This window comes from Acomys minous, assembly GCF_964271855.1.
Source record: "Acomys minous genome assembly, chromosome: 3".
Lineage (NCBI taxonomy): Eukaryota > Metazoa > Chordata > Mammalia > Rodentia > Muridae > Acomys > Acomys minous.
Window position 1 is genome coordinate 21,310,887 of NC_140485.1, and position 59,219 is coordinate 21,370,105.

The window sequence follows — 59,219 nt, forward strand, 5'->3', positions numbered from 1 at the left end:
AACATGGGACCAGCCTCAATGTCCGTCAGCAGAGGGATGGATAATGAAAATGTGTCATATATACAAGATGGAATTTTACACGGACATCAAGAAAAGTGAAATTTGCAGAAAAATGGTCGGAACTAGAAATAATTTATATTGTCAAATGACCCTGGCTCAAGTGGACAAAAATTCTCTGTCTTCTGTCCTATGTGACTCCTATGTAATAAGGATGCAGGAGTAGATGTAGGCTATGAAAGTAGTCAGGAGACCATGACAGAGGAGCCGTGGGTGCTGAGAGGGGAAGGCAAAAGTCACACGTGACAGGAGCAGGGAAGGGAAGCTACTGAGGAAAGTATGGGCATGTGGGGAGGATGTGGAGGAAGCTGGGGGAGAAACAGCAAAACAAATTCTGTTTGAAAATGAAACTTAACACTTTGTGAGCTAATAAACAAGTTTTTAATTAAAAAAAATAAAAACAAAAACTAAACCAGGGCCGGGCGTGGTAGCACATGCCTTTAATCCCAGCACTCGGGAGGCAGAGGCAGGCTGATTGCTGTGAGTTCAAGGCCAGCCTGGTCTACGAAGTGAGTCCAGGATAGCCAAGGCTAACACAGAGAGACCCTGTCTCAAAAAGCAAAAAATTAAAAAATAAAAATAAAATAAATAAAACCAAACCACCATCCCCCTCACTCCTCTCCACTTGAGGCAGTCAGGAACACTGGCCCCTAGCCCTGGTGCAGGAGGTGCAGATGAGCTGGCCCTGAGGGCATGAAAGCCAGAGAACTGACCCTACCACCACCACAGCAGCATTGGGCAGGCGATAACCAGGATCGTGCTGGAGAGCTCGCCCTGGTTGTGCAGGTGGCCAATTCAGGAGAGCCAAGCAGCTTAGCTACCGTCCAGGCCCAGATCCAGAGCTTTGAGTTGGCCAACCCCAAAATCTACATCACCTGTGAACTGTTGGCACACAGAAAAGAGTCATTCCTGCTAATTCAAAGCTTGAGGATTGCCAGGATTAGGGCAACAACAGAGTAACTGGGAAGAGTCTTGGTGAGGTGTGACAGAAGCCAGAGGCCTCAAACCAGACTGACTCACTGCAATGAACCTTCGCAAGCAAAGATGTGTGGACAGAGGGGTGTACTGTGGGACATGCTGTGACACACTACAGCTTCCGTGATGAGATGTTCTCTATGCTTTGTTTTGTTTGTTTTTATTTTTGTTTGTTTTTTTATTCTCTCTTTTTGGGGGGGGAGGTTGCGAGGGCAGAGGGTGGAGACAAAGGGTCAGGCAGATGAGTGGGACTGGGGTGCGTGATGTGAAACTCGCGAATACAAAAGTTGAAAAAAAAATAAAGCCAAATGTTTCTCCTCAGTGTTTGAGACTTCAATAGGTCTAATTCTCGAGACGCCTCCTATAGGAATTTCTCTTTATAAGGAGCCGGGTTTCCCCATGTAAAAAAGAGGAATCGAAGGTAGGCATGGTTCTGAGTGAGTGATACATCTGTCCCTAGGCAAACAGGTCTAGAAATACCTTCTGAGGGTGGGGCTAATGTCTGCCTTACAGATACGTATGTAGCTATGGAGATAGAGCTAGGATCATAGTGAGACCCTGAGAGTGGGCACCCAGTTCTTTGCCCCCTTTCTTTTTCTTTGCAGTACTGAGGACTGAACCTAGGACCTCGTGAATGCTGGGCAAATGCTCTGCCACTAACTACACCCGTACACTCCTTTTTGAGACAGGGTCCTTGCTAAGGAAGCCCTTAAACCCATGATCCTTCTGCTTGGTATGCTGAGTACCTGGGGTTACAGGCATGTAATCCTTGACAGCCCCAGCTTGCTGGCACCTGGACCCTGCGTGGTACCCTATGTGGCCCTTACCAGGCACCTTGCTCTCTCTTCTGGAACTTAAAGTAACAAAGGGTTCTGCTCATGTCTGCCCAATGTCTTTGTTGGGTCCACCATCAAAAGACGCTTTAAGCTCTATAAGACAATTGACCGACGCTGTGAGCAAGATGTCACAGGATGGTGTGACCGTGACCGCTGACTTGCATGGTGCCATCGGGGACAGCTCTTGGCTCCTAACTGGGTCCAGACCACTGTGACAGGGCTGTTGAAAGACTACAGCCTCCACTACAGCTTGCTGGCCAGCTGCTGGTTTGGCCAATGATTTCTAAGTCTTTCATCAGTGTGGGCATGTCCAAAGTGAGCGGCACTGATTGGCTGAACTCCAAGACCAGTTTGGGGGGTTGGGCACCTCAGGGCCAGTTCACAAGGCACGTTCTGAGCCAGACCTTCTGGAATGCTTCAAAGTTAGCGCTTCTGTGACTAGCAGAACCCTGGCTGCTTCCAGGGATCCCACGAGAAGAAGGTATTGTTATCCTGGATGGCAGAGAAACCGTACCTGGCATTCTTGTCACTGTTGCTGTGCATGGGAGCTGACAGCCTACTGTGACTGGCAGCCATGGTGTCACTGGCCCTGCAGAGACCAGAAGGAGTGAGCGCTTCCACTAGTCAAAGGAGAAAGAACAGAAATGGCTTCAGGACTGGTGGAGCCTCCTAAAATGAGCAGGGAGCAGGTATTTGGGTGAGAGATTGTAATAAAGGCTTTGTCTTTATTTTATTACCCCCCACCCCCACCCCAAGACAAGATGCACAAACACTTGATGACAATATGAGCCCTGAGGTGCTGTGAGCCCTGTTAATGCCAACGTCATTTTCCACATCTTCTTTTTTCTTTTCTTATCTTTGTTTGTTTGTTTGTTTGTTTGTTTGTTTTTCGAGACAGGGTTTCTCTGTGTAGCCCTGGCTGTGCTGGACTCGCACTGTAGACCAGGCTGGCCTCGAACTCACAGCGATCCACCTGCCTCTGCCTCCCAAGTGCTGGGATTAAAGGCGTGCGCCACCACCGCCCGGCCTTCTTTGTTTTTTATATGTGTGTGTATGTATACACACAGTAGGTAGGCACGGTATACATGTGTGCATGCCTGTATACAAATGCGTGCCCGAGCATGCACGTACAGAGGCCCCAAAAGTTAACCCATCATGTCCTTTTCCTGTTGCTCTCCACTTCATTTTTTGAGACAGGGTCTCCCGTTGAACCTGGAGCTCACCATTTCGGCCGCACTGGCTGACAAGGTGATTCACTTGACTCTGCACTGTGCCCCAATACAAGGGTTACAGTGCGTGCTGCCAGTCTTACTGGTAGCCACTTTACTGCCACTTTTCCTGGGTGCTGGAGATACACACTTTCCTCAGCCAGCGCTTCACCCACTGAGCCATGTTCCCACATCTTGAAGTATACTTGTGCCAGGCACAAAGGGTGCTCAACACATTTTACCTTGTTACCCCACAAACAGCCTGTGGGAGGGGAGGATTACTACATCCATTGCGTAGAAAAAGAAACAGAAAAAAGAAAAAGAAAAAGAAACAACAACACCGAGACATCGGGTATTTGTCTAAGTAGAACAGTGAGTTACTAGCCTCCAGAGTCCTGAGCTCACTCTGTAACATGAAGGTGCTTGAGGTCTCTAAACAAATGAATATCTTTTTTGGACCGAACATAGAACAGACAAGGGCAGTGGCTGTGGGAAAATGGTGGCCCAGCCTGCTTGCTGCCTAACAGGTCAATTCTTCCTCGTGAGGTGAAAGCCTAAGGCAAGAAGGTTATAACCAAAGGAGTCCAAAAACCAAAGAGCAAGGTGTGCTTGCCAGCTGGGGCCTCTGGGACCACAGAGTGCCCGCCCCACCCCCACCCCATCTCAGACCACGCCTCCTGCACCACAGAGGCTGGGGATATGTGAGGATGGGAGAAAGAAGTATGTGTCTGTGACAGCAAGGTGTGCCACCCACATCCAGCCAGTCCTGCAGCGGGCAAAGGACACACCAAGCTCAGCAGGCTGCAAGCAGAGAGGTGGAGAGTGCCTTCCTCTGACCCTTATGACAGGGGAGAGAGAGGGAGGGAGGGAGGGAGAGAGAGAGAGAGAGAGAGAGAGAGAGAGAGAGAGAGAGAGAGAGAGAGAATGATGGGGAATGTACTGTTCAGAGGACCTGAGTTCAAGTCCCAGCATCCATGGTCTAGCTGCTCACAGTCACATGTAACCTGTAGCTCCAGGGCATGGGACACCTTCTTCTGGTCTCCTTGGTTGCCTGCACCCATGTTTCTTCCTTCCTTCCTTCCTTCCTTCCTTTCTTTCTTTCTTTCTTTTCTTTCTTATCAGAGTCAGACTAGGTTGACCTTGAACTTTTGATCCTCCTGTCTCAGTCTCCCAAATGCTGGGATTACACCAGGCTCAGCTAAATAAGTGGATTAAATGTTATGTTGAGGTATACAATTAAATTCCTCTTTTAACCCCCCAAAGATGTTCTCCTGCGGCCAGTGAGATTAATGTGCTTACAGCCAAGCCTAAGGACCTGAGTTCAATCCCCATGTCCCACATGGAAGAAGAGAACCAACTACACACACACACACAGAGAGAGAGAGAGAGAGAGAGAGAGAGAGAGAGAGAGAGAAAGAGAGAGAGATGGGCACGCACAAGCATGCTTACGCATGCATGAACACACAATAAATAACAATATAACAAAGCATTTTCTCTATCATGGAGTAGGAGGGATTTGTGACCTCCAACCCCTAACTAAAGAGCTATGGATGCTTGATGGCTTCTGGGGACGGACAGAAGGAGGGAGGGAGGGAGGGAAGGAGGGAGGGAGAGAAGGAAGGAGGGAGGGAGGGAGGAAAGCAAGGAGGGAGGGAGGAAGGGAGGAAAGCAAGGAGGGAGAGTTTTCTCTGAGGGTGTGGCTGGGTCCTGTTAGGTCAGCCACTCTCTGGTGGATAGCTCTATACCTCAGAGCATCTGAGCAGCACAAATTGGAGTTGATGGGTGACTTTAAAGGACACAAAGTTGAACAGGGTTGAGAGATGAAGATGGATCTGAGAAGAGTTAGGTAGAGGAGTTGTGGGTAAACATGATCAAAATATGTTGCTACATTTCTCAAAAAAAAATATTTTCAAAAACTTTAAAGATTTACTTTATTTCTTACAAAAAAAAAACCCAAAAAAACAAAAACACAGGTTTTCCTGTATCCTGTTGTACCATCTCATTGACGATGGATGGATGCTCATTGGGCTGCTTCTGCTTTTAACATGGTGTCCCCAGCCTGGACACAGACTTCCTTTATTTGGTAACTGTCCTATACGGAGTAGATTGGACTCAGGCTCCATATAGGGAGCAACTGATTGAGGAGGAACGGGATGAGGTGGGGGGCAAGAGAAAGGGGAGCTAATATGTCCCAGAGAACCTAGTAAGGCCAGGATTCTGGACCCTTTTTTTTTTTTTTTTTTAGTTTGGGAGAGGGGGTGGGCTCTGTCTGGGGGTTGAACAGATGGTGCGCATGTCTTCCCTCTTCTCCCAACCCTGATTCTTTCCTGCTCTGTCATAGAGCCTCATGCTGCTGCCAAGGATCAAAGACTTTTCCCCTCATGCTCCCCTGTCAGCATCAGTTTTCCAGAACTCGTGTTCTGTAATGCCCCAGATGCCCGTGGCTGGGTGTGTATATCCTGCCTGCTCCCCACCAATCGCACTCTGAGCTCTGAGCCCTGTAATGTAAGGTACTGTTCCATTCCCAAAAGGCAGCCAGGGGCCTGTAGCATTTGGCTCCCAGGTAGAGAAGGAATTCATTCCCCTACTTGGTGAGCTATTGTTTACCAACTTCCTCCCAGGAGTTGCCCAAACCTGGGCCTGAATAGGCTCTGCTAACAGATGCTCTTGGGGCACCCTGCGCTCTGCACCCCACACTAAACACGACTACATTATGTGTCTCACTGATAGCTATCTCCTGCACCCCATGACAAGCTTAAAAAGACTGAGGTCAGCTGGGCGTGGCGGCGCATGCCTTTAGTTCCAGCACTCGGGAGGCAGAGGCAGGGGGATCGCTGTGAGTTCGAGGCCAGCCTGGTCTACAAAGTGAGTCCAGGGCAGCCAAGGCTACACAGAGAAACCCTGTCTCGAAAAACCAAAAAAAAAAAAAAAAAAGGCAGAGGTCTACCTTGCTCCTAAGGTACCCTGTTGGGCAGCACCAATGCAGGGTAGGCCCAGAGATTCCATTATATGGGACTCAAAACAGGATCTCCACTGTGCAGGAAACCTTCAACTCAATCCGATTGTTGGACTGTTCAGCCACCTGTACCATTTGCTACGACCTGAGTGCTTGTCCCTTCCCCCACTTGCACGGTGAAGGTTGATCCCCTAGGGGACAGTAACAGGAGATAAAGTATGAACTAACTCAGACACCATCCTTAATGGTTTGCTCTACAGTGGCCAGGAAGTGCTCTATAAGTGCAAAGAAGGCAGTAGCCAGGTCCCTGTCACCTTGCACTTCCTATACCTTTTGGAGTGCTACTCCCTAAAGGAGCAGGGGCTTTACTCAAACACCCCCCTCCCTCCCTCTATGCTGAGTCTGACTCTGCCAGACAATGCCCTGCCTTAGGAGCCTGGCAATGGCCACCTTGGTGTTGGAGGACCATGTCTCTCTGGTCCTAGAAGACATGATACCAAAAGAGGCAATGCAAAGAAGAAAAGTGTACTGAAAGCCTTTGGCCTTGGAGGAAGCCGAGCACACAGCACCCACTGAGCCCGTCAAAGGATATAGCTTTCCAAGACCCAAACACCACTTTTACTCTTCAAATTGTGGGGTTTGTGCAACAGGCCCAGAAGCAATAGAGACAGAGCCTGTCATGTAGCTTGGGCACATTATCACACACTATCAGCCTGGGTGTGGTAGGCTAATAGCAGCAAAAAAAAAAAAAAAAAAAAAAAAAAAGGCTCTGGATATTATGAAACATGATCCTGGCCAAGTGTCTACTGCAGCGCTGGGTGATCACAGGGCCTTGTAATGCCAGTTTCCTGTTGTGAGCTGCCTTGTAATGCCAAAGCAGCTGTGACAGCCTTTAAGCCATCCACCCAGCAAGGGCCCTTAACCTTCACACCCTGCAACAAAAGCAGTAGCTGTGGGCAACTGTTGATAAGGGAAATCCTTTGGGGAAAGGGCTCACCCAAATGTCCCCGAAAGCCGCCCCCCCTGCTCTAATCTCAGACCTGCAAACAGCTTCTTTATCCATAGTGAGGATGGTGGTCTTCCAACTTCCTTGAGCTCCCAGATGGAAAATGAAAGGTCCAGAGCCCCCATTGATGGGCTCTGGGAACTAGTGCTCATGTCTGAGATGACCACTAAGGAGGGAGTGGTCTTCTGGGAGCATCATCAGGTCTTAACCAAGTGCCTGAAGCTTTACAGGACGGAGCCAATCTGGTTTAAAGCTGAAGTCCACCGCTCAGCGTGGACTCGGACAGCTGCCTACCCCTTCTGAGCCCGTGACACCATCGGTAAACCAGAAGTTACTTTCCTCGAGACCTCGAAACCAAATTGTACCTGCTATTGTTTGTTGGTTGTTCCGGCTCCACAGACGCTTCCCTGAACATGTCCCTCTCCCCAGACCTGTTCCCTCCCAACTTCTCACAAAAGGGAGGTGACCTCTTCCTGACTCATTCTAACGCCTCAATTTCTGCTTCAGAGAAAGATGCCTTAGGTCATCATATAGTTTGACAAGAACCCCAGATCCCCTCTGGACCGTCCTGGTTCTAGGAAGACTTGAGGGCACTGCAGTGGATTGTTGACTGACTAGAGCTGAGCTTTCATGTCCTTCTAGAACCTCCAACTATGGCCCCTGGAGTTTTATAAATATGAATCACCTGGATCACCAGCAAGGGGCCCAGTGCAGCCTGGGAAAGCTCTGCTGAATGTAAAGACACTGGCAGAGAGCTCGATATTCAAATGGGGACAGTCTAGCGCTTCCTTTGTTGTTAGGCTCAGACTAACCTGAGGCCCCCTGTTTTCTTACTTTGAATCATTGGGCTAAAGATTTGGGCAGTCTGTACTAAGGAGGAAAATGGTAGGTGGGTATGGGTAGAGTAGGTCAGGTGAGCATTAAGCAAAGGGCTCTAGGAAAGATGAGAGGGTCACCAAGTCCTCCCTCAGGACTCAGAGACTTCCCTCTCATCCTATGGGGACCGGAACTGCAGAACTTTCCCAAGTGTGGCAAGGACTTAGCAACCAAAGTTTGAAATAAACCAATCAAGACCCTCAAAGTCAGACAAACAGCTTGTGCGGTCAACAGCACGTTTGTAGGTCTTTCTGGTTAGTATGCACTTCTTTAGAAACTGCTAAACAGCTTCGACTGGATTTGCTAGCTGGTCATCTTATTATGTCCAGCAGGTGGTGGCTTTTCCATGGCCAGCTTGCTTGGCTTGTCTTCACTACAGATTCCTTAGGAGGAAGAGTCACACTCTTTCAGGATCCAGCAGGGCTAACAAGCTGTAAGTTGTTCAGGGTGCGGGAACTGGGGGAAGAGGCCAGTATGTTTAGAGATCTTTGGGGGACCTGGGGACTTAGAGGGGGGCACCCACTCACAGGCAACCAAAGCTGACAGTATGGAGAGGTTCACAATAGAACATGGTCTTCCTACTTCAAACCTCTTGTTCCTTCCCATGAGCAGTTGCTCCGACCAGCTCATGGGCATGGAGTTTTGCTTTTGAAAACTATGTCCAGAAATGTACTTCTTGTAGAAAACGGAAAAGAAAAAAAAAACTGTGCAGAGGGTGCAGAGTATTGGCAGCTGGGGTAGGGTGGAGTCAATCAAGTTCAGGATCTGAGCTGGAGGTTGAGAGAGGCCATTCCCCTCACAGCCAGGGCCAGAGTTTAGCCTTAGCATGTGTAAAGAAAAGGTAAGCACTGCCATGATATGAACGGCAGTTACCTGGGTGTGCTTCTTGCTTAAAATTAGAGGCAAAAATAAAACGTAAAATTGTGGTACAGGAAGAGGAAAACCCCACAAAACAACTTGGCAGCCAAAAGAGTCAAAGACACAGAACGGGCTGCTGTCTGCCCCATCCGCAGAATTGCGGGAATCTTCCCTGGTAATGTCTGTCTCATGGATGTTACTTGTCCCTTCACTATCACCAGCCAGTCTCCCAGGCTCGCTGCCCTAAGAGTCACCTCCTTCCTTCCTGCAGGCATGTAGCTCCCAGACAAATTTTGCAGTTGCCCCTATAACTCCCAGCCTGCAGCTGAGCTCAAAACCGGGAATGTATCCTCCGCGAGCCTGGATGAGAAAGTTGCACACATTAACTCACCCAGCGGAAAGATGGAGAGCTAATTAGAGTTAAAAGGAATGGAGTGCCAAAGTGGGGAGGTTTTGGATAGGTTATTGATGAATAGCGATCACCTGCGTGGCTTGCAACACAGGGAAGTGCCGTGCCAAAGCCGCTTCATCTACTCCCGGCAGGCAGGTGGCACCCAGAGGTGGAACAGGAGAGTTCAAACTCCCAACCCAGTCCTGCAGAACCCAGAGAGCACCCCGTTGGGTTTCAGGGCGGCGCCCGCGGCGACTCAGCGATGTCCCCTGGGCCAGTGGACACGGGCGGGGCGGGTGGCCGGAGCTCCGCCCTCCTCTGGCCCTGGCTTTTCAGCTTTTAACCAGCGCGCAAGGGCGCCCTGGCTACTGGGCTCTGCGGAGCGAGCGAGTGGTCATCGCAGAGCCAGAGGCGTGGGTGTCCAGTCCCAAGGCCGACGCCAGCTCGCAGGCATGGCCCCCGCAGCGGCTTCGGGTGGCAGCACCCTGCCCAGTGGCTTCTCCGTCTTCGTCACCTTCCCTGACTTGCTCTTCATCTTTGAGTTTGTGAGTAATAGCGCGCCCTGCGCTGGGAAAGGGACGGGGTAGGTTGAGTCGCTCGCTCCCTTGGGGGCGGGGGGGCGGGGGGGCGGGGGGAGCGCTCTGCACCGCTGTTCCCGGCCCCACCAGGAGCATGGAGGGGACCAAATAGAGAAAGTTCTCCCCATCTCTCAGTGGGCTGTTCCTTTCTAAAACAGCGGACCGACCTCCCACGCAGGTGCAAAGAAGTTTCTTCCCAGAGCTTTGCTCCATCCCAAGCTCAGCTTCCTTACCAGGTGCCGGGCTTTTCCCATTGAGTGTCCTGAATAAACAAACCCGACCAACGAACCCCCTCCATGCTGCCGACAGAGAGTGGGAGATCAAGAGAAACCAGACTCTTCAGGCCTGGAAAGGGAATTTCTCTGTGGTGAATTTGATCAAGAAATAAGAAAAATAGTGTTTGTTCGGCTGTGGTCTTGGTGCCCTGTGCGAGGGGAGGGAGGAGCCCAGGAAGACAGGTGAATTCTGTCTCCTGCCCGGGCTGACCTTGGGCTGACTCGGCTTCTGGGCTGAGTTCTCCCTCTCCAGCCACCCCAGTAGCTTCTAGAAAGTTTCCTATTGTGAGCTCCTGGTAAAGTGTTACAAGGCTTCAGATCGCCTTCGCCTTTGCTTTCAAGTCACCAGGGTCCTCTAGCACTTGCCTGGATGGGAGGGTGTTTGTTTATTCCGTGTGTGTGTGTGTGTGTGTGTGTGTGTGTGTGTGTGTGTGTGTAGTAAACATTTCCTGTGCTCCCACCACAAAGACGCCTTTGTGGGGAACACTGGCTTGGAAAAGAGAACGTAGAAGGTGATTTTAACAACTGGGTCCTGGTTTCTAACTGCACGGTTGGATAGGATGTGGACACCAAAGACAGTAGGCTTCCTTGTCCAGGATGTCACTGAAATTGAGAGGAGTGTTGAGTCTAACCCAAACACGGGTGTTTCTGAAGTGACTTCACACCTCAGGCCAAGGCTATGGAGGTAACATTTATAAGAAACGCTACACACCACCTAGGCCCATAGCTGGGGTGGACTTGTCCAAGGTCATCCAGGTCTTCAGCAAGCATCCCATGAGTCCCTTCTACATTCGGGTTGCCAGCCAAACCCCGGAGCAGTGTATTTTGACCCAGGCATCTGGACCGGATGAGAAAGCACCCACTGGGTGCTCACGGGGTTCTTTCCTTCTCGTGCCTTAGCTTATGTTTGCCCAAGATTGGGTTTCTAAAAACAAGCAGATGCTGTCCAGGACTGGGGAGTAAGTAATGGGTGACTCGTCCGAATTTTACAAAGAGGAACTTACAGAGGCCTGATCAAAAGAGAGCATGTCAGCCTGAGGTGTGATGGGGTGGGGAGGTTTTGGGAAAACAAAACAAAACAAAAAAACTCTTGGTCTCTAGCAACTGCTGTTGACCGTTGGACGCTTCTTTGCAAAGACTCCGGTTGTAGCTTTACCCCCACTAGTGTGCTCTCCAGCCTTCTATGGGGTATCAGGGATTTCTAGGGTTCCCCCCCTTGACCAGAATCCTTCCCTTTCACTTGTTTTAGAAAGGGTGTCTCTTCCACCTCAACCATTGCTCCTGTGTCTACCCACAACCCCCCCCTTCTCTCTCGAGAAACCTTCTATATCTCGAGTGCCATCTTTGACTCTTTCCTCCTCTGTAGATTAGGGCTAGATTCATGCCTGGGAGAGAAAGGAGAAAGCAGAAACAGTGCTGGAAGTGCACTTCAGCATAGACTGTACAGATGATGTACTAAATGCTTTGACAGAGAGCCGGCAAATTAAAAGGCTGGAAGAGGCACTGACCACCCCAAGGATGTTTACTTAAACTGTAGAATATTCTAATTCAATGCCCAAAACACAAGTATAAGGTGGGCAAATGGCTTGAACAGACCTTTCTTCAAGGAAGACACATAAATGGACAGTAAACAGAAGAAATGATGCTCGCTGAGTTAGCCACCCAGGGAAGGAAATCGAAACCACATTGAGGTATCACCGCCCTCCATTAGAATGACTATTAGTTTTAAAACAGGTCCAGCAGCAAAGACTACAACAAAACTTTAAAACGACCACCCCCTCAACTGAATATAACAATCCGGGATATAGAAAAACTTTAAGTCTGCATCCTGCCGTTAGGGATGTAAAGGGGTTCAACTAGTGCAGAGGGCGGTTTGCTGGTTTCTTCACAGTTTCCTTATGGCCCAGCAATTTCACACCAGGCACACGACCATAGATAGAATTCAATGTAGAAATTCAAATGAGACTGAGTACACACATACCCACAGCAGTGCTCAATATGGTCCTGGACAGGAGAAAACAGTGGAAAGAGCCACCAGACAGGCAAATATGACAAATACAGTGTCACCTTTCCCTACAGTGGAATTCTGTCTGGACATAGGAAGCGCTGATCCATGCTGTCCAAGGTGGCAGGCCCAGGGCAGTCTGTGCTCAGTGAAGGCAGACATGCCGTATGATTCCATATACATAAAGTGCCCCAAATTGTAAAACCATGGAGACCAAATGCAGAGTGGTGATCTGCCAGAGACTAAAGGTAACAGAATTGGGGGGCAGCAGTTGCTCAGTGGGTGTAGAGTTTCCTTTTAGGGTGATGGTGTGTTTTTTAAATAGTTAGAGGTGATGGTTGTAGGACACCATAATCCTGCAGAATGCCACTGGCCTTATCAACTTTAGGTGTTTGGTTTTGTGACCCATGAATTTCACCTCAATTTTTATAAAACAAAAATATCAGGACATTTTCAAATAGAACAGAAAAGTATATGCCACCCATACCTAGCATCCATATCAACTGCTGCCCAATTTTCTCAATCTTTTTTTCTCTCACTTGCTTCTGGGTATTAAGGAGCTACAGCGAACTGATATGTTGTCCTCTGTCCATTCTCCATCTTCAGGAAGACCAGAGGCTAAACATGTCTATCCCTTCAGCCCTCTTGAGACGCCACTGAGTACGGGCGGGACCATGAGCGTGTGCTGTTTTGTGGTTTTTATGCTTGTGACAATCGTGCTGCAGTGGATGCGCCCTTCTGCAGCTCCCAGCATGGTTTGAGATTTATACCCTGTTACCGTTTTGCCAATTGTTTTTTCCATTGTTGGCTATTTTGGCTGTTTCCAGATTGTTACTTTTAGAGGCTGCAGACCACATCACCGGGAACATTCTTGTAATTCTTTTTGTTGTTGTTGTTGTTGTTGTTGTTTTTTTGAGACAGGATCTCTCTGTGTTAGCCTTGGCTGTCCTGGACTCGCTTTGTAGACCAGGCTGTCCTTGAACTCACAGTGATCCACCTGCCTCTGCCTCCCGAGTGCCCGGCTCATTCTTGTAATTCTTGCTGGAAATTTCTCCTTGAATGAGTGGAAATTTGGCTGCCGGGTCATGGAGCACGAATATCTCTGTTTCTCTTTTGTCACCACCCTGCTGTCCCAAAGGGTCATTCTAATTGACATATCCCAACAACAGATTTCCCAGGAAACTTATCCACTCTCTAAGATGGAGACTCAGCACCCACGCAAGTCTCTCCCAAGGCCTCCTTTCACTAGATGGACCCCCGAATTGTACACAAGATTCAGGCTAAACCTGAGCCTTCTGTGCACTCACCAGTAGCATATGAAAGTCTCCATTGTTCCTTGTCCCTGTCACTCTCGGTAGCATCAGCCTTTGTGATTTTCTACTCACTCTGCGGGTGTAAAATGCCTGATTATTTTTCAGATCTGTAGCTTGAGTGCATGATGAGTCAGGGCTCAGTTTCCCATGCCTGAACTCTCCATAGCCTGGGAGAGGCAGATCTCCAGGGCCAGCAGGCCTGAGCTGCCCCATTCCCCAGACAGGAGAGGACAGAAAAAGACTGTAACTCCTAGTAGGACTGGCATCCTTACTCTGCCTCAGTGTCCCTACCCCAGAGCCCCTGATCCCTGTAAGATCCTCCAGGGATGTGAAAAAAGTGGGCCCAGTTCAGTAGGGGACCCCATCTTTTTTGAGAACTCCTAGAGCCACAGGCAGTGGGGAGAAAGATGAAACCCTATATAGACCCAGGGGTGAAATGCTCAAAGTTTTCCTCTTCAACACCTCAACCCAGGACATTTCTTCCAGTCTCCTGTGCAGCAAAGTTCCTGCCCAACAAGAGGCTTTTCCTTTTCTAGCCATAATAACTGTTTCTTCCCTTGCCTTCCTCTTCTTCCTCCTCCTCCTCCTCTCCTTTCCCCTCCTCTTTCCCTCGTTTCAAAGCCAGATTGCTTCATGGCACTCAGGTCACCATTGCTGGGAAAGAAAGGTAACACAATGCTCTTAATGCTTAGATGCGCCAAACCTGGCAGAGGCAATCTCTGCCACAAAGTTCTGGGAGAGTATCCCACCACTGCTGCCCTCACAAAACAATGACAGGTGTGCTAGAAATGCTGTCATCACCCCACCTATCCCATCCCCAAGAGGTGGGTTGGCATCAAGAATGGGCAAAACTTCCTGGGGAAGAGTTGGACCAGGAGTCTGGTGTCCATACCTGTAATAGCAATCAGGAGCCATGTATTTGTGGTCAGCCTGGGCTACATAGTCATGGCCTGTCTTTAAAAAGGGGGTACTAAGAGCTGGGCATGGTGGCACACACCTTTAATCCCAGCACCGGGAGGCAGAGGCAGTTGGATCTCTGTGAGTTCAAGGCCAGCCTGGTCTACAAAGTGAATCCAGGACAGTGAAGGCTACACAGAGAAACCCTGTCTCAAAAAGGGGGGATACTAGGAATTCCAAAAGTGGCTGTTTATATGCTCCTGCACACCTCAGAAGTGTGGGGAAGGAAGAGGGTTGGTCCCTGGTGACAATTGGTGTTTGTTGAGTGCATGTTTAGGGTTGGAGGCAGGATGAGGGCGACACCCAGGATTCGCTTGTGTTGACTCCTACATTGAGCTGGACCTGGTAATTATTAAGATGATGGCTTTTTTGGCTCTCAGAATAAAGAGGAGTTTTTATTGTCTGAAAATGACTAGACAGGTCCTAGTTTTTCACCTGGCTGAAGAAGAGCCAGCCCCACACAGAGCCATGATTGGCTCTTGAGACGATGGAGCAGGTTTCTGAGTGTATCAAGAAGCCAGCCTGCCAGAGCACAAGGGATATGTAGAATCACAGACCCCGAATTTGTAGGTCCTGGTAGAAGCTGAGGCCTAGAGAGGGAGCCACTTGCCTGGGTCGAGGGTGGGGGTGAACTGTTTTCTTACAACAAAGGTGTTTGGGGACAGGTAACTCCACCCAATTGGCAGCTCTCTCAGCCATCAGGGACAGCTCGAAGTCATTGGGTAGCTGGTGGCCGAGACACCGCCACTACATAAAAACATATTCTATAGATTCTTAGTCACTGCATCCAAGAACAAGAAGAAGCCCTTCACAGACCACTGACTCAGTGGGCGTGGCCATATGTAATCCAGGCCACCCAGTAAGACCTTCTTCAGAGAGCACAGAACAATGGGTATTTGTCAGTGAGAGGCAGGAGTAAGGTTCCCAGGTGTCCCGAGGCTCTCACAGGTCCACAGCATGGACACTCTCTGTTCCAGGAGAAATTTCTCTGGTGTCACTAGTGAGTGGGGACTGGCCTTACTTGACCAGCTCAGGACACAAATGGCAGGGCTCCACCAGGCTGTGTAGTGGTGTGTGTCCTGTGTTGTGGGGTCCTCTCTGAGATCTTTAGGGGGGAGTACTGGCAAACTCTGCCCCAGCATTCTGCTCCTCTCCTCTAAAGGCAGAATTATAGAGGTCTGAGGAGAGGTGTTCTTGGCTTTGAGAAGTGACTTTTCCAGTTTTTCAAGGGCCAGTGGCCTGCTTTGATCAGGAGCCGGTAACTTTGAGCCAGGCAGGGTCATCTCACCGCACCATCACCTGCACCTTGGAGGGAAGGCAACTTCCCTGCCTGAGAGCCTCCTGAGGATGGGCAATGGCAGCTCCGGATGGGGGGGTGGGGAGGGGAGATGGAGGATCCCTGAGAGCCTCCTGTGGGTGAGTGGCAGCTGGGGGAGGGGCAGCAAGGAGAGGAGAGAAGGAGGACCCACAAAAGGAAATGCTGGAAGGGAAGGAATAGAGGTCAGCTTGCTGCTGGTGCTGAGTGTTTGTGCCTGCATCTCTAGGACAAGTGGAGAGACCTCAGTGCTGCTTTCCTGAGAATGTGTGCACTTAAGAGCTGAGATGGTCATTGGACCAGGCACCAGCCAGTCCTGCATCCCAGCCCTGAGCTAGATGGAGTCAGAGGTTGAGTCTTGATGAATTTGATACTTTTTTTTTGGCAGGAGACTGTGGTTAAGAGCTCTCCAGCACAGCCAGACTCACTCTTCCTCCTGAGAGCTCACATTATCTGTCCCTGAGTCTGGACTTGAGACCTGCAATCCTAAAGGAAGGTGCTAATAGAATGCTCTAGTAGCTGTCTCTTATGGGTCACTAACTATGAAGCCAAAGGTAAAGGCACCCTCATCACTGAAGCAAAACACCATGGGGGTATGGCTGACCCCTTCCCATGGGCTAATATTAATCCCAAGACTAAGGAACAGACAGTAGGTCCCTTATGGTCTCTAAACCGTAAGTCTTGGGTCCTTCTATATGCTGTAGGAAGGCTTCGTTTTCCATTAACTTCTGGCTGGGCATCAACAGTGGCATTTCCCAGGGTTATCACCTCATCTCTGCCTCACTGCCTCAGGCTCTGTGTGTAGTTTTCTACCCCTCTCTGGACAAAATAACTCCGGTGTGGACCACAAGAGTACACCAAGGTCCTCGGGCCCGCAGAATGTCAGAAAAGCCTTATTATGAGTTATGACAGGTCCATATACTTGGACAGAAGAGAGAACACATGGGACACGGCCAAGAGGAGTGCAGGAAGCAGGACAGGTCCCTGTGAAACTCTTGGCTCAACTTCCAAGGAGACCCCAGAAGGCCAAGGAACAAGTTTCAGAGAGTGGGCACCTCCGAGAAGGGCCAAAGATGACATCCTCCACCTCACAGAGAGGATAGGGCGGACCACAGAAGAGGGCACAGTGGCCCTGGATGTTGTTCCTTCCTTTGTTATCGGGTATTAAATACAAAACCTTGTTATTCTTTTCCTGAAAAGGAACAGAGCTGATTGCCACCCATTGTCACAGTGGCAGGAGGTGCTGACATGAGTTGCCTCCCTAGTCACCTCCTCTGCCATTCCCTTCCTGTCAAGAGCCTAACCCAGCTGAGAGCCAATGAGGACCAAGGGGACTAATATTTCCCTTGGTACTAATAGTCCCACGGCCATGGCCAAAGCCCATGCTGGCCACAGGGCTGATTTCATGGTAGACTTAGTGAGAATCCACGGGCAAATGCCAGATTCATTTCTGTTGCTGTGACAAAATACGCTAACAAAAAACAACTTACAGTTATGTTTCCCAGTTACATTTCATCACTGTGGGAAAGTCAAAACAGGGACTACAAATTTGCTTGGCCCCTTATATCCAAAGTAAAGAGCAAGAGAAACGAATCTACACATACTCACTTGTTTGCCTGCCTGGGCTCAGGATCCCCTTGCCTAGGGGATGGCGCTGCCCACAGTGGTCTAGGCCTTCTCACATCAGTTAACGCAATTAAGACAACACCCAACAGGCATGCTCACAGACCAACTCAATCCCCCCTCGATACTTACTTCCCAGGTGATTCTAGGTTGTGTCAAGTTGACAAAGCGGACTGTCACAGCATCATTAGGCCAATTTAACATAGTGTGAAGGCCACAGCATGTATTTACAGAAACTAATAGGATCATGACATCACCAGGTGGTAAAATCTTACAGAATTACTCATGTACGTGTCTGTCACTGACCACAATGTCATTATGCCTTATAGAACGTATACGCATAATTCTTAAACAAATGATATAGTTACAAACCAATAGCTATTAGATACTATTACTATTAATTGGCTAATAATTCAACTCCTGTTCTGGGATCAACTGGTTATCCTGTACCCATGGAGGACAGTTATGGATGGGGTCTAACCAACCCTCAAAGTCTTCTCTGGCTGTTTTAAGACTTGGCAGGGTAGAATAAAGCTGTCTGACAGATGGGGCTATGAAGGACATTGATTTGTATCCCCCAGTCGCTGTGTCCTGCACAGATGCTTTCTGTGGGGCTTACCCAGCGTCTCTTTTCCCATGAGGATTCAGCAACTGAGCTAGCAACTCCCTCCAGCCAGCTTGATGGGGCAGCTAAGGAAAAGTGGGTGTGGTGGCAACTGTCTCCTGCCTTTTGTCCTGGAGGCTGGGTGCTGCCTCAGCTGCTCTTGGCACTGCTCGGCTAGCCTTTGCCAAAAATGGGTGGGGAAAGCTTCTTTGGGGAGACTCTAAACATGACACAAATTGCTGTATCACCCTACAGGCATAAGAACCGATCTCCAGTGAGAATGGAATTAACCTTTTCCCAAGTGCGTGACAGTGTACACACTGTCTGGAAGGCCACAGGTACAGGGAGGGGCACACAGAAGTATGTTGTCACATTCCTAAGTGTCTGTCCTGAAGGTGTGTGGTGACAAGTTGGGCATAGTAAGACTAGGAAGCCTGGCAGGAAGAGAAGAAATCCACCCAGTTCTTGGGTCTTAGGCCTTCTAAAAGCAGCGGCAAAGCTCAATGGGATGAGGGTATGTGGAAATGTTCCCTTTTTAGGTGTGGCCCTTCAGCTTACCTGTCTCCCTCACCTGGAAGCCCACCCTTTCCTGGTTCTCAGCCCATGTTCTGTGTGCCTATGTGGCTTGTCCTGAGACTGAGCCCAAAGACTGGGCACGTGACAAGACTTACTGAAAGTAGGATTTGTTCTCAGCTGGTCAGAAGGGGAGGGTGGTTGCTCCTAGCTAGCTAGCATTTACAGATCATAAGACCATCTTGACTTTAAGGGCAGATGAAAGGAGAAACTGATGGTGGCCAACAAGTCCCAACAGTGTGCTGGGACTCCAATGGGTGCTTTCTGGGTCACACAGTTTTGTGTGCTCACTGGGATACTAACTTACTTGCTGATGCCTGCCAATACCTTCACTTTTCTTGTGCTAAAGCCACTCCTTTCTGGTCTACTGTTTCCACCAACTTTGTCTTTTACAGGTGGCTTGTCTTTTTTTTTTTTTTTTTGCCAGAAACTCTTTGCTCTGTTTATCTTGTTGGGCACAGTCAGTGGGTGTAGGTGTGGTACAAAAGTTTCCATCCAAATGAGACCATGCATGTGGAATTCACCCACGCTGGCCAGTCCAGGGGGAGCTTTCGTTCATTCAGCGATTGGCAGCACACCCAGCTGAGGAGGAAGCTGTGAGTTAAGTCAGCCATATTTCCCTAGGCAGGTGGAATGAACCGGACAGAGGACTTCCCTAATCCTAGAGGGTGGAGGGACTGCAGACCAGAAGGGGGCTGTTCCCACCCTCTCCCTACTCTGTTGATATCAACTGAGGTCCTGACTTCATCCAAGCAGACCAAAGGGTCCCTAAGCCCTGCTCTTCCCTTCAGATGAACTAGAAGGACCCTGCCACTCGCTGCCTAACCTCCTCACAGGGGATGATGGCACAATGAATTCCTTTGGAGTAAAAGAACATGATGGTGAAGGGCTCAAAGGAAAAGAGCCACTGATATAGGTAGACTGAGGCAGGCATCTCTCCTTACACGCCCAGTGCTCACTCTAACAGACCCAGAAGTCAGACTCCCAATAACCCAGACATAGACCCCTCTGCCCTACTCCTTTGTAGCCTGTCCCTAGGGGAGGGGTCAGTATAGGGGTGCTGTGCAAGTTAGTGGCTTCTGCCTGTCCTGGGTGAAGCCTTTTCTGATCACCTCACATTTTCACTAGCCGCCTGTCTGCACTGGAAGACCCAGAACTGCTCTCATGGGAGACAGAACTGCAAAGGGGATGGTGAGATGGTTTCCGTGTGTGTGTGTGTGTGTGTGTGTGTGTGTGTGTGTGTGTGTGTGTGTGTGTGTATTCAGTGCTAGGGATCCAGATCAGGGCCTTTTTCATGTGAACACTGCTACACTCCCATTCTCTGGTGTGTGTCTTTAATAAGGCCTGGCTCCCTGGGTATGTCTGCCACAGTATTGACATGGTCACTCTTGGCGCCTGTTCAGCACATGGGTGACAACTGGGAGAGTAAAGGAAGGCTTCCCTCTGACTCACTAGGAGCTCCATTTCTGTCAACCCAGGAGGTGGAGCTGACATCTTAGAGAACTTCCCTGGGTTTGCGTCTTCTCTGCCAGCCTCACCTCTCAGAACAAAAAAAAGGGGTTTAAGGCTCCATCCAAACTTTTTTTTAAAGGCAAACGCAAGGGACCATGAGAAGGCTGAAGTGTTTAGTGGTCAAGGGTATTGCCCTGACTCTCTCTCTCTCTCTCTCTCTCTCTCTCTCTCTCTCTCTCTTTCTCTCTTTCTCTCCTTCTCTCTCTCTCTCTCCCCTCCCCTCTCTCTCTCCATATCATTATACCAAAACCTGATTCTCCGTGTCACCTTGACTATCCAAGCACCATGGTGCCATCTCCCTCCTTGGCAGTAGCTCATCTTTAATCTGCTCCTCTACATAAGAACACACGCTTATGCAAGTGTGTGCCCAGATGTGTGCATGTGTGCACACAAACACACATATTCATACATGCACTCACATACGTGAACTCATGTGGATGTATATAAGGCACAGATACACTGCTATACATGTACATACACATACACATACATGCATGCACAGAACAATAATGACCCCTGACTTCTGGCCCACAGAAATGATTCTTTTAGGCATCCGTCCTTACATAGGCACAGCTTGCTGGAGCACACAGTGACTGCACTATTCAAGTCACAACCACAAATAAAATCCTGGTGTCAATACTATTGCCGTAATGAAGCAGCATGATCAAAAGCAGCTTGTGGAAGAAACGGTTTGCTGGGCTTATACATCCCGAGTCCCTGTTCCCTGAGGGAAGCCAAGGCAGAAACTCAAACTGGGCAGAAACCCAAAGGGAAGAGCTGAGGCAGAGGCCGTGGGGAGACTGTTGCCTACTGCCTTGCTCCTTGTGGCTTGTAACACCCAGGACCACCAACCCAGGGATGTCCCCTATCAACCAATAATTTTTAAGATACCCTATAGGCTTGCCTGCTACAGCCAGATCTTATAGAGGTATTTTCTCAATTGGGGTTCACTCCTGTCAGATGACTCTAGCTTCTGTCAAGTCGACATAAAACTCACCAGCACACCCAGTGTTGACATAACTCTTGGCTACTCGACGCTTCTGCATGCACGTGGCCAACACAGAGTTGGGGTTGCTATTCCTGGTGGCCTCAGGACAGCCTTCATGCGTATGGAGCCTGGCAGCCTGCCCAGAAGCCTGAGTGTGCCAACTGGCACCTCTCATCCGATGAGGCCATCTTCTTTGTCCCTCCCAAGGGATAAAGGGAAACCTAGTATTCAGTGCCCAGCCTATGTTCTGTGGCCCACATCCTTACTTCCCAAAGCACAAAACCCCTGGTCACGCTTACTATAAGGGAGCTGTTGGGAGCCCCGAGGCCCGGCTCAAGGGGTTGGCATGTGGGTGGCTTACTCTGGCTTCTGCCTTGGCACGTTCCCCTGGCAGACTTTCTGACAGCATATAGCAGTGCCCTAGGGAAACAGCCAGAGAATTAGAACAAATCCCTGGTGTTGACCTCAGCCGCCCAATCCCTGCCGTGGATGAACTGGGATAAATCTGCTCTTTCAGCTCCACAAGGGATGGAAACTCGAGATGAATCTCAAGAATGTCCTGGAGAATTTCTTTCTTCTTTTACAAGTGAGCTCATTGTTAGAAAGATGGCCTTCCCATCTTTATACACTTTACATTTCCTTAGGCACACACATTTTATAATACAACTTTAAGTGAGGGGACACCATGGTATTTTCTTTTTTAATGCTTACATGGTCACCTTTTTTTTTTTTTTAAGACACGGTCTCATGCATCACAGGCCAGCTTACAACTGCTATGTAACTAAGGAAGACCCTGGACTGATGATCCTCCTGCCTCCGCCTTTGCTGTGCTGGGATTGTAGGTGTGTGCCACCAGGCATGGTTCACGAGGGGCTAGGGCTGGAACCGAGGACGTCATACATGCTAAGCGAGCCCACTATCAACTGAGCTACATACCCAGTTCTTGAGGCAACTTCTAGCTCCAGTAATCCCTGACTATATCCTAGTGGGCGGGCAGCCTGGTTCTACCTAACAAGACCCTGTCTCAAAACAAAAACGAAATCATCGTAGTTGATTAATTAGTTAACTCTAGCTCCCGGCAAGTTTGCAAGTGAGCAGTAATACCCACGGAAAGCACGGGCCGTTTGAATTTTTAATATGTCCACAGGTGAGACTGCTTTATTCCAAAATAGGAGGTCTCCACCAATACCAGCTCTTTTTATGGGTATTGTTATTGCCATTTCATAGATAAAGGGGTAGAAACGCTAAGCAGCTTCCCAGGGGTACCAGATAGCTCCGCCCATACGTGGCAAAGCTATGATTCAAACTCTGGAATTCTAGCCTAAAGTCTGTCCCCTTGCCCACTCTGGTCTGCTTCCCATAGGTGACTCATAGGACCGAGCAGGAGGCCAGGGAGTTGGTCCCGAGGCTACAGCGCTTGTCACCTAAGCACTTGAGTTCAGCCTCCAGAACCCATGATGGAAGAAGAGAACCAACTCCCGAAAGTTTCCCTCAGACCGCCGACTGTGCCACCGCACACACATATAATAGTAATAAAGAAAAATAAAATTAAAAAGTGGGGGTTCATAGGAAAGCTCCCCCAGAGACTGTCTATCTCCTGAGGAAACAAACCATTTTTCACATTTGATTGACTGAACTGTGGCTACGAACCCTTTCGAAATGTTTGTAAACATTTTGCTGCTTCTGAAATATTATCCCCATGGCTCTTCTCGGCTGGCACCCAACACAGGGCGGTTTCCAACCCAATATTCTTTTTGTTTTGTTTTGTTTTTGTGGTTTGGTTTGGTTTGGTTTTTCGAGACAGGGTTTCTCTGTGTAGCCTTGGCTGTCCTGAACTCACTTTGTAGACCAGGCTTGCCTCCAAGTCACAGTGATCCATCTGTCTCTGCCTCCCAAGTGCTGGGATTAAAGGTGTGCATCACCACACCTGGCCAGCCCAATATTCTTAGACAGGTACAGCCCGCCTCTACTGGCAGCCAGTGGCTGGACACTGGAGTTTAACAGACAGCCAACAATAAGCTGGTCTCATCCACAAAGCAAGACAGGGATGGAAGCATGAAGGCAGAAAAAAAAAAAGTTCCCAGTGGTGTTTTTGCATCAAGAGGCCAGACAGAAGCAAGTTGGGGGTTCTCGCTGCCTGTGCTGGAAACCCTGTGGGACACTGCACTGTATCTTCTGCTTTGTCGGGGGTTCTCGCTGCCTGTGCTGGAAACCCTGTGGGACACTGCACTGTATCTTCTGCTTTGTCAGGAGCAAGCAGAATACCACCTTAAGCCCCATGTTATGAAAACATGTCCCCAGCCTTTGGCAAAGGGCCTAGGTCCTCTGTTTCTTGCCCCACAGTTCTGCCTCTCACCAGTTGATTCTGATCCTGGGCCTGCACCTGCATGCTGTTGTTTGGGTTTTTTTTTTTAAAGGTGTCCCAGCTAATCTGATGCCTAGTCACTACTTAGGACCTTAGAGCACAAATCCAGGGTCTACCCCTGACTTTCCATCTCAGAGCACTGGGCCCCAGAGGGACTGGTCAATCCATGTAGCTCCCAGGACAGCAACTTGGAGAGGTTTATTTGAGACCTCTGTTGGCAGCTACTCAGCTGTCTCTGCTGATGGAATCAAGGTGGGGTGGGGGATGGACCCCTGGATCATGCCTCTACCTCATTGTATAATGTTTTGTTTCGGTTTTTTTTTGTTTTTGTTTTGTTTTTTGTTTTGTTTTTTAAATAATCACCTCTGTGTGTTAGAAACCTGAAAGCTGAGAGACACCTAGAGTTTTCGTTACAAAGGGAAATGCTTTTGAACCCTCACCTACCCTCATGCTCTTGACAAATATTTGGCCAGTAGGGTCCTGAAGCCAGGCCTGAGAGGATTGCTCACTGCCTGGGAGTGTCTTATCTCCCGGGTGTGGGTGCCCTACCTGCTCTCTCTGTTTGTCCTCTGTACAACCTCAAGGCGGAGTGGGGTGCAAACAGGCTTGGGTCCCCGTGATTCATGACTCTCAGCTCTCCATGGCTCACCCTCCCCCAAGCCCAGCATCTGCCACCCTTGCTCCCATAGGGTGCCTGGGTTCCCCACCCTCTGGAGCCCTGAAAAACTCCTGCAGCATTCTCTCGTGTGGTGTAGTCTCTCTCAGCTTATCCTGGCCTCATGTCCACCGTAACCAGCTAAGTCCACCTCTCCCTTTAAGACACTGTGGAAGCCATGCTCCAGGCCACCCACCTCACCTGCTCAGGGCTAGCTATCAGCCTTCATTTAAGCCAGGAAAAAACTAGTCTAAACTATGTCCAGTTCCAATGCAGGGTCTTACCCCCCACCCACTCACCCACCCACCAAATTTTTTTAAATTATAAATTGTGAGTCAGGGTCTTACTTTGTAGTCCAGTCTGGCCTCTAAACTCACAGAAGCCTCCCTAAGCTTTCTGAGTGCTGGGCTTTCAGGTATCTACCACCATGGCTGGATTTCCCAGACATTTACAAATCTACAATTGGTTAAATCCACGGATGTGGAAGCCTTCACTCTGCACAGCTGCCACAGCTGTCAGTGAGGAGTCGCTGCACTGAAATTGACGTGAGCAAAGGGCCACTCTCCAAACTCAAAGTCCTGGGTGAAGCCAAGTTTCATAGACACTGCCTGGGATACACTCTCTCCTAGAGCTGGGAGCCTTCTTAGGCACCCGCTGGCCCGGATCCCCTCTCTCTCATGCTGCAGATTCCTCCCTACTCTCACCCTCCCCACCCCTGCCCCCACCCCTCCCCCTCCCCCATTGTGGGACAAAACAGCCCTGCCTTCCATTCTCTGTTCCTCTCCTGTTAGGCCATGGTGTGAGGGGCACAGGGAAAACCTATTTGTTGCCAGACAGGAAGGCAGAAGCCAGGTCTCGTAATGATGTCTTCAAACTTACCGGCCCCCAATCTGAAGTGTAACAAAAACAGGGAGCAGAGGAAAGAATGCCCTTAGGTGTCCAGTGAATCCTGGTGGTGGTTGATAAGTTTACAGACGCCATCAGGACCACTCGTCCTAGGAGCCAATGGCTCCGATACCTCACAAGGGACTGGTAGGGACTGTGTTAATACAGCTGTTTTCCAGGGATCTCCTGGAAGAGAAGTGTTCACCTGGAAGTCATGATGCTAAGTATAATGATAAATGGCTACTGATTGTAGAGTTTTGAGTTTATGAAAGTAATCTAAAGTTGGCACTGGTGATGGTAGTTTGAATGTATGAATCTATTAAACTCCCATTGAAGTGTAGATTTTCTGAACTCTCCTGAGTTCATGTATGAGTTACATCTCGTCAACGATGTTATACAGAGACCTGGGGTTGATGGCTCAGGGGTCTGTCATCCCAGCACTCAGGGAGTGGAGACAGGATGGTTGACAGGAGTTAGAAGCCAACTGAAGTTACATAGTTCCAGGCTAGCCTGGGCTACAGTGAGAGATACAGTCTCAAAAATGGAGCAGAGAAAAAGAAAGGGAGGGAGGGAGGGAGGGAGGGAGGGAGGGAAGGCTTTTTTTTCCCCAGGACCTCCCTGTGAAACTTACTGCTGTTTACACGTTTCAAAGGGTGGAGGAGACATCTAATTTTCAAAAGTGTCAGTTTACTAGGTGACATACATAGAGGCAGGTCCTGAGGACTGTCAGGGGCTGGAGGTCGGACTCAGGTACAGAATGGGTTTTGTTCTCTGGACAATTGTGGACAAGGGACTGGACTCCAAGAATCCTTCAGTCTCTCTTTTTATTTTTGTATCGCTCTGTCTCTGTGAGTGTGGGTGTGCATGTATGTGCATGCATGCGTGTGTGCGTGTGTGTGTGCGCGCGCGTGCGTGTTTCCACATCCAGGCACAGGGAGCGGAAACGAGAGCTCAGTCTCCAGCAGAGTGATGAAAGCCCTCACTCAAGCAGCCTGAATCAGCCAGGCATCCGCCAGAAGCTCAGTGCCAGCTCAGAGCTGGCATCTAGGAAGACCTTGGCAGCCCTGTGTGATTTCACTCTGGCTTGCCTGTTGTCCCGCCCTTGACTTCTGATCACAATTCCTGTGTGTGGCCCCATCAGGGAGAACAGAGTTGAAAGGGATGATTTAAGGTGCATAAAATATAAGCCATACTTCTGCAGACCTGAAAGCCACTTCAAAGTCCACTATTGGTGGGTGCCCATGCACACTACCTTAACTTAATCAATTTACAGTTTGCCCTAAAAGAAATGATATAGCCACGGTAAGCGTAAAACATAGGTCACCCAGTCCACTTTTGCTGGCTGTGCTGAGGAGTTCTGAGTGTCCCATCCACTCAGCCCTTTGTCAGGAGTCAGGAGAAAGGATTGGACAGAAAGAGATTCTTCAAGGCCACGCCTGTGAGGCATCCATAAGCACTTCGGGCTCACAGAATCCCACAAGATGCCGCAGAGTAGGGTTTGCACATACACAGGTGACCTAAGCTCTTCTGTGATGGTTGACACAGTCATTTAGCTAGCCTGGATGAAGGATGGCTTTATGGAAGATAGCTGGGTGAGAGGTGGGGGGATGAGTTCTCCTGGTACCCTTCAGCGAGCCAGCTTCTATGATCAAGGCCGACTTCACTCCCAAACCCACCTGATCAGACAAAGTGCCTTTTACCTCTAGCGGTCTGAGAGTACAAGGAGCCTGTGACCTTTCCACTCCAGTTTCAACATCAACAGTCAGAGAACTTTGTATACCTGGGGGATCTAAGACATCGAATCTGGAGCTAAAAATGACAATAAAATAGTGGAGCTAGAAAGTTTACCTGTTGATAACCTAGGGGAAAAAAAAACGCTCTTTATTGCTACAATCTCAGTTAATACTTGTGAAGTGTTTAAGGTAATGTGTGTGTGTGTTTATTAAATTAAAGAAATGAAAATTATACTTAAAAAAATGAAAGAAAGTAAGGCGGCTGGTGACACTGGAGTTCTGGACTGTGACATTGGAGGATAAAAGAGAGGTTTTTGCTAGCCTCATGTCCACCCTTTGTTCCCTTTCTGTGTATCTGCAACCCCAGGATCCCTGAGCTACGGCTACGGCTAGGGCTGGGAGCTGGGGGTGGACTCCTTGGAGAGCTGTGCCTGTGTGCTGTTGCAATACTTTCTGTCTCCTCCCTGCAGGTCTTTGGGGGCCTGGTATGGATCCTGATCGCCTCCTCCCTGGTGCCCTTTCCCCTGATCCAGGGCTGGGTGATGTTCGTGTCTGTGTTCTGCTTCGTGGCCACCACGTCCCTGATGATCATGTATGTCATTGGTACTCACGGTGGTGAGACTTCCTGGATCACACTGGTGAGCGCTGGCCCGCGGAACGTGTATATGGATGGGGAGGAGGGTGGTGTTGGAACCCCATCCCCGGAAGACTGCTTTTCCAAACCTGCATGGGGGTTCCCTGGAAACATTTTCGGGCACAATCCAAAGCTGAGTTGTCTTGGCCTTGGTTCAGTCTCTTCGTAGCAGTAAAGGAATTCTGCATTGAGGAGGTCAGAAAGGAGAGGCAAGACCTGTGTGTTTGCTGCAGATTCTCCTGGGTGCTTTCTCTCTTATCTGCAATTGCCTTTTCTTTCTTTTTTTTTTTTTTTTTTTTTGAAAGATTTATTTATTTATGTATTTTATGTATGTGGGTACTTTGTATGCATGTACCCCTGCACATCAGAAGGCAGCATCAGACAGTTGTGAGTTGCCATGTGGGTGCTGGGAATTGAACTCAGGACCTTTGGAAGAGCAGTGAGTGCTCTTAACCACGGAGCCATCTCTCCAGCCCCTGCAATTGCCTTTTCAAGCACTCCCAGAACCCAGGAGGGCTATTGTCACCCGGAGAAGCAGAGCCCCAAAGGCTGGACCTAAGCTGATCGCTCCATGATGGCCAGACCATGTTTTCTGCCTGGCTCTGTGGCGACTCCTGACTATGCATGCTTTCCTGAAGACTTGGGCACCAAAAATGGCCTGTGTTCTTTCTTTTGTAGTAAGTTCTGCTTTGAGGCCCTGGAGACAGGCCTCAAATAAACATAAGGGGACTTGCTTATTATTAACTAAGAAAGGTTCAGGCCACTTGGCTAGGCCTCTACTTCGCCATGGCCTTTCTACATGAATTTTTGAAATCCCTTCTAAATCACAAGCACACAGAGCTTTGTTTTGGTTCCTTTTTTGCTTTGAAATAGACTGGAAGCCAAAATAAACAAATAGGACCAACCCAACAAAAGAAAAACAATGGAAATGACCCAGACTTCTCTCTCCCTGGACTGGACAAAGAGCCTACATCCAAGCTGGGACTGTAACCATGTGTAATTGATCTTGGGGTCCAGAACCAGCTTCTTTGCACCTGCTACCCTGCATTTGTTATGCTTCAAGGGCTCATTGGGGGGGGGGGTCACAGTTTGTGGGTTCAGTCATCATGGTAGGGAAGGGTTCGCTGCAGAAGAAAGGATGGGCACAGGTAGCTCTCTCTTCCTCATTCAATCTGGCACCCCAGCCTATGGGATGGTACCATGTTCATATTCAGCCTGAGTCATCGATGACAATGATGACAATGACAACAGTTAAGCCTCTGTGGAAGCACCTTCAAAGACACACCCTGAGGTGTCTAATCCTGTTAACAATGAATAGTAATCTGCATAAACCCCAACCCCACCCCTAGTAGTTAGTTCCTCAAGGAAAACAGAATCTTCTTCCACTAAGGGATTCACTATGGCATCTGCCCAGGGAAAGGAAATTAGACTCCTCAGCCATCAAAACCTCTGAGAGAAGCTGGTAGACTTAGGTGGTATCGGTGCGGCTCAAAGGGAAGAGTCAGGGGAAAAGATGGGAGCAGGTGATTTAGGGCTTTGTCTCTGTGTCTGTGTTGGGGTGTCTCTTCCTTCCCAGTCTCTGACCCAGCCCTTCCCACCCACAGGATGCAGCCTACCACTGTGTGGCTGCCCTATTTTACCTCAGTGCCTCAGTTCTGGAAGCCCTGGCCACCATCTCAATGTATGATGGCATCACCTACAAGCATTACCATGAAAACATCGCTGCAGTGGTAAGTTCGAGGCAGCCCTGCGCGTGCAGTACACAGGGCAAGCAGCTCTCACTGCCTGCTGCAGACAGAGGCTCCAGGTGGAGGGTCATCCAACCAACCCACCGAAGTCAGACCTCCTCCCTTGTTTGTGAAGCAGTGAAGCCCTTATCAAGGGACAGGATGGGTCATAACTCCCTTAGTTGGTATCTCAGGGCCTCATGCTCCCAGGTTCAGTGGGCACAGGTGGCTGTGCGTGGGCAGACATCTGAGGGGTGATGGCCACTGAGTGGTCATATCTGACCCTCACAAGAGACCTATGAGGCCAGTGGTACTGTTACACTCGTCCCACAGATGGAGAGGCAGCCTGGATTCACTAGCAAGATTAGCATGTGTCAAAGCCAGGGTCTTGGCCGCCTATGCTGGCTTTGAGTACCGTTTTCAGGCAGTGGGTTTGTCCACTTGGGCCTCATACCCTCCTTGAGTGTTGTCCACTGAGACATGCAGTCAAGACCAGGGGCACTAACGACAGCATGGGTTTTCTTTTTAATGGACTAGATCCAAATGACAAGGAATGAGAGATCATGTTGTTTCAGAAAGATGTTTTTTTTCTGAGTGGTACCCTTGGACGGATGTATTGACTGAAGCACTTACTCGGAGTCCTCAATTTAAAACTTATTTCTAACTATAGATTGTATCAAAATATAAGGAACAAAAGTTAGAAATAGGAGCTGAGCTGGGTGTGGTGGCATACCCTTGTAATCCCAGCACTAGGGGAGGCAGAGGCAGGTGGATCTCTGTGAGTTTGAGGCCAGCCTGGCCTACAAAGTGAGTCCAGAACAGCCAAGGCTACATAGGGAGACCATGCCAAAAAAAGAAAAGAAAAAAAAAGAAAAAGAAAAAGAAAAAGAAAAAAAAGTAGTGCTCCTCAGATTTCTAGAAGTTGACATCATACAAATCCCAAAGTGGAAATGAGCTGACAAGATGATGGAAGCTCGGTACAGAGGCTGCATGCAGTCTACAGGCATGGGTGTTGGACAACAGGCTATTTCCTGGATCTAGCTGGACAGTCTAAGGGGAAAGTCCCTCAAAGCATCATCCTTATGGGACAATGCAACTCTGGAGAAGCCGCATGTCCCCTTAAGCAACTCCCATGAACATGGCCACCTTGAGGTTCTTGGCTCTCCCCTCTTCGATGGTGTCCTATGCCATGAAACACTTCCCCACAGCGAGTTTCTGAACAGCAGCACAGCCAGGCAGCATCTGGCTTGTGCCTTCTTCCTCTTTGAGGTTGGTGATTCAGGCTCTCTGCATCCTTCTATAAGGATCGATGCATCTGCCTGCTGGAGGGGGCACCTCAGACCTCCCCCTTGCCAACCCAGAAGCCTTCTGAGTTCACAGACACCAAAGCGCTTGACAATAATCCCTCTAAAATTATTTAGGACAACAGTGTAGTGTAGATTAGAAGTGGTTCGGCTCAGTACATGATGGAGAAGTGCAGGTGGATGGAAATAAAATCCCTGCCTGTTGAGCAGGTAGAAAGCTACCTGTTCTATCACATCCAGACTTCCCAACCTCTCTCTCTGACTTTATATCAAAAAGCAGTATTCATCCAGATAAGTGCACAGGTTGAAGCAGATGTAATGGTAAATTTTCAGAAGATGGATCCTCCTATATTTAAGAAATAAGATCCATGGGGCCAGAGAGGTGGCCCAGCAGCTGAGAAAGAGTACTGGGCCCACAGAGCTCAATTCCCAGTGTGGACGTCTTAGGCCACAACTACCTACAATCCAAGGTCCAGAGGATTCAGCGCCATCTTCTGGCTTCCATGAGCACTGCACTCACATGCACATACTTACACAAACACAGATATTTTATTTTCAATAAACTAGTTTTTAAAGAACCAGGACATCAGCCTTAAGATATATGTCAGTGTTAGAGCATTTGTCTGGATCATGCAAGGCCTTGAATTCACTCCCCAGCACTGCTACAGAGAGAGAGAGAGAGAGAGAGAGAGAGAGAGAGAGAGAGAGAGACAGAGACAGAGACAGAGACAGAGACAGAGACAGAGACAGAGACAGAGACAGAGACAGAGACAGAGACAGAGACAGAGACAGAGACAGACAGACAGACACAGACACAGACACAGACACAGACACAGACACAGACACAGAGCACTCACCAAGTTCAGTTTTGCCTGCCTCTTGAAGTGTAATTAGGCAAGGCTCATTCTTTTATGCCTGGCCCCTCTCTCTCTCTCTCTCTCTCTCTCTCTCTCTCTCTCTTTCTCAACCTTATGTATGTTAGAGTCATCCAAGTGGTTGGCTATAGATGTAGCCTGCTTATTATGTTGCTGTATAGAATTCCACTGTGGGCCCCCTTCACAACATCCACTGTTCCACTCCAAAGATGATTCTGCCCTGATTTTTTTTTTTTTTTTTTTTTTTTTTTGGGCTTGGATAGACATGCAGATGTCCAGCCAGGGTTGGGCATTCTAGAGTCAAAAATCAGAACATTCTCATTTGGCAGGCGCACTAGGCTAGAACCAATAAAGTGACGTGTGAACCAGGTTTAAAGCTGAGCTATTCCCAGTCACAATATCCTCTGGATTGGTACATGGGGAGGCGGCATCATCCTTACTCAAGAACTAACATCTGATCTTGGAGTCTCTCCACACGCCGACCAGCTTGCCTGGTCCTAATGAGAACCTGTTTCAGAAGCCCAGCCTCTTCACTCTGTCCTTTGGTGGCAGTGAGTGGAGCTTCTTTGCCAGAAAACTCTCTGGGGTTGACAAAGGAGGTTTTTTTGGAGACATCTACAGCTCACTGTAGTGGGCAGTCATAGCAGAAGTTCATAGGAAGGGTTTCTGAAGGTCAGCATGTCCTGAACTCTAAATATCCCTCAGATGCTATTTTTTTTTTTAAATCTCATTTGCAAACTAAATTTTTACTCGCTGTCCCTTCGAGAACTCCTGAGGCGCTTCTGACTGAGGTTCTCCTTGGACCTGGATGTCCTGATGGGGACAGGTGACTTGGGTGGTTAAGAGTTCCCAGTTCTCAGCTTTGTTACTAACTCGGGTTGCACATCGCCTCTGGCCCATGCTGGTGGAGCATTCACCCATGCCTGAGCACCACGGCTGCTGTTTATGAGAATTTCCAAGACTCACGGAAGCGTGGCCGCCCTAAATGTTGCACCTGAGCTGGAAACTCTTGACCCCTTGCCTGAGGAAGGTCACAAAACCAGGTGCAAATATTAGCTTTGGGGTTGTCAAGCCTTTAGGGAGGTCAGCCACCCAGAGTAGAGTGATGGGGGCATAGAGTAACCAAGTGAGTGAGCCCAGCAAGTGACTGGTGACCGCCCAGGGACTATGATCCCACTGTCAGAGTGGCGGGCTGCACCGTCTCGGCAGCTTCTCAGTACACCACGTCCTGTTGATAGAAGCGAGGTGTCCCTCGTCCTCTGCCTTGCTCTCTGCTTCCCATGCAGCCTGGTTACCTCACCTGTGCCTGGGAAATGAAGAATCCAGAATTTATAGAAAGGGTCCGAGAGATGGAAAGATGTCCCAGTGGTTAAGAGAGCTTGTTATATAAGCTGCAGGACCAGAGTTCAGATTCCAGAACCCACGTAACAAGCTGGGCATCCTTAAAATACTGTAAAACCCTAGTGGGCAGTGGGCAGAGACAGGAGGATGGGTAGCACTCAATAGCCATCAATGAGCTGTAAACTGCAAGCACCAGGTTCAAAGAGAGACCCTGCAAACTTGTGACTCTTATAGAGGAAAACATCTGATCCCCTCCTCTGGCCTACACATGCGACAGACAGACAGACACATACAGATACACACACTTTTTTTTTTTTTTAAAGATAAAGGGTCTGCTCATGTACAGACAGCACAGGGGACTTAACCAGAGGAAGTAAACTCAGGCATTCATTGTATCTGGGGATACAATGGGATCACAGCTTGGAAAGACTGGTCTTGGTCTCACTGATGTGGAGAGGGAAGTTTGCCAGTGTCACTGACACCCAGCTGTGATCCTTTTATTCCAGGGGACTTTGATATCACCAGTAAGGTCAGATAAGGGTAGTTTGCACACCAAGACTACAGGCTAGACTACCTGGGAATCTGGGCTCGTCATGTGTACCAGGAAGTGGTGGCAGTCTATGCACCTTGAATCTATCCTCCCGTGCCACGTGACAGCTCTCATAGCCCCACGGACCCCCCCCCCATGACCTCACACTAATGACCTTCCCTCTGGTTCCAGGTGTTTGCCTACGTGGCCACTGTGCTCTACGTGGTCCACGCTGTGTTCTCCTTAATCAGATGGAAGTCTTCATAGGACGGCACATCGGGACCTGGAAACCCAGATGGCATTAACCCATCAGCCCACCTTCCCCATTAACTTCCCAGAACACAGACTTGATGGTGGAGAAAAGAAAACAAGCCAAAAAAGCAAACAAAACAAAAACAAAAACAACAAAAGGAAGCCATGTTCCATTTCTCTTGGGTGTCATGTTTACCTTGTGTCAAGGGTTTAGAGCTGGCTGTGTGTAACCTCCTGCTGAGGGAGGAAGGAGCTGTCTTGCCAGGGGCCCCCCTTCTGCCCTTGACAGGGACAGTGGGTGGGAACTGGGAGCCTTGATCTGAAGAGATGACGATTTCCCCTTGACCCTTGGAGCATGTTCTAAGAACTGCCTCTTGGAATTTTCCACGGGCGCTTTTGAGCCTGCGTCCCCAGGCATGTCTTAGTCTTTGTGGATAGTCAGGATGTCACGGGCACTGGAATTCACCCAACAGAGGTCTCCAGATGTTCATGGTAGAAGACGCGACATTTGAGATACTTCATTAAACATCTTTATGTCTCATGCTCCAGGGTCCGGAGTTGGAGGGGCTGGGTATCATTCTCTGGGATCAGGGTCGCCTTCCTGTCAACTTCCTTCCTGCAGAATCCTTTGGCTTAACCTGAATCTCAAGGGACAATTCAGATGTGTGTGCTGGGCCACTCTTTTCCAGAGTGACTCACTGAGGACCCCACCCTCACCCTACCATCACAACAGCATCCCAGAAGCCTCCGCCTTTCTCTTTGAAGACATGGTAGTCTGCTAAAGCAGAATTTTCTCAAGCTCTGAGAAAACTAGGTGTGGGCGTTCCCTCCCACAGAGCTAGGGGAGCTGAGGGCAGAGTGAGGGGAGGGACAATGGCTGTTTCTGGCTGCCACCTTCCAGGTGAGGGACATCTGACCTGAAAAGAGAAAGTATAATTAGGAAGGATATGAGGAACCTGGAAAGTCAGATTTTCTGCCAGGAGATGTCACCTTGACCCCACAGCTTAAGGAAGTGAGTGACATCCTAAAGATGAAGCCCCAGAGGCAGGGATTTCCTGCCATCCTCCAGGTCAGCCAGAGGTCTAACCTCAGCCAGATTTAACTAGCTGATGTTTTATTCTCCAACAACACAGGAGATGAGCCCTACAAGTAAATTGGATTTGGGGATTTTTCTACCTTGGTTCTGTGGATGCTGGGTAAAGCACTCTAGTGCTAAATCCCATCTTCGGTCCCAAATGGGGTCTCAATGGCACACCCAGGAGGACATTTGTTATCCCAGCATCACTGGTACCCAAATCTGCCATTTTCCCACTTAACACAGCCAAAAATTTATAGTTAAACACAAGGAAAAGATTAGGTTGGGGATTTGTTCTTAAAAATTAAAAAAATAAAAATAAACCAAGAGATGAAAGGAAGTTCATGGCAATGTTTAACAAAATCTGCGAGTGAGTGAGTGTTGACGGGGGTGGTTTTATATTCTCAACAAAACTGTGCCATAACATTACACTAACCAGAAACTCAACGTGAGTGAGAATCACTTTTTGACAGGAGGGAAAGAAGGAAGGAACGAGGGCTAAAATGAATTTCCCAAGGGTTTCTCAATGTTTCTGATTTTTAATCATTAAAAGAAAATTTCATACACTCGTTCTCTGTCTCTCTCTTTTGTTGCACAAATACTTGTAACTAGAAAACAAAAACAAAACAAAACAAAACACTCAGATTAAAGACCATTAGGATGGACTCCCCATCTCCCATCCTTTCTGTCCCGGGTCTGTTAAGCTTTGCAGTTCGTCTTTTGTAACCGTTTACTTATTCTTGGACAACTTCATACAATGCATCTTGATCCTACCCCTCCCCGAGCCCTCCTTTCCATTCCCAACACGTCCCCGCCCACCTTCACGCTCCTCCCACCCCTGTTTTAACACATGGAGTCCAGTTGGTGCTGCCCGATGGAATGTTGACTGATCTTGCCGGCTGGCTCTTGGGTTAGGGTCTTAACCAGAGCTGCAGTGAGTTTGTGAGTACAGAAACCACGTCACATCCATAAGTCAGCCCATCACAGCACTCCTCCCTGTCCTCATCCTCTGCGTCTTACAGCTCCCCGTGTCCCCATCGTCCTGTCTTCTGTCCCCCGAGCCTTGAGGTGGCCGGGTGGCATGGTGTTGGCTTAGATGTCCCTAAGCACCCAGCAGTCACTTATTCTCAGCTCTTCGACCAGCGGTTTCTTCATTAACATGCTACCGACTTCCTAAGTTCACAACTTCATTTCTCGTTTGAATCAAAAGCGCCCTGTTGGAACTCTAATGGGGTGAGCGTGTTTTCACCTCCCGCAGATCCCCACCACCCAGCCTATTTTCTGGCCATTCTGCCAAGGATTGCAGCACGTACAAGGGTTTGCTGATGGCAGCCACACCTACAGGGGTCTTCCCTTCTGGGAATCCCCCAGACCGAAGAGGAACAAGATGGAGAAGAGCCAAACAGAAGTTAGGTACACAGGATAGGTGGCAGCCAAGCACCTGAGTGTGGCTCCATGCCCTCCACAGTGGTGGAGTGTCTAGCACACAAAGCTCCTCGACTTCCCCAGCACTCTACATTTGATTGGGAAACTACAAATTGTTTCCATTCTGGGAAATACCCGGTATTTTCCTAAGCAAAACCCAACATTCTTGCTTGGCCTTAAGCTAGGTACTACCCACGTCCCACTTCCCACCTGCATAGCAATCTTTTTTTTTTTTTTTTTTTTTTTGAGACAGGGTTTCTCTGTGTAGCCTTGGCCATCCTGGACTCGCTTTGTAGACCAGGCTGGCCTCGAACTCACAGCGATCCGCCCGCCTCTGCCTCCCGAGTGCTGGGATTAAAGGCATGTGCCGCCACCACGCCTGGCTGCTGCATAGCAATCTTGCTGGTCATCTTTGGAGCTTTTTGCCTAGGGCCAGGCATCCCTGAAAGCACCTTTCATACATAAATATGGTCTCCAGCCACCCTCCTGGTAGCCACAGGTTCCTGGCGGCCTCTATATTCCACAGGTGAGGATCCCAAGACTCTCACAGTGGTTGGTGGTGGCAGAGGTAGCTGGCCCAGCCCCCCCCCCCCCATTCCTGGGCCCTGAGCTTGACTCCTCTCCTAGGACACAAAGACCTGCTCTTATGCAGGGACGTAGAGGCCTGTAGTGGCCAGAGGCCTGTAGTCGGGGATGAAGCTGAGCTTTAGGAACAATGCCAGACCATTAGTAGGGTCCAAAGCAAAGGGACATGGATGGGCACAGGTCATGGACTCAACTTCTCAAGAAAGCCGGTTGCTCTGAGCTGCGGCAGCACCCCAACCACTGCTTACGTGTTTCCTAGGTTCCCTTTGCAGCCCGCAGAGCCAAAAACTGGTCCAGTCCAGTGGACTCTGTGCAAAGGAGATGAAGAACTGGGTATTCTTAAAGAACAAAAAGCTGAAACCGTGGGACTAGGGGTGTAACTCAGCTGGTAGAGTGTTTGCCAGACATGTTTGAAGCCCTGGGTCTGTCTCCCTCACCAGCACCACATAACCAATGTATGGGGGCACACTCAGAGACAGAGGCAGTGTAGTGCCCAGATCGTGAGACCCCTGAAAAGACCACCAGGACTCGATACCGATGCAACACACACAGGTCCTGTTTTAAGGGCTCGAGCTCGGACCACAATCCTTCCTGACACCACAGGATAGGAGAGTGGCACAGAGCTTCGAGGGTAATGGGTTTATAAAAGGAAAAACACCATAAGCAGGGGTTGTGGGTCACAGATGTGTTGACCTTTAAGCAGGTTGGGTGGAGGCTGGATCCCAAGGGGAAGTTGTGGGTCACAGGAATGGTGACCTTTAGGCAGGTTGGGTGGAGGCTGGATCTCAAGGGGAAGTTGTGGGTCACCTAGAGGACAAGTTCTCACAGAACATATAGATCACGGCATTAGTTACAGAACATACAGAACATGCTATTAGTTTGGTCCTTGCAGCAGGAACATCAGAAGTTTATAGGGAGTTTAACGGCAGCCTGAGATACTTGAGCCCTGCCCCCCAAATCTAACAGGACCAGGGAAGTAGGTTTGTGGGTAAAACTTCTTGCCAAAGGTCTAACAACCTGAGTTCCTCTCCTGAAACACAGGTAAAAAGGGCGAAGCAGTGGCCACAGCTGTAACCTCAGTGGCCACAGCTGTAATTTCAGCACACATATGGAAAGATGGGAAGAGGAAGAGACGGAGCCCAAGGGCTAGCAAGACTGCAGCTCCCAGTGCAGCCCCAGAAACAGCAAGAAACCCTGCCTCAGCAAGGTAGAAGGGGAGAACCATCTCCCACACAGCGTGTGCCTGGACATGCGCACAGGAGTCTACACACACACACACACACACACACACACACACACACACACACACACACACACACGTAATTTTAAAAACACTTCACCATCACAAAGATTAAACAAAATCTCCTCCTGTGGCCCTTAGGAAAGATTAAGAAGCAGCCAGTTGACCGATTATGGACCAAATGTGGGCCCAGCTGAAAGAAGGGCCCTCCACCTCAAGTGAGAGGCCATGGAACAGCTAGGCTGAGGGACCACTGCTCAGCCTCCTCCTCCTCCCCTGGCTGGCCCCCATGAGCTCACAGGAACACTCAGTGTTTGGCAGGTACCAAAAAGACCCATAAATAGGACTGCATGAGTGAGCAGAGTCCGGCTCTGGGCAGCTTCAGCCAACTTATCTCCACGCAGTCTGCTGTCCAGAATCTCAAGAAATGACACTCTGTGGTGGCCACATGCAAATTGGCAGGGGCCTCTGGGATACACTTGGACATTTGGGGCAGCTCTGTGAAATTCTCTGGCATGGCCTGGACTTGAGTTTGAGGTGGTGAGTTAGTGCCCTCCCTCCCCCTCTTCCCTTTAGTAGCCCCCAGAGACAACTCTACAGGGCTGGTGACTAGGAATGGCCAATATGGGGGGAGGTTGTCCACCAGAGCCAGGCCCACAGCAAAAGGCAACATGTGCCAAATCCATCTGGGACATTGGTGTTCCACCTGTGACTTCTCTGCCTTTGTTTCTCTTTCTGGTGAACTTCCCTGATGGGGGGCAGGGTATATAGGAGGAGCTTTATCACATATATCCCCTTTCCCCTGGAGGCCAACCTCTGACATCCCATTCTGCACGTAGTAGGCCCAATCAGACCAGCCTGTCAGAGACCACTTCATAGGAGCTGAGCCTTGGGTACCTCTCAGGAATCAGCCTGCCTTTGCACAGCATCCCCATCGGGAGGGTTGAGGTCCTCCCTGCACGGGCCTTAAAGAGACAGCAAAGGGTTCACACTGCCAGCCGTGGGCTGAAGCAAGCATGCCTTCGGGGCTACACAAGGGCTTGTTGTTCCCAGAATCAATTGGGGCCACTGTAGGGTCACAATGGAGGCCTTTCAAAGAGACAAAGCGCCTCTGGTCTAAGTGTCCCTGCACACGTGGGCATCTGCCCAGAATGTTGAAAATAGCACAATTTGAAAAAACAGATTTAAAGTGTACAGTCTAGTGGCCTTTGTTCTGTGTCTACCATGTGCAGTGGCCTTTGTTCCGTGTCCACCACACACAGTGATGGTGAATAAGAGCCGGGGTGCTGGAGGCAGACACCGGGGCTCCCAGCTGGGCCCTCTCTCCTCTGTCATAGGTAGGTAACTGGGTATACGCACAGTGCCAGGCTCACTGGAGGACCACAGAGAGGTCTGATTTGTGCACAGATGCCCAAACAGGAACAACTGCCCTTGCTTGGGGGATGCCCAGGATGCTGGGAGCCTTTTACTTCTACACTTGGTCTCAATCGCAGGCACACCGGCTTGTGTCCTTTCTGTTACTGTAGTGAAATACCCAAGACAGTCAACTGCATGAAGGAGAATGTTTGTCTTGTCAGTGCACGATGGCCTTTTGGCCCTGTTTCTTGGGACTATGGTGGCACAGTACATGATGGCCCCAGCACATGGCAGGATAGCCTTCCCAGGGGCACAGTCTCAGTGCCTTCTTTCCACTTGGCTCCACCTCCAGAAGCCTCTGCTGCCTCCCCACACACAAGAGGCTGCTGACTAAACCTTTGACATGTGGCTTTCAGGAGACGGTCAAGATCCATATCATTCAGATAAGAAATCTGAGGTATAGAGAGATCAAATGACTTGTCTGTGCTCACACCACAAGAAGGCTTTCCCAAGACAGTGATCTGTCATGCCTAATGTCTCATCACGAGAGGGTCCCCGTTTTTCTGGAAGCTAGGGCCCCAGATGCATCACACCTATGATAGATTTTTTCCTATGTCCCTCATAGAGGAGGTATATGAGGGCCATCAAGTAAACAGGAATCCAGCCCCCTAGTAGGAAAGTCTCGGATGAGAGAACTAGACCCCTCTCTTGGTTGTGGAGTCTCAGAAGCTTCTAGGGGCCTGAGTTATTTCAGAGAAAAATAAAGCTTGTCCTGTAGGCTGCCCACAGGGTCAGGGCAGGCACGTCAGGCAGGCTCCACAAGAGGCTAAATAGATGCGACTAGATTTTGTGATGCAGAAAGCCACACAGGGACGTGGCTAAGAGGGGGTGAATCCTGTGCTGGCCCAAGAATGTGGACTCCCTCTCACCTCAGGTCCCTGTCTGCAGAGTTGGAATATCAATCAGTTCTGCCCCCATGAGGTGTCAGGAGGATTTGAGCACTTTGTTCAGGTAAGACCTGAGAGACCAAGGAAGGCTCAGTACATATTTGATGCAAAATATGAAGAAAAAAGTCTGGAAGTTTCCAGCTGGACATATGATAATTATTTGCCTTGGTAGCCATGTTCTTTGTTTGTTTGTTTGCTTGTTTTGTGAGGCAAGGTTTCTCTGTGGAACAGCCCTGGCTGTCCTGGACTCACTTTCTAGACCAGGCTGGGCTCGAACTCACATCAATCTGCCTGCCTCTGCCTCCCGAGTGCTGGGATTACAGGCATGAGCCACCTGGTAGCCATGTTCTTAATATCCTGCCATATAACCATTGCCTCCTGTCTCAGAAAGCCATGTTATGTACTGCAGTTCCACCTCGCACAACCGGATCAGCCCTCTGGAAAAGACGCTGCTCCTACCAAAACCCTCTGGCCATCTGGGGCAGTAGCTTGCTACTCCCAGTAGGCACCAAATGGGGCTGGAAGGACTGAGGGATCTACCAGGTCCAAGGACTGGTTGTGGCAGGCACAGGAGAAAATGAATTGACTCAGGGGCCATTCCTATGACTCACTCCCCTGCCCAGAGCAGGAAAGAACTAGTCTGTGAGAAGGGGACAGGTGGACAGGCAGCATATTTCCACAGATTTCTCACATCTAAAATTAGGATTGGGGCCTCCAGTCTCGGTCAGTGCCCCACCTGGGACAAATAATGACAGGAATGCACTCTGAGACAGCATGCTCAGCCATGCTAGCCCTGGTCTGATGCTGTGATACGACCCGCCCTGCCCTTTACCCGACTTCTCTGAGCTGAGCACAATGTGCTTACAGGCTAAGTGTGCCAGCTCTGAGTGGGGGAGGGGAGTTGTCTCTCACAGGGTACTCTGGCACACGCTGACAAAGCCCTTTTCTGTAACAGAAAGGGTAAGGGTCCTGGCCTGTCTTCACTACAAAGTGTAGGGTAGTGGAAATCTTTGGGTGGGCAGAGAGAGCTAGCCATTGGTCAGTTCAGACCCTTCCTGCCCTAGCAGGATGTGGTCTCCTCGTGTATGAATGGGGAGGTTCCCACAGCATTGTTCATAAGGCGGGAGTTAAGAATGTTCCCTGCCTTCTCTGTTGTCACCTGGTGATAACCTCACTGTGTACACTGCTGTCTTCAATGTGCAGATGAAGAGGTGGGTTTATTGGGTATGAATCTTACTTAGCAACCCCCCCCCCTTCCCCTGACAAGGGCCTGAGATTTGGCCCAGAACAATCCACACAGGCAGGAGAGTCACACAGACCAAGGACACTTTGTGTCTACTCCTCACTCTGGGCCCCCGGCCAGACTGGATGCCAGGCTTAGCTACCCCGGTTCCCTTCATGGTTTGAAGGGTCTACTGCCCCCAAGGACTCTCTCATTTTAGCTGGAGACCCTTGAAAAAAAATTTTTGCAGAAGAGTCATCTTGCTGCATGGGATGGTACGTTTGGAGATGTCCACGGTTCACATTGTCCTTTTTAATTTTATGTGTCTGGCGTTTTGCCCGCACACATCCCTGTGTATCAAATGTGTGCCTGGTGCCTGCTGCAGAGGTCAGAAGAGGGCTTTGGCTCCCCTGAGACTGGAGTGACAGACCACTAAAAGCCAAAATCTGGGTGCCTGGAGTCAAATCCAGGTCCTCCCACAAGAACCATCTCTCAGACCCCAGTTTGTTCCTCTGCTTTTCGTTGCCCAGGCTTCTGTTGTATACATATGCCTTGGTGATCTGTTTATCTCTCAGTGGACTGGAGTTAGTGCGCCTCGACTATTCTGAAGAAAGCTGCTGACGAGAACAATGTAAAACTCTGTTGTCAGAAAGAGGGGTGTCTTCTTTATTCTTGGGTGTCTGGCTGTCGAATGGCTGGGTCATTTTGAGATTCATAGGAAACCACCAAAATGGTTCCCACCAGAATGGTCTGAGCATTCCAATTCCTCCCTGTCCTCACCAACATTTGTTGTTGTCAATATTTTCAAGTGTTATCCTTTTTCATATCTGCAATGTGATATCCTATTGAGATTTTAACATGTTTTTGTCAGTGACTGTTAATGCTGATGATTGATTTCCTATGCTATTATTGATCTTTTGTGTATGCATATGTGTGTGTCCGTGTATGTACAGATGTGCATGTATATTTGGTGTGCATGTGTGCTCATATGTGCTCATGTGTGTGGAAACCGGAGGACAACTCCAGGCGTTGTTCCTCAAGTTATATTTACCTTTCCTTTGAGATAGAGTCTATCACGGGTTTGAAAGCTAACAAGTAGGCAGAGCTGGTTGCCCAGCAAGCCCCATGGGTCTGACTGTCTCTGCCTTCTCAACATCATGATTGCACACACACGACACTACATGCAATTCTGCGTTGTTAAATGTGAGTTCTGGGGATCAAGCTCAGGCCTTCATACTTGCAAGGCAAGCACTTTACTGAACTGACTCTCAGCTCTAGTGACCATTGCTACAGCACGATCTGGTGCTTTGTATTCTAATGTTAGCTTTTTTGCTCCCCAAAACCTTCTTGCTGTCTTCTATGACCAGTCACTCATATACCTCAAATGTTGCTGTGTAACCTTGCCTCCAAATAATCCCTGTTGGACTAAATAAAAGGCCTACAACCTAGGCAGGGCAAGGTGGGGTGGGCGTGGCCAAGGGTGGAGGGCTTGGAGGAGAGGAGAGGGTCATGGGAATGGGGAAAGCCGGAGAGAAGGGAGGAGAGTCAGTCACCATGGAATAGGGGAAGAAGAACCATGTGGTCCTGGACATTCATTTATTCATCATGAATGAATTAAAAATAAATAAGTGGTGGCACACGCCTTTAATCCCAGCACTCGGGAGGCAGAGGAAGGCGGATTGCTGTGAGTTCAAGGCCAGCCTGGTCTACAAAGAGAGTCTAGGACAGCCAAGGCTACACAGAGAAACCCTGTCTCAAAAAACCAATAAATAAATAAATAAATAAATAAATAAATAAATAAAGTTGGAGTAAACAGAAAAAAAGAAAAGAAAAAAGAACCCTGTGGGCCCCAAGGAGTTTACTCTGATGATTGGTGTTGGAGAGAAGAAAACCAGATAAAAAGAATAAGCAAGTATTTATGGAAGTGTCAGTGACTGTTAATGCTGATGATTGATTTCCTGGGCTTCCTTCCTGTGGATAGGAAGTAGCCCAGATAGGAATGATTAAAAGCAATCGCATGGGATGTGGAGTTGGGAGGTAACAAGGTAGTTTAGGGAGTTAATGCCTGCCAAGCCGCAAGTGAAATAAGGCATATTAATATCTATCAGGTATCTGTGTGGGTATGATAGTGGGATAAGTATAACCACTGTAATAATTATATAGATTAATATTATAAATTAATAAACCTATCTCTACATATTGGTGCCCAATGAGAGGTGCCAATTGTTAGAGATTGGTGGCCTATCTCCTGGTGAAGAAAGAGCTAAACCTCAGGGAGGCTTTTAGGCCGTAAAAATAAAGACACCAAAACCTTTTAAATATTTCAAAGCTTAGGCTTTAGCTGGGCAGACTCTCAACTAGCTCTTCTACGTTAATCTGTCCACCTTTCCCCATGCAGCCACATGGTCAGCTATCCTCCCAGACCCAAAATCACATCTGTCGCCCTCTGTGTCTCCTGGCAAAAAAAAAGACCTTCCTCCTTCCTCTTCCCAGAGTTCCTTTCTCTGTACCAGGAAGTCCCGCCTTCTACTTCCTGCTCAGCTATAGGCTGTCAGCCACTTTTATTATTTAATCAGGGACAATTTGGGAAGTAAGGTTCACACATCATCCTGAATACAAGAGAATCTGCCCATAGAACAACAAAGATCCAGAGGGGCAAACAACCAACACTTGAACACAGACCATTTTTATATCTTTTTAAAAGTGAAATGTGCCTTCAAATTTATTACATATTTTCCATTTGGAGATGATGACTGATATAGATAGATAGATAGACAGACAGATAGATGTAAATGACAGATTGATAGACAGATGATTGATTAATAAGTGATAGTTGATTAATTGACAGATGATAGAAGACAGATAATATTTATTTTGTTTCAGAGTTATGTCCTGTGAAGTGACTGGCTACTGAACTGCTCTTAGAGTAAATATAGGATTTTGTTCCTTTGAACCTATGGTCACATTTTTATCATTTAATAAATCTATACATTTGTTTAAGTGCATTTCTGCTTAGAGACTACTTATTAATATAGTTTAAGGGCATTCTCTAGAGGAATAGAACCAAGAAGGTGTGTGCGGGGTGTGTGTGTGTGTGTGTGTGTGTGTGTGTGTGTGTGTGTGTGTGTGTGTACATGTATATATATATTTCAGAATTTATTACACTAGCTTTAAAAAAGCAATGATAGCCAATACTTAGCCCTTGTAGTTAACAGTCAAGAGTAGCCCTGGAATAACTGTCTCTCACCGAAGGAACAACAACCAGCAGCCACTCAGCCCACAAGGTGAAGTGCCCACATAGTCTTAATCTGATGCCAAAATCCCAGAAGGTTCCTGGAGAACCCCTGCTCCCAAGTCCACAACGAAAATTTGGTTCTGTTCTCAGTAAGAGACTCAGAGGCGGCAGCCACATGGGCAAGGCAAATCAATTCGGCAGGATGACAAGGAGGCCAGGCCAGCTGAAAACAAGGTAAGCTTAATTCTGGAACACCCTTTCTACCTGGACTGCTCCCAAAACGAGCCACCCACAATAAGGGTGGGCCTTCCCACGCTAATCAAGGTGATCTGGACAACACTTTAGGTGAGGCTACCCACTCAGGTGATTCTAATTTGTGGGAAGTTGACGTTAAAACCAACTATGAAAAAAAATGAAAAACCAAACCAAAGCAAACATGATGCTTTGTAAATCATTAAGACTGAACTCATGGCTAATAGCACTATAACTTTATGGATGAAGTTATAAACACAGATTTTTTTTTTTTATATATATAATGCACATCACAGCTTTCTTGCACTTAGGAATGCTGGACAGCACTTTCTCATTGTCCTGGGTGCATTTTAAATGTCAAAGTCACCAAGAAAAAGCACAAGGTGTGAAAGAGTGTGTATGTGTGTCACTGAGCAGTCCACAAGAAAAGATACTTATTTCAGTTTGAGAATTACATTGAGAAACCAGAGTGCTGTCTTGTGGTATCTGTCCCTCTACACAGGTCCACAAGTGACTGTATTCAGTATTATGAACACATTTCTGTTCACAATACTGGGAAATAGGTAATCGTTAACTGATGAGACTTACTAACGTTGCATATAGGACATAAGACCCAAGGTCAACATAGGATCCTTGTCAGATACACAGTTCCCCAAAGATCTAAAACTCATCGTGTGCCCAGGCTAAGCTCAAGATCACTTTGGCCTAACTCATCTCTTGCCACAGTGTCACCCCCCTGTTGCTGCCCTTCCCCCAAGTATGCCCCACCCTTTGATTTTTGTTACAAGTATACCATTACCATCTCTGTTTTTTCCCTCTGTCCTCTTAAGATCTCTTCTTCCCCTTTCATGGTCCCTTTTCTAGTTTCATGACCTATACCCATCACACAACACACACACACACACACACACACACACACACACACACACACACACACACATACACACATGCGCACGTGCGGGGAAACTAAATCTTGCATGTGAGAGAAAATATATAGTATTTGTCTTTCTCAGTCTGGCTTATTTCACTTAATACAGTGATTTCCAAATCTTTTCCATGTTTCCTTCACAGTAAAGGAAAAGAGTCAACAAAATAAAAGCAGCCTACAAAATGGGAGAAGATGGGAGTATAATATTTAGAATATATGTATTTAAAACTGCAAACATCAAACATTGAAAAATGCTTCTAATCAAAAAAATGGGCTAATGAACTGGAAAAATCTCAAAAGAAACAAAACAAATGTCTGATAAATGCTTGAGGGAAGAAAAAGGTGTTCAACATGTTTTGCTATCAGGAAATGTACATGAACGCTGTCTTGAGAGTCCATCTCACCCCGGTCAGAATGGCATTTATCAAGAAAACAACTAACAACTAAAGATATAGGGAAAGAGGAACACTTAGCCATTGCTAATGGAATGGGGACAAGTGCAACCACTATGGAAATCACTACAGAAGTTCTCTCATGAGTTGAAAATAGAACTACCATATGTGTTAATATATGTATGTATGTACATACATGTGTATGTATGTACGTATGTATGTTATATGTATGTATAGAACTCTGAAGTATACTGGAAGGACTCTAAGCAACACATCTCAGGAATCCTTGCACATTCATGATAGGAGCTGTACTGCGCACAAAGCTAAAACATGAAACCAGACTAGATGCCCATAAGCAGATGAATGGATACAGAAAATGTGGTTTGTGTGTACAATGAAATTTTATTCAGCCACAAAGAAAACTGAGACCACAATGTTTTCTTCTGTAGTGTTAAGCCAGCTTCTCATTCTCAAGATCCACTTAGCCATGGTGTATTTACTTTGTCGAATTCAGCTTTTAAGCATTTTGCTTAAAGATGTCCATGTAGGTATTTACAAGGGTGGTAATTAGTTTCTTGTCTTGTCGTGTCATTTACCTCACTTGCTAGAACCACAGGATGAACTGGGCAGTTTTCCTTCTGTTTCTTTCTTTCTTTCTTTCTTTCTTTCTTTCTTTCTTTTTTTTTTTTTTTTTTTTTGCCAATAACATAGTACCATATGCTGGATATATTATAAAGAAAAAAAAAAAGATTTATTTGGGCTCATGGTTCTAATTCAAGGTTGGCAGCCTTCTGACTGGAATCCCTGAGTTGGCACAGACATTATATGGCAAGAGACCTAACCAGATTGGCTTTTATAGTGGGTCCATTCTCAAATAATCCAATAATCGATTGCTCTAATCGCATGGATGCATTATTCCATTCATGACGGCAGAGCCTTGCCATCTCTTAAAGCTTCCAACACTCAGTGTTGCCTGTGGGGAGTGTTGGAGGAAGCAGCAGTCTCCAACTCAGAGCATCGCCTCCTTTCCTTCTTTGTTTTACTGAGACGGAATCTCATACATCCCAGGCTGGCCTCAAACTGACGATGGAATTGGACTCCTGATCCTCTTCCCTTACCTCCCGAGTGCAATGATCACAGGCAGGCAGTGCTGCGGCTGGCCTGATGTGGAGTGTGTCCAGGGGTTTGTGGCTGCTGAGCAAGCCATCCTCCAACTGAGCTACATCCTCGCCTCCTTTTAACCAGGTTGTTTGTCGTTGTCAGTTTCAAGTAGTCTCTATGCCTCTGGAAAGCAATCTCTTAGTAAGTGTGATTTTTGAGTGTTTTCCCCCACTACATAGGTTGGCTCTTACGCTGTGGATACTGTTTTCACAAATAACTTCCGATTCAATGAAGCCGCCTGTGCTCTGGGGTCACACCCACCCCTCACCCAGTGTCGTGAAATGTTTTTGCAGTCATGGGGGTTTCTTGGAGAACCTTGCACATGCTAGGCTGGTGCTCTCTCTTTGAGCTACATCTTATCCGCATTTAAAGGAAATGCTTGTGCATAGGGTTAGTTAAGGATGTGGCTTCACTCTTCTGCATGTTTACGTCCAGTTTTCCCAACACTGTTTGCTGAAAACATAGTTATTTCCCTCATTTAAGTGGCCTTGGGCACTTAGTCCAAAAAAGGTTTTGGCCAAATACACAAGGATCGGTAGGCTCTCTTCTCTACCTCATGGTTTGTATGGCCTTGTGCAGACATCATGTGTTGTGATTGCTGTAGCTTTGTGGTAAGTTACGAAATCAGTAAGCTTGCGCCCTTCCGATGTGCTCCTCTGTTCTCGATCAGTGGCTAGTTTCGTATAAACTTTAGGAAGAGTTTTTACATATGAAACACTTGTTATTGGTAGTTTGCTAGAAACAGCACAGAATCTGTGACCATTTGGAGTGCTGACATCATGACAATGTTGGGACTCAGTCCACAAGCACAGGCTTATTTTGTCTGTTTACAGCTTAACTCCCTTTCAGCTGTGTTTTGTAACACTGTGTTTCACTGTGTGTGTGTTTCATTTCCTTAAAGTAAGCGTTTTCTATATTACTGATATTGTCAACAGTGCTTTTTTCCTTTCCAGATGAATCCTTATCAGTATGTAAGAACTTGGAGAGGCAGGCGGATCTTCATGAGTTCGAGGCCAGCCTGGTCTACAAAGTGAGTCCAGAACAGCCAAGGCTACACAGAGCAAGCCTGTCTCAAAAAAAAAAAAAAAGAACTTGGCGGATTAGGATGAAATACTTGGTATCTTACTATTTGTCAAATTCTTGTAATCTAATAGTGTGTGTGTACATGTGCATGCACACATGCATATACACATATTTGTGCATGTATGTGTGTTTTCATGTATGTGTGTGCATATGTGTTTATGTCTGTGTTTGTTTGTTTATGTGTATGTGTGTGGTCATTAGAGTTTTTATAAGTTTGAGATCTGATCATCCCCACAGATAATTTTATTTCCTCCTTTTCAACTTAAATCTGTTTTGGTTTATGGGTTTTGATTTGTTTGTTTGTTTTTGTCTAGTTATTTTGCCAAAGACTGTAGTACTGTGTTGAATAGAAATGGGCACCCTTACCCATTCCTAATCTCTGAGGAAAAGCTTTTGGCAGTCAGGGATTGGTTTCAGCCTGCAGCTTCTTCCCTTGGTTTCCAGCAGCCCTCTTACTGGTTCTTCGCGAGGAGACTTCTCTATACACGCACTCCTAGTGCTTCTTGTATCCAAATCTCTTCTGAAGACTCCAGTCACCTTGGATTAGAGCCTATCCTAAGGGCCTCATTTAAGCTTAATCACTTTTTTAAAAGATTTATTTTCCACTACAGTCACACTCAGAAATATTGGGGATAGGACTTCAGCTCTGAAGTTGGAAACAGCCCACAGCAATTATTACATGTGTGCATGAAAGGGATGACAGGAAAGTGGGTCCACTGAGAGCCCTGGAAGGAAACACTGAGGCACAACTACATTTTTTTTCTGGGAACAAATTAAATGGTCACAGTTAAATTCCTCTTCCCCCATCACTCCCCAGCTTGCACCTGCCCCAGAGGTGCCTGTGACCATCAGGTTAATGTAAGGCCATCAGTACCTTACTTCTTTGTAGGAAGGATCACACCAGCTACAACTTACAAAGTCCTTGGTAAAACTGACATATCCCAAAGTTCTGGGGAAGCATACATTGGCAATTATGCCTTTATGTGTATGGCTGTGTTTGCATCACACAAGTGAAAGCATGCCCTTCAGATTGTCCTCTGACTCTTCCCACAGTCACATGTCCTGTGACATTCAGTGTGTCAAGAGACATGCTTACTTGCTATTGTTTAAGACTTTCTTTCACTGGTCATTTATTACATTTTTTTTTTCATTGTTTTTAAACTGTGTTATAACAGATCTCCTTCTAGGAGTGTCCCTCCGGGGTAGATTCCGAAGACTAAAATTCCTGAATAGTGCATGGAAAATTTGGAGGGTGTTGAATGTGCCTCCAGGGGCCTCCTAGATGGCTCAGTGGGTAAAGGTGCTCAGCACACAAGTCTAACAACCTAAGTTCGATCCCTGGAACCTACATAAAGGTGGAAAAAGAGGATCAACTCCACAGAGCGTGGCCTCCACATATACACACTGTGGCATGCTTGTGTGTGCACACGCACCATAAACTTTAATTCTCAGCAACTACATGGACTTCACAACCATCTCTAACTCCAGTTCCAGGGACGTGCCATGCTCTTCTGCACACTTCCAGGGACGGCACACATGTAGTACACAGACCCACATTCAGGCAAAACACCCATACAAACAATAAAATAAAATAAAATAAAATTTAAAGGTTATTTTTAAATGTGCCTTCAAAGTATATGGAAGAGCCTATTTTCCCATCCTTTCCCAACACATACCATAACAATTCTTAATTTTTGCACAAAATGATGTTGTTTGAACTTGTGCTGACTGTTAGTTTTTGGTCTTTCGAGGGCATATTAGTGGTGTTGTTTCTTATGAGAGTCACTCATTTACAGCAGTGCCTCTTTGGCACTGGGTTGTCTTTCCCCTCCAAGGGGTTCATCATATCTTAGCACCGAGGTTGGCTTTGTTTCTAAAGAAGTTTTATGGCTCTTTGTCTTGGCGTGCACTTGTGTGTATATATGTGAGTACAAGTGTGTGGGGGACAGAAGACAATTGTGGGGGTCAGCTCTCCTCCCCCATCATGTGGGGTCTGGGGACTCAAACTCAGCTCAGGCTAGCAGCAAAGGCCTTTACCCACAGAACTAGCTCAGCAGCCCATCCGGGGTATGCCTTGTGGTGGCAAAGCTTTTCAGGGTGGGTGGAGTAGAATGTGTCCTCTCCTTGTCTGTGCTGGCCCACCTTCTTTATTTCCAGGTCACAGACACTCTTTTAGCCTTTCCAGCAATACCACAATACATCTTTTTCTTTCTTTTTTTTTTTTTTAAAGATTTATTTATTGTATTATCGGCAGAAGAGGGCATCAGATAACATTACAGATGGTTGTAAAGCCACCATGTGGTTGCTGGGATTGAACTCAGGACCTCTGGAAGAGCAGGCAGTGCCCTTAACCACTGAGCCATTTCTCCAGCCCCACAATACATCTTTTATGTTTATTGTCAGTCTGATAGCCTGGCCTTAACCAGTCAGGTGACCAGTTCTTCAGTTGTCTGGTCTGCTGGTCACTTCCTGGGCCTGCTGTGGGGGTGAGATGGCGGAGACAAGTAAAGTGGTTCACACCAAGCCTGACCATACAGGGCACTCAGAAGACACTAATTACAAAATGATTGCTGTCAGTTATCACAGCACTCATGTATGGATAGACACAGTTAGAACTGTCACTGCTGACCACCCTTCTGATCTCTACTTCTAGAGGCTTGACTTTTTAATTAATTAATTAATTAATTAATTGGGACAGGCTATTCTTAGCCAAGACTGGCTTTGAATTCCTAATCCTCCTGCCTCCACTTTCCTGGGTGCTGGGATTACAGGTATGTGCCACTGTGCCCAGGCTAAGTTTCAAGTCTTTGTGGGACTCAGCTGTTAAGGTCAAAGTCTGGCATTACCGGATGTATCTGAGCCTCGTGCAAATGACGGACTCCCTTTGTCAGCCGGGCTCCCTCTTCTCCGCCTGATCTGGGGAGCTCGAATCCCCACATCCTCTATCTCAGGAATGCCATGTAGGCCTTAGGGAAAAAGCAGTTTCAACTCTCTTTCTCCCAGTAGAACCTATTCAGCAGGCACCTAGGGGTTCCTGGAACTACCCCACCCACCCTGTGCTGATGATACTTTAGCTTTCTGAAAATGACCTTTAACCTTACCAGGAGTTCTTCCCCTACCCATAGGTAATTAAGTTCTTTATTTCCTTTCCTACGATAAGACAGTGCTATTGCATGTAAATGAATCCCTGGCACCCCTGACCCCAGCGAATCAAACACATTCACCCCCAAAACTCCTCCCACTGCCCAGGGTTTATAATGGCCCTGATTCATGAAATAAATGCTAGCTTGGTCTCTCACTCCATTCCTCAACCATGGCCACCTGAGACTTGTCTTCTATTCTGAGGAAGAACAAGCTCCCCCACCTCCCTGAAGAATTCCCTGATGGATCCTCAGGGAATGGCTATCAGCCAGGCAGTCACCACTGAAGAGTAGGCAAGCCTCTGACCACCAGTGAAATAGCATCGGCAGAAACTGTGTTCAGGCGGTGGTGAACCGCCAAGGCACTGGCATCTGCCTGAGTTCTCTGCCATTAGCGCGGCAGCCTAACTGAAGGGCTGTAACACTGTGGTGCCATCACTGGGGTTGGAACGCACGACTGTCCACTGCCATCTGGTACTGACAATCTCATTAAAAAGAGCTAACTGTAACTCCCTGTGGGAAACTGTTTCTCACACCCTTGGTGAGATTGGCAGGCAGCCTTGTGCACAGGCCTCGCTCTGAGTGCTGTAGCTGCTCTTGAGAGCATTGGGGAGAGGGAGTGCAGGGTGTGTGTGTGTGTGTGTGTGAGAGAGAGAGAGAGAGAGAGAGAGAGAGAGAGAGAGAGAGAGAGAGAGAGAGAGAGAGAGCTGTGTCTTGGGGACAGCCCAGGCAAGTCTTGGTTACTCTTGCCAGGCCTACACAGAAAAACCCTGCCTCAAAAAAAAAATTTTTTTTTTAAATTTATCTGTTTATTTATTTAAGACAGGCTGGCTTTCAACTCTATTCTTAGCTGAGGTTGATCTGAAACTTCATGTCTTCCTGTCTCTACCTTTCAGGTGTGCATCATCATGCCTGACTTACATGGAACCCACCCAACTCATGTCAACCCCTACCTGCCTTGAACCAGTCCTGTAGTTTTGTTTTTTTGTTTTTGTTTTGGCTGTGTGTTGGTTTCTCTGGAGTGTGCAGACACTTTCACTTCCACTCCAATGAGCCCCTCCTGGGAGCTGCAGCAGGGCACAGGTCCTCGCAGCCTGAGAACTCTTTAGAGGCTGTGTCTAGTTCTGGTTCAGTGAGCACGGGCAGGATTTGGGCCCTGAGGGATGAGCCGCGTTAGGCTGTGCCCCAGACTGGTGCCGTTTGCTCTAAGGAAGCACCTAGAAAGCTGCAAGCCAACCAGGTCCTCAGAGCCTGGCTCTGGATGGCAGCCAAATCCCTGGGCATTGACATATAGGACCACCAAGCCACCCGCTGGGGAGTTAAGGACATTCAGGCTTGGGGAGAAGAGCACGCCGGCAGAGGTGGAGACCCCTAGTTGGCCTTCATCTCTCACTGTCTTGCAGCTGCTTCTTGTAGACAGCAAAGACATCTAAGCCTATCTTCACCCAGAAACCTAGACAAGAGATTAGTGAACTGCAGCAGGTTCCAACAGACTAGTAGCCTGGGTTTTGTTTGCTTTATTATTTTAAATTTTTATTTATTTCCTTATCTGGCTAAAGGATTGGGATTTGGATCTCATGCATGCTGGACCAGTACCCTACTGAGGAATTTTATTTGCAGCCTATGTGACGGGCTTGGAACGTGCCACGATTTATTTGGAGCTTGGGCTTTTGGATGTGTATATGGAATTGACATACAGTTGTGTGTGTGTGTGTGTGTGTGTGTGTGTGTGTATGTGTGTGTGTCCCAGACTAATAATAATAATAATAATAATAATAATAATAACAACAACAACAATAATAATAATAATGGCTCTGAGCTCAAAGCCTGGAGATTTTGGTCCAGTTTCCCAGAGGCAGAGTGGGAAATCTGTCTTTTATGTGTGTGTGTGTATATATATATATATATATATATATATATATATATATATATATATATATATATGTGAATGTGTTCAAGTGTGTACATGTGTTCAGGTGTGCACCTGTACATTTGTGCATGTGCATATGGAACCCAGAGGACAAACTCTAGTGTTGTTCCTCAGGCACTGTTCCTCTTTTACTATTACTTGTTTGTTCATAGACAGGGTCTCTCGCTGGTCCAGAACTTACCAAAAGAGCCAGCCCAGGTGGCCAGAGAGCCCCATGACTCTACCTTCCCAGTCTTGGAGTTGTGAATGCATGCCACCATGTTTGGGCTTTTTATTTCAGGTCTGGGAGGCAGCTCTATTCCTCCGCAAGCTCTTTGATGATTGAACTCCCTCCAGCCTGGAATCTGTACTTTTAAGAAGGCTCTTGAGGGTTCTTACGGAAGTCAGGTTTGAGACCAAAATGCCAAGGATCCTAGAAGATCCTGGCCTCAGACTCAACGTCCTAAAAACAGAGGGCTCATGGGAAATCTCAGAGATGTCCTGAGTACCATGGGCCTTAAATGACCGACCTAGTGCTGCCCCTGGTCAAGATGAAGCAGGAATGTGTGTGCCTCAATGCACATATCCTGGATCAGTCCTCACTGGGGAGCTGGTGCGTTCTGATTTCAAAATCAGTGGCTTCGCCAGGCAGCGGAGGGATACACCTTTAATGCCAGCACTTGGGAGGTAGAGGTTTGAGATCAGCCTGGTCTATAGCCCAGCTAGGACTACACAAAGAAACCCTGTCTCAAAAAACTCAAAACAAGCCGGGCATAGTGGTGCACACCTTTAATCCCAGCACGTGGGAGGCAGAGGCAGATGCAAGCAAATCGCTGTGAGTTTGAGGCCAGCCTGGTCTACAAAGTGAGTCCAGGACAGCCAAGGCTACACAAAGAAACCCTGTCTTGAAAACCAAAACAAACAAACATACAAATAAAAATCCAAAACAAAAACAGAACTAAACAAAAACAAAACCCTGTGGCTTATATACTGACGGCCCTTGAGAATGGATCTGAGCCCTCTACCCCAGCCCAGTTCAAGGGCCCGTATACACTATAATCTCAGTTTTCAAATATATCTGTGATGCACACATTCAAAGCATTGCTGAAGTCAGAGCAACATTTAGATTTTGATTTCCTCCATCACCAGTCACTAGAAGTGTACCTGTTATCATTATGTGTCACAGGTAGAAGGCCAACTGTTTTATCAAAAAAAAAAAAATTAAATTGGGTGTGGGGTGGGATAGGGTTTCTTATAGCCTAGGCTGACCTCAAACTTACTATGTAGCCATGGATGACCTTGAACATCTGACCCTCCTGCCTCTACCTCCCAAGCACTGGGATTACAGGCATGCACCGCCATGGTGGTGGTGCTGAGGATTGAACCCAGAGTTCTCTGCATGCTAGAGAAGTAACTGAGCACCAGCCATGTTTTTACAGCTTTTAAACAAACATTTTCACAAGTGGACAAGCAGGGAATTCTCGGGGTAAGAGCCTTCCCGGAGCAGCAGTAGTTAGTGGCCACTGGCCTGATCGCTGGGCAGGCAGTCACCCCATTCCTCCCACCCCACTTTGGTGACCAGCTGTCTTGGGTGCTCTCCAGGACTTGTGTCATCTCATCATCTCAGAGGAGAGGACAGAGTGAGCCTTTGGGCCACAGAAAAGCTTGGGGGTAGGGGTGAGAGTACCACAGTCACCATCTTCAATGAGTCTCTTACCACTAATTGCCATTTGAGGCTGGCTTCTAGTCTAGAAGACTCTTAGCCTATCCAACACTGAGTGCAAGAGTCTGGATGTCCATGGCCTTAAAGGATCTAGTCAAAATGGTCACTCCAAGTCCCCCATGGCTGTCTACTGAGAATAGACTTTGTTCCTAGGAGTCTTTATTGCACGAGAAGTCCAAACCACACAAAGACCTTGAGAAAACACAGGGCCTGCAGTGTAGTTGGGGAGTAAAAGACTGTTTTCTGAGCTAAGCATCTTTTCTAAACCCCATTCTCCTCAGCTGAGAGCTTCTACTTGGTCCAGAGTAAATGTGGTCATTTGAGAAAGAAACGCTACCTTCTCAAGAACACTTCAGAGGCTCTGAATTCCTTGTTTGCGTTCTCTGATCTACTGCTCTATGAAGTTTTACATGGGCAAGGGCAAGCAGTTTCTCAGTGTTCACTTTGACAGGAAGAAGGGAGGGACCGGGTGAACCTGTCAGATCCAAAGGAAACTCCACTTCCCTAAGGTTTGGTGGTTAGACAAAGCCACATTCCTCAGGGACCTGTGAGGCTGGTTCCTGTCTACCTAATCACTGACAGAGGGGACAAATGGTTCCCATTAGTATAAGAAAGCACACTGGCCTCTAGGCTCCCTCAGTGTCCCAAGAACCAGGTACACATTTCAGAGGACATGCTGCCATCCTAGCTCTTCTTACAATTGCAGGTTAGAGGGGCTCTCTTGATCTCCAGGAGTTCAGGCTGGGCTTAAGAGAGTGTGGTGGAATCCCTATTGGGTCTGGACAGCAAAAACTTATCCCAACTTTGCTGTTATATATACACTATTCTTTTTAAAGATTATTTTTGTTATTTTTCAAGTGAGTGTGTGTTCACATGTGTGTTAACTACAGGCGTTCATGGAAGCCAGAGGCTACAGCTCTTCCTGGAAGTTAGAGTCAGGCAGTTGTGAACCATCCAGTCTGCATGTTGGGAACCCAAACTGTCCTGTTGTATCTGTACTATTATCTTTCAAGATTTTAAAAAATATAGTGTGTGTTAAATGTTGGTATAATGTTCTTGTGGGCTGTGTACAGTTTACCCTTGTTCATTCAAATGCTGGTTTCTCCACCCCACTCTCTGGATCAGTCCGGACATGTTTTTGTAAACATGTCACCATTTGTTCTCTGTGTTGTCAATAAAAGCAAACTAGCCAATGCTGAGCAATAACAGAGAATAGGGTGGGACATCCTGATCTAGTGAAAGGAGGAGAAAGAGAAGAAAGGGAGAATGGTGCCACAAGGTGAGACCAGGAAACACCAAGAGAAACGAACCGGGCCCAGGAGATGATTTAAAAGCAAGTATAATGTGGGAAATTTGAATGGGAAGAAACTATCCTAGCATGGAGGGTTATGATGGAGCAATTATTGCACAGCATTGTGCTCTAGGCTAATTACATAGATGTTGGTCTCTCTGTGTGATTATTTGGGTATAAAACTGGTTAAAGAGTAATCGCTGATTTCACTAAAATAATAATTCAATATTAAATATTAGTTTTACTCAGCAGTTAACTGTAGGTGTCATGGAGGCCAGAAGCTACCAATCCTCCTGGAAGCTGCAGTTACAGGTGGTTGTGAGTCACCCAGTCTGGATGCTGGAAACTCAACTGTGGTCCCCAGCTGCTCCAGAAGAGCAGTCTGCTTTCAACCACTAGTCATCTTTCCAACGCACCCACACTATTCTTAACTAGAGAACTTTCTAGGTTACTTACTGATGGGTACTCCCCAACAAGGGACAGCTTACTTTCAGGGAATCCCCCATTGCAGAAGACGGCCTTCAGCTAAGAGCTTCAGTGTGGGGGCTGGAGAGCTGGCTCAGTGCTTAAGAGCACTATTTGCTCTTCCAGAGGTCCTGAGTTCAGTTCTCAGCAACCACATGGTGGCTCACAACCATCTATAATAGGATCTGATGCCCTCTTCTGTAATGCAGATGTACAGGAAGACAGAACATAAATAAATAAATCTTTAAAAAAAAAAAAAAAGAGCTTCAGTTTGCTCAGGCCCATCCCTTCCACCCCGACCCTGTGCATGGAGTTGGTCACCCCAGTCAGAGTCCTGTAACCTTGCGGCATGCTCTTCAAAAATTTTTAAATAACAATGAAATATGATATATGAAATATAAAATATGAAATATGTGCCACACAACAGATATTATATGGAGTTTATTATATGACCATGGGGAGAGAAGGGGGGGCACCCCAGAGAGAGAGAGAGAGAGACAGAGAGAGAGACAGAGACAGAGACAGAGACAGAGACAGAGACAGAGGAAAAAAGGAAAAGACACAAGGAAAGGAAGAGAGCAAGAGGGAGAGGTAGATTGGTTCATCCTTTTATAATGCTGGGCAGGGCCTCAGTGGCAGGTAGGCAATGACATCACAGGTTGCTAGGCAGACTGGGGCAGAATGCTAACACTCTTAGTGTGTTGCTTATTCCGTCCATCTCTTAGCTTTGTAGATATGTAAACTGAGGACCCAGAAGAAGCAAGAGCAGCCTGGGCTACATAGTCCTGTTTTTATTATTCATTCATGGACTCCTGTGGGCAGAATTTTGACTCATCATTGGGGAAGAGATGTATTTTCTTTCAGTCCTTCAATCGATTGCAGGTCTCTCTGTGTTTAAAAACTTTCCAGATCTTTGACACCACCCACGTCTCTTGCCTACTTTGTACCTGGGTGTGAACGTGAAGTTCATGGCTTTACTGACTCCCATAGTGTTTAAAAATCAATCACCGCGGAGCTCCAGCCTTGGCTGCCCATGGTGTGTTTGGCTCTTCAGGAACTGCCTCCTCCGTCTTCTGCAGACACCACGTCTGCCAGGTCTCAGGGCCTCATGGAAGGAACTTCCTGGTGCCTGGCCGGCTGGAAGGCCTGCCGTGGTGTCAGTCAGGGACACAGCTTGTGACTTGTTTGCTAGGTTGGTTCTGCTCACGCCTGAGGGCTTTAGGTCCCTACAGAGTACCTGTCCCTCCTGCTGCCCCAGCTAAGGGCTTGCCATGTAGCTGCTGCCACAGGCCTTCAGGGCTCACAGAATCATGTCACCCTGGGCCCAGGGGCCCCAGAGATGGCCTCTCTCATCCTCATGGACAGCCTGGGAGAGGTCCTATGGATCCTACAAGGAGGAGGAGGAGAAGGAAGTGCGGGGAGGGGGGGGGGGAGAAGGAAGAGGAGGAGCAGAGCTTCTGGACAGCAAGGCTGCATCTTCCTAAGGTGAACCTAAGCACCCACCCCAGCCTAGGTGCCGTTAGCAGCCCAAATTGGAGTGCACCTGCCCGACTGTCCAACTGTCCTAAGAGCTGTCCCTGCTGGGTGCCAACTTCCAGCAATGACAGGGGTGGGGGTGGGGAAGGGGACCCGAAGGCAGTGTGGGGAGCTCAAGGCTGCCTATCCCAGCTTCCTTTGCTGTTCTGAGCCTCTACAGAGCCACTTAGGGCTAGCAAAGGAGCATAGTATGACCACAGACACAAACACATGCACCTGCACCCGTGCCCTCACTCAAGACCCTGAGGATTTTATACCTTCCTTTCCCTGGAAACCCAGTGAGCTTCTTGTCTTCTCTGCACCTCTCTCCCCCACCTCATCTCCCCCAGAAACAAACAAAAAACCCCAGATGAAGGAACTCACCTTGCCTTCTTAGGCAAACTGGCCTCAGGAGCTGGCTCTAGGGGCCAGGTGCCACGGCAGCCTCTAACAGGCTGTTACTTTGAGCCAATTCATTTAATCTAGGAATCTCAGCATTCAATGGTTTTTCGTTTACATATACAAATGGGCTGCAACACTATAACACATGTTAAATGCTCAAGAAATGTCAACCTTTCTGTGCCCATAGTAAAAGCAGCATAACTTAAAGTGGGTGATAAGCCCCTCCCCAAACAGTATTTTATGGTCCAAAGGAGGGTCCTATTCAACATCAATGTAATAGCCAATCTCTGAGGGGCAGGGATCAGATTTTATGCTAAGAAAAAGGCTGAGTGCCTCTGCTTGCACTGGCTGCCACATTATAGCTGGTGACACTGCTGGGTGGCTGACACCCAGCTGCTCACCAATAATCCCAGACTGAGGCACCTCCTGCCTCTGCCAGGCTCTCCACTCTCACTCCAGTCAGTTCTGGATTTTTTTCCCCCTTGAAACAATGGGCTGCTGTTGAGTTGTTGGTGCCTCACAGGCCAGAGCCATGAGGAGCTCCAACTCCCTGCTTTGCCATTGATGCCTGCCTCACATGCTCACCTGTGCTGCCCTGGCAGGGAATGTGGGGTTCACGTATCACACTTGCAGCGCTGTCATTACTCACTTTTAGAAAGCTAAACTG

The 59,219-nt window shown here is 47.9% G+C and overlaps 1 protein-coding gene across 1 annotated transcript; it reads left to right on the forward strand.

Annotated features, from left to right (window-relative positions):
* The first annotated feature begins 9,373 nt into the window (after positions 1-9,373).
* MAL (mal, T cell differentiation protein (MAL blood group)) lies at positions 9,374-34,847 on the forward strand. Its single transcript, XM_084777281.1, has 4 exons — positions 9,374-9,708; positions 27,015-27,182; positions 28,783-28,908; positions 33,147-34,847. The coding sequence occupies exons 1-4, from the start codon at positions 9,616-9,618 to the stop codon at positions 33,219-33,221; spliced, it is 462 nt and encodes a 153-aa protein (XP_084633407.1). The 5' UTR covers positions 9,374-9,615; the 3' UTR covers positions 33,222-34,847.
* Positions 34,848-59,219: the final 24,372 nt, after the last annotated feature.

Excerpts from the sequence above, each read along its gene's own strand:
- MAL (XM_084777281.1), top strand. The coding sequence starts at position 9,616 with ATGGCCCCCGCAGCGGCTTCGGGTGGCAGCACCCTGCCCAGTGGCTTC. Across the intron at positions 27,183-28,782 it reads AGACTTCCTGGATCACACTG|GATGCAGCCTACCACTGTGT; the intron begins GTGAGCGCTGGC and ends TCCCACCCACAG. Across the intron at positions 28,909-33,146 it reads ATGAAAACATCGCTGCAGTG|GTGTTTGCCTACGTGGCCAC; the intron begins GTAAGTTCGAGG and ends CTCTGGTTCCAG.